At 52.6% G+C, this 68,841-nt stretch overlaps 2 protein-coding genes, 2 long non-coding RNA genes and 1 pseudogene across 8 annotated transcripts; 3 read left to right on the top strand and 2 right to left on the bottom strand.

The window, feature by feature from the left end:
* Positions 1-12,099: 12,099 nt before the first annotated feature.
* Positions 12,100-13,330, top strand: LOC131508475 (olfactory receptor 1361-like; annotated as a pseudogene).
* An 11,971-nt stretch (positions 13,331-25,301) lies between these two features.
* TPM4 (tropomyosin 4) lies at positions 25,302-47,127 on the top strand. Of its 4 annotated transcripts, none has more exons than XM_058727610.1 (9): positions 25,302-25,544; positions 30,925-31,050; positions 36,095-36,228; positions 38,324-38,441; positions 38,878-38,948; positions 39,861-39,936; positions 41,430-41,492; positions 41,578-41,647; positions 42,674-42,943. In XM_058727610.1, the coding sequence occupies exons 1-9, from the start codon at positions 25,431-25,433 to the stop codon at positions 42,754-42,756; spliced, it is 855 nt and encodes a 284-aa protein (XP_058583593.1). In that variant the 5' UTR covers positions 25,302-25,430; the 3' UTR covers positions 42,757-42,943. The 4 variants fall into 4 exon arrangements, with proteins under 4 accessions (XP_058583593.1, XP_058583592.1, XP_058583596.1 ...); XM_058727609.1 differs by lacking the exon at positions 42,674-42,943 and adding an exon at positions 45,693-47,127 and having other exon boundaries at positions 25,329-25,544; XM_058727613.1 differs by lacking the exons at positions 25,302-25,544; positions 30,925-31,050 and adding an exon at positions 31,288-31,612.
* On the bottom strand, positions 45,822-48,858 carry LOC131510454 (uncharacterized). The gene is made up of 2 exons (XR_009261063.1): positions 48,307-48,858; positions 45,822-47,838 (listed from the first exon to the last, which is right to left on the bottom strand). It is a non-coding gene; the product is annotated as an uncharacterized LOC131510454 (long non-coding RNA).
* Positions 48,859-49,995: 1,137 nt separating this feature from the next.
* Positions 49,996-68,500, top strand: RAB8A (RAB8A, member RAS oncogene family). 2 transcript variants are annotated; one of them, XM_058727614.1, is made up of 8 exons: positions 49,996-50,209; positions 54,537-54,597; positions 56,494-56,554; positions 59,959-60,036; positions 61,571-61,660; positions 62,225-62,290; positions 63,603-63,653; positions 65,934-66,843. In XM_058727614.1, the coding sequence occupies exons 1-8, from the start codon at positions 50,086-50,088 to the stop codon at positions 66,222-66,224; spliced, it is 822 nt and encodes a 273-aa protein (XP_058583597.1). In that variant the 5' UTR covers positions 49,996-50,085; the 3' UTR covers positions 66,225-66,843. The 2 variants fall into 2 exon arrangements, with proteins under 2 accessions (XP_058583597.1, XP_058583598.1); XM_058727615.1 differs by lacking the exon at positions 65,934-66,843 and adding an exon at positions 67,008-68,500 and having other exon boundaries at positions 50,031-50,209.
* Positions 52,683-57,594, bottom strand: LOC131510453 (uncharacterized). The gene is made up of 2 exons (XR_009261062.1): positions 55,135-57,594; positions 52,683-53,621 (listed from the first exon to the last, which is right to left on the bottom strand). It is a non-coding gene; the product is annotated as an uncharacterized LOC131510453 (long non-coding RNA).
* Positions 68,501-68,841: the final 341 nt, after the last annotated feature.

The following is a 68,841-nucleotide window of genomic DNA, read 5'->3' as shown; positions in this document are numbered from 1 at the left end:
CTAGTTTGGAAATAAAAAAAATAAGTAAAAGAATAGAGAGGGAACTTCCTTTGCAAAGACAAAGAGGCATAATAGGAATCTTGTGCTGTGGAGACACTTCCTTCTAGTTGCAATTTGGGTTTCACCGGGCGGGGACAACAATGACAGCGGGTGGGGCGAGCTGGGTTGCAGGTTGACTTTTCACAGCCCCAGGCCGGCCAAGACCCTACATCCTTGCAGGGTGCGTTTCCCAGTATGGGCGCTGGGGGGCGCCAGTATGCCGACACGCCAGGATATTTTTCTGGGAGTCTGAAAATGTTCAAACCTGGAAGAAAAAACTAAAAACTACACTCTCTGACGTTTGAAAACATAAAAGCAAGGCTGCACAATCAAAATCAATAAACGCTTGGAGGAAATGTCTTCTTCCACTAGCATGATGTCAACACCTTTCATTGTGAACGGTAGCATTCCCCCAAAAAGTGGTTACATTTGGAAAGTTACCTGTGGGTTAGATGTTCTCTGTTTGCAAGAATCCCTGTAGAAGCACAGCAAGCAGGTGGTGCAATAATTTTCATGGCCCCTAAATAATTTCAAAAGCAAAACTATAACAATCTTTTCTACATTTTATTTAAGTTCATTTATTAATTTTGAGAGAGAGAGAGAGAGAGAGCACAAGACGGGGAGAGAGAATCCCAAGCAGGCTCCGTGCTGCCAACACAGAGCCAGAGGTGAGGCTTGAACCCACAAACCGCGAGATCAAGACCTGAGCCCAAATCAAGAGTCAGACACTTAACTGAGTCACCCAGGCACCCCTACGATTTTTTTTTAACAGAGGAAGAAATGCATTTACTGCGAGTGGCTTGCTAAGATGTGTGTTATGAGGCAGGACGGGATCTTTGAGAGTGCAGGTGCCCCGGGGATGTCCTGCCTCCTGCCTTCACACCTGCTGTTCCTTTGGCCTGAATCACTCTTCCCTCTCTACGTCGGCCAACTCCACTCCCTTTCATTCTTCCCATCTCAGTTCAAGGCCACCTCCTCAGGGAAGCCTTCTCTGACCCCAACTCGGGGCCCCATTACCTTTGCTCTTAGCATCACATGGTTTATAACCCCTGTCACGTTGTAACCATATATTTATTATTTGTGCAATTATTGGGTTTCTGCCTGCCTTCTCCATTCAAATGTGAACTGGATGAGGGACAAAGATGCTGTCTTTCCTCCCTTGGCCCAGGGTTTGGCACATACAGGTGCTCAATAACAATCGAATGAATGAATGAGTGAGTGAAGGAAGGCCGTCAGGAAGGTCCAAACAGGGGCATGAGAAAAAGCTGTTCTTGTAGGCTCTTCCCACCCAACTCAAAATTCATATGATTTCATTGCAAAACTCTGAATATTAGCTGTCAAAATCTTCTTCAAACTCGTGCTTAGGGACACCTGGGTGATTCAGTCGGTTAAGGGTCTGACTCTTGATTTCAGCTCAGGTCTTGATCTCATGGTTCTGGAATCCAACCCCATGTTGGACTCTGCTCTGACAGCATGGAGCCTGCTTGGGATTCTCTCCCTCTCTCTAAATAAATAAATAAATAAATAAATAAACTTAAAAAAAATAAACCCATGCTTATTATTTCAACAACAGACCACTCTTCTGCTGGCTCTCTTTGCTCAGTCTTGTGCTGAATAGTGTTGGTGTGGCAGAGAAAGCTCAGTTCCAGACTTTGCCCTTGAGAAGTTCCAGTCTGGAGACACAGACCACCCCCCCCCCCCCAACCAGCACAAATGTTTAGGGATGGGTCAGAGTGAGGGTCCTGGGGGTTGATCAACAGTGAAGGAAAAATGTCCTAGAAATGAGGCTTGAACTTGGCATGGAGAACATAGTATAAAGAATCATTAGTCTGCAGAGATGGTGGCTTTCCCACATGTGCAAAGGCCCTGGGGCTTGAGAAAGCATGATTTTAGGATAGAGTGGAGATAGGAACTGGCTGTAGAGGAGACTGGCAAGGTCCACTGGAGCTAGGTTGTAAGGAACCCTATTCCCAAGCAGGTGAGGGACAACATCCCACCACAAGAGAATAGATCAGCGTCCACTGTTGTCAACCTGGGGCAGGCAAGATGCTCCAGTGAGAAACAGACAGGACCGGTAGGAACAATGGAGTGGGGTGTGTGCACTGCACTAACCTCATGGGGGCGCCATTCACACAGACAGCAATGAGAATGGTTCACACACCCACACACACACACACACACCCTCCACACTGGGGAGTTCTGCTGTATAGTGGCCCTGCATGTAAGGAGAAAACAGAATAACTTTCAAGTACATTCATTTTCTCTTCCAAAAACTTTTCAAATAACAGTAATCAGAGAGGTGACTGGGTGGCTCAGTTGGTTGGGTGTCCAACTTCGGCTCAGGTTATGATCTCACAGTTCGTGGGTTCGAGCCCCACATCGGGCCCTGTGCTGACAGCTCAGAGCCTGGAGCCTGCTTCGGATTCTGTGCCTCCCTCTCTCTCTGCCCCTCCCCCGTTCATGCTCTGTCTCTCTCTCCTTCAAAAATAAATAAACATTTAAAAATTAAAATAACAGTAATTAGAGAAAGGACAGAAGACTTGCACACACGAACACTTCACCAAAGAGGATATACAGATGACAAAGACGTGAAGAGACGTTCAACAGCACTAGCCATCAGGGAAATGCAAATTAAAGCCAAGAATGACATCAGAACACAGCTATCAGAATGGCTAAAATAAAAACTCTGACAATACCAAGTGCCAACAACCAGGACTTTCACACATTTCTGCTGGGAATGCAAAATAGAATGGCCATTCTGGAAAAGGATTTGACCGTTTCTTATAAAGTTAGATTTACACTTACCACATCATCCAACAATCTCACTCCTGGGTAAAAACCCTTGAAACATGAAAACTTCTGTACACGAATATTCATAGCAATTTTATTTGCAAAAACCAAAAGCTGGAAACAGCCTAACTGTCCAGTGGTCCATCCATGCAATGGAATACTACTCAGCAGTGAAAAGGAGCAGACTATTGATACAAGTGACAAACTGGATGGCTCTCAACCTGGATGCTGAGTAGGTCACATACTGCCTGATATTATTTACAACTTTCTTGAAATGTTAGGATTATGGGGGTTATAGTGACCAGATAATGATTGCCAAGGGTTAGGGAAGGGGGGAGTATATTGACTGCAAAGGGGAGGCATGGGGGAGTTTCTTTGGGGTGATGAAATGGTTCTGTGCCCTGACTGTGGTGGTGATGGCATAACTCCATGCAACTGACAAAATTTCATAAAGTGTTTCAAAGCAATTGAGGGCATATAAAAAGTGATGCATTCCAAAAAAAGGTATTTAGTTCATAGTATTGTGCCACTGTCAATGTCCTGGTTTTTATAATTGTACCATAATTATATACTATTAAATATACAGAATATAAATCTATAATTATATATACATATATGTTATACAATATATAATTATAACTTTAATACGCTTTTCATATATAATTATATAATTATAAGAATGTTTCTGTTGGGGAAAGCTGAGTGAAAGATACACGGAATCACTTCATCTATGTTTGTGACTTTTATGTGAGTCTAAAATTATTTCCAAATAAAAAGGGCTTAAAAAGTAACAGGGAAGTGTACTTTGCTAACATTTTCTATTTCACTAGATTGACTCTAGCTCTCAGCCTATTTTAAGGGGCATTAATGCGATTTCTGTGCGCCAGGATGAATTGACTTACGGGTTGTATTAACCATTTTTATATTAACTCATCGTCAAAAATGAACCCCTGTCATGAAAGACAGCATATTGGGACAATGTCAACCAGAAAATGCTGGTGGCATCATTTCTACCCTTAAAATAAACTCTGTGTCAGCCCCATTGTGACAGGGAAAGGCAGTGGCAAAGAAATTAGTTGTGATTGGAAAGAGTCTAATATTTTTCAGTTGTCAAAAAGCCCTTGTGATAAGGGTTTCTATCCACAACCTTAGCCATGAACTTGGTCCCAGGGTACCTTGAAGCATTAACCATTGTCAGGGTTAAGCAGGGTGATCGGAAGTGACCAAGAGTTTATGTCATCCTCAGAGCTTCTCTTTTTTTCTTTTTTTTTTTTAAAGTTTTTTAATGTTTGTTTGTTTTTGAGAGAGAGACAGAGATAGAGCATGAGCAGGGGAGGGGCAGAGAGAGAGGGAGACACAGAATCCGAAGCAGGCTCCAGGCTCTGAGCTGTTAGCACAGAGCCCGACGCACAACTCAAACTCACGAGCTGTGAGATCATGACCTGAGCCGAAGTTGGACGCTTAACCAACCGAGCCACCCGGGTGACCCTCTTTTTAACTTCAATTTGGGAGGAGTGTTTTATAATGCTCACAATAGTACTTTGTTTTTCAATAAATATACATGTAGCAGGGGTATGTGCCCAAATAGATTTTACCAGTAGCTATGCAAGCTCCGAAGTATTTGGAACATGAAAAGATGCACAACTGGATCATTCATGGAAGGAAATGCAAGTCAAAACCACAGCGAGATAACACTTCACACCCCTTAGCAGCTATAGTAAAAAAGATGGACAATAACAAGTGTTGGTGAGGATGTGGAGGAGATGGAACTCGTATACATTGCTGGGGGGAACATAAAGTGGGAGAGCCACTGTGGAAAACAGTTTGGCAGAGTTCCCCAAAAAAGCTGAACACAGAATTGCCACATGACTCAACAATTCTGCACGTAGGGATGTACCCAAAAGAACTGAACGCAGAGACCCGAAGAGATATCAGTACATAGGTGTTCACAGTGGCCCTATGCACAATAGCCAAAAGGCGGAAATAACCCAAATGTCTATGGTGAATGGATAAACAAAATGTGGCTCATTCATATGACGGAATATTACTTGGCCGTGAAAAAGAATGAGGCACTGACATACACTACAATGTGTATGAGCCTAGAAGCTGTCGTGCTGAGTGAAAGAAGCCAGACACGAAAGCCCACATGCATCATTCCATTTATATAAAACGAGCAATGGGGCGCCTGGGTGGCGCAGTCGGTTAAGCGTCCGACTTCAGCCAGGTCACGATCTCGCGGTCCGTGAGTTCGAGCCCCGCATCGGGCTCTGTGCTGACAGCTTGGAGCCTGGAGCCTGTTTCCGATTCTGTGTCTCCCTCTCTCTCTGCCCCTCCCCCGTTCATGCTCTGTCTCTCTCTGTCCCAAAAATAAAAAAAATAAATAAAATTAAATTTAAAAAAAACGAGCAAATCCACAGGGATGGAAAGCGATTGGTGCTTGCCAGGGTCTGGGGGAGAGGGACAGTCAGTGAGTACAGAAGGGGGACAGCGTGTCCTTCTGGGGAGATAAAAATGTTCTGGAACTAGATAGAGGTGGTGGTCGCACAACATTGGGAATATGCTACATGCCATTGAAGTGGTCACTTCTGAATGGCTAATTCTGTCATGTGAATTTCACCTTAATTAAGAAATAAATATCAGTAGGCTGTTGCTTCCAGCAAAGGGGAGCCACGGACATAGCCCAGAGGTGAGGCAGCTCCAGGCAGAGCTGAGGGCGGGGGGGAGTCTGCTGGGCTCAGGCCCCACAGGGAAGGTCCCCCGAAGAGGCCCAGAGCCCCTGCCACCTGCAGCTCAGGAGTAGAGGGAAAGGCCCAGAGCAAGCTGCAGTCGCCCTCCTCCCCAAAGAGACAGGCCAGTAGGACAGAGTGTGGAGCGGACAATTAGCACGTGCCCCAACAAGACACTCGAGAACTCGGGGACTGGGCTCGAGGAATGGGATGGAGGGATAAATCTGACTCTGTCAGGTCCTTGAGCTCCCTCTTGTGAGGCCAAAGACTTGCCTCTACATCACGTGTGGCCCACAATGCTCTCCCAGCAAAAGCTGGCTCACCTTTGGAGACACATCTCTGTGGCTAGAGGTGACACCTTCCGTAGGCGAGTGGGGAGAAAGGGAGTCAGACAGGGTAAACCACAAGCAGGGGACTATGGAGTCTCCAGCCAGGCTTGCTGTGTGCCTCAGGGGAGTGACTTTGCCTCTCTGGGCTTCAGTTATTTGTCTGTATAATGAAAACAAAATAAAATAGGAAGTGTCCTGTGCTAAGAGGTCCTCACCGGAGAGCTTGAGGAGGTTTGGAGCAAAAGAAACTGCAAGGTGGGTGGTTGATTGTCCTTTCCAGGCTTCCTGATCCTAGAAATGGAGGTAAGAGTGCCCATCTTAGAGGGTAAAGTAAGACGAAGCATGTTGAACTCCTTGCCGTGGCATGCACAGGAGGCATGTAAGAAAGGTTAACTGTTAGCAGCAGGGCAATGGGGAGCCAGTGCAGGGTTCTAAGCAAGGGAGAGGCATGTCATTTCACTGTGGTGGTGGCCGTTATGGAGGCTCATCCAGAAGAGGAAATCTGGAACCAAGAGTCCAGAGAAGGAGCAGGGTTGAAGTTGAAGAATGACAAGACAGGAACCCAGTAGGGTACTGGGAGGAGAAGAAGAAGAGAGGAAGCTCAGGTAGAACCTTCAGGATGCAGTGAGTGGGGCGGAAGGAGACCAGGCTACCACCCACATCTCTGACCCAGGTGCCTGGGGGGGTCAGTGAGGGCAGCGCTAAGCCTGGGCACAGAGGTAGAACAGGATTGGGGGTAGACGCTGAGCTGGGCTTGACACAGGGCCTGTGGGAGCCAGAGCAAGTTCAGCAAAGGTGGGGCACCCAAGAGATGTGTCTGGAGCCTTGGGATGGGAGCTCGAGGGACGCAGTGACCTTGACCTGAGAGTGAGGTGGAATCTATCATTTACTTACCCACCCATCTCTCCTGGTGAGTTCCTTAAAGGTATGTGGGGACCAGTGTGTGTGTGTGTGTGTGTGTGTGTGTGTGTGTGTGTGTGTGATATTGCATAGATCATGCTTCAGGCTGAAACATAGTTTGTATTCATCCTTCAAATGAAGAAGTAAAACATCCATGTACATCCCCCCCCACCATTCCCATATTCCCATACGGCCCATGTCGCTGCCCTCCCTACCCCTCTCTCTGACACACCCAACATCTACAGCTAGTGCCGATCACTCCCATACACATTTTGCACCTTCACTACAAGGGACATATCCATGAACAACCCATAGAATCATTTTGCGTGTTTTTAAACTTTACCTAAACAACATTCTTCTTTATTTTATTTTATTTTTTTTTATTTCATTTCATTTCATTTCATTTCATTTTAAGTTAACTTATTTATTTTGAGAGAGGCAGAGACAGTGCAAGTGGGGGAGGGGCAGAGAGCAAGGGAGAGAGAGAATCCCAAGCAGGCTCTGAGCTGTCAGCACAGAGCCCAATGTGGGGCTTGAACCCACAAACCGTGAGATCATGACCTGAGCCGAAACCAAGAGTCAGATGCTCAAACGACCGAGCCACCCAGGTGCCCCTTTTCTTTATTTTTTTAAATTTTATTTAAATCCAAGAAAGTTAACATATAGTGTACCATTGGTTTCAGAAGTAGGATTTCATGATTCATCGCTTACATATAACACCCAGTGCTCATCCCAACAAGTGTCCTCCTCAATGCCCATCACCCATTTAGCCCACCCCCCACCCACCTCCCCTCCAGCAACCCTCAGTTTGTCCTCCGTATTTAAGAGTCTCGTATGGTTTGCCTCCCTCTCTGTTTTCATCTTATTTTTCCTTCACTTCCTCTATGTTCATCTGTTTTGTTTCTTTAATTCCACATATGAGTGAAATCATACAACCTTCTTCTTTTTTAAAATGTTTATTTATTTATTTTGAAAGAGAGCACAAGAGCGTGAGTTGGGGAGAGGCAGGGAGAGAGGGAGAGAGAGAGAGAGAGAGAAGCCCAAGCAGGCTCCGAGGTATCAGTGCAGGGCTTGGGGCTCATCCCGTGAACCGAGAGATCATGACCTGAGCCCAGATCAAGAGTCAGATGCTTAATCTATTGAGCCACCCAGGCACCCCATATACCACATTTTCTTGACCACCCACTGACAGATTCTTGGGTTGTTTTCCATATCTTGGCTATTGTGAATAATGCAGCAATGAACTTGGGATTGCAGATAGCTCTCAGCTATTTCGTTTTCATTTCCTTTTTAATTTTTTGAGGAACCTCCATATAGTTTTCCATAGTGGTTGCACCAGGATTCGGAATTGTACTCTACATATTACGGGGAGGGGGAATGGAATGCTACACAAAGGACAAGATTTAGTTTACTTCTGTAAAAGCTCATCTTGCCTGCTTAATGAAGATGTTATTTTAGGGGCCAGAAGTGGAAAACAGAGCCATGTGGATATCTGGGGGAAAAGAATGTTTAAGCAGAGAGAACAGAAAGTGCAAAGGCCCTGAGGCAGAAACATGTCTTGCTTGTTCTGGGAACATCAATGATACCAGAAATGAGTGCAGTGGAGAGTAGGAGGTGAGATCATAAATGAGAAGGGAAAGATGGAAGGAGGTACGGTTCAAGGTGATTGTCATTAGGTCACTTGTAGCTTCAAAAAGTCAAGATTTTCTCTTAACATCAATATCAATGTTCAAGGTGCTGGGTCCTTTCTCACCTTCTACTGAACAAACAATTCAAATTGAAAGCCAAGTCCTAGTTCTTGTAATCCTGTCTGAGATTTTTATATATTCAATACTCTTCACGTGATTAAGCTCTAGCAATGGTTTAATTGTCCTATTTATTTGAAGAGCTTGATTGCATTAACATTTGTTCCACAGAGCTTCGCGGATATACTTTGATCAACTCTTAGGATTCCATAAATGGATTTGTTTTTACTCGTGTCATCAAACAACAAATTCATTTTCATAAAATCTAGTCATGGACCTCCAAATAGTCTCCCACTCCCCGCACCTGGGGATTGATGTTTATTTTGTTGGTTTTCAGATAGCATCGCACATTTCTTCATTCTTGTAATATCTTTCACTTCCGTCTCGGTGGGGTTTTTTTTCAATTATTTTTATGTGTTCAGTTCTTTTTATACATCAAATTACCATCAGCTTTAATAACCCAACCAAACCTTTTTTTGTAAAACCAGAGTATTGATGTCCCTCTTAGAAATGTATTTATTAAAGCCAAATCTTAAACACTAAACACAAACCGAAAAACACACACCTTTCTTTTCTTTTTTTTTTTTTTTAATTTTTTTTAACGGAGACAGAGAGAGATGGAGCATGAACGGGAGAGGGTCAGAGAGAGGGAGACACAGAATCTGAAACAGGCTCCAGGCTCCAAGCTGTCAGCACAGAGCCCGATGCGGGGCTCGAACTCACGGACCGCGAGATCATGACGTGAGCCGAAGTCGGCCGCTTAACGGACTGAGCCACCCAGGCGCCCCACACCTTTATTTTCTAAAGGCTGACTCCTTTCCCACAATTTTATTGAGAAAAGGATTTACAAGACCTGACCTGATTTCCAGTCTGTTCTTTGCAGCTTTGGCTCCTCTCAGATTGTCTATTTGCGTCCAAATACGCCTCCAATTTTCACTATTTCCGTCTCCAGTTCTTCAGATACATTGGTTTATTCTCTGCATTTCCTGGATGCGTGGTGGCATATGTAAAGTTTTAAGAGAAATATTTAAAGTATTCCATTTTAGTTATATCTTTTTTGACTCATTCAGCAACAACTAAACAGAAAGACTTGAATGATACCAAATTAAAACATCCAGAATGTTTTGCACACTTTGCCCAAAACTCTGGACTTACATTATATCTCTACAAACTCCCAGAAAGTCTTCAGATACATATTTTCCATGGAGATGACATTTCTAAAACACCACCAAGCTGTCACAAGCATCATGTGACCACCTTTTCAGATCCAATAAATTTGACTCTATTTTTCACTTATGTCAGATTTAGTTCAAATGTTGTTCTGAAATAAATCACACAGCCTCGTGCAATCAACCACAAACCTAAAACTGCTTTCAAGGTCTTGAATTTCGCTTTTAAAATAAATTACAGAAACAATTCTAGTGACACTGATCATGGTTGAGGTTTTAGTTACTTGAGGTAATTTTTCACAAAGCTGTTTTTTCTTTTCAGTAAATGGGTTTCGCCACGCACAGATCCACAAGTCTGAATGGTACTGTCATGCCCATATGGGTATTATAGTTTTTGAGGTTTTATTAATTATTTTGCTTCTGAAAAGTCTCAGTTACTTTTAACCATACGTCGGAGTATTTTAAAAAGTCATATTACTTTTGGGGCACCAGGGTGGCTCAGTCAGTTAAGCGTCCGACTTTGGCTCAGGTCATGATCTCATGGTTCATGAGTTCACGCCCTGCATCGGGCTCTGTGCTGACAGCTCAAAGCCCAGAGCCTGCTTCCAATTCTGTGTCTCCTTCTCTCTCTCTCTCTCTCTGCCCCTCTCCTATTTGCACTCTGTCTCTCCCTCTCAAAAATGAATAAACATTAAAAAAATTTTTTTACGGGGTGCCTGGGTGGCTCAGTCGGTTGGGCGTCTGATTTCAGCTCAGGTCATGATCTCGCGGTTCGTGAGTTCAAGCCCCACATCGGGCTCTGTGCTGACAGCTCAGAGCTTGGAGCCTGCTTCGGATTCTGTGTCTCCCTTTCTCTGCTCCTCCCTCACTCACGCTCTGCCTCTGTTTCTCCAAAATGAATAAACTTGAGTGAACAGCTTGTGAGCAGTATTTGGATATAATACCTCTTTCACCTGTTACTTCCTATAAACTATCTATATTTTTATTGCCAAATAATTATTTGCCAAAAATATAAATTAGTTGTCATATTTTACAGTGAGTCTTACATCGAAGCAAAACTGTTTCAGGATGCTCTGACTTCTGCTATCATCAGATGTTGCGGGGTTACAATTCACAGTGAATAGCATTCCTCCTCTCCTCTCCCACAAATTCAGAGTACTGTTCATATTTACTAGGAACATGAAAAAGCTTATTGAAACCTTGTTGCCTTTTCATCCTGAATCCTTTTTTAAAAATTTTCTTAAATGCGTATTTATTCTTGAGAGAGAGAGGCAGAGCACGAGTGGGCGGCAGGCAGAGAGAGAGGGAGACGCAGAATCCCAAGAAGGCTCCAGGCTCTGAGTTGTCAGCACAGAGCCTGACAAGGGGCTTGAACCCATGAACTGCGAGTCCATGACCTGAGCCAATGCCAGATGCTTAACCTACTGAGCCACCCAGGCGGCCCCTGGATCTTTTCTTTTTAATGTTTTATTATAAACTTGATTTGATCATTATCCAAGCATCGCACACTTAATCACTTACGCAAAAGTTACAATGCACAAATGGTAAACGCCGAAATAAATCTTACCTAAGACCAAAGCCCACCTCGGATTTGAGGATACTGACACACTGGTACATCTCCTACAGTGCAGAGCATTTCATGAGCACATGACCATGCCGCTCACAGTGACAATAGCCAAACTGGCAAAAGGTTTGGGAAATATTTCTCAGATGTTGCCAATGTATCAGAGCTCATTGCAACCTTCAACAGCAATGAATTGAAGTATTGAGCTTATGTTATGATTTGTATTGTTGATTAATTTTACTATTCTTTGGAAGGACTATAAGCGTATGCTCTAGCCTGTGCCAAACATTTTCGGATTTTATCAATGGACACTTGTGCCGGCTCATGCTGGCTGTCTTGGAGGGGTGGTGGGGGGTCATGGCTCCTCTTGACGTGTAAGAACAGGCAATGTTTTGAAAAGTATGGCAGTCCAGGGAAGCAGGGAAAGGGAGCAGTAGCTGGAGAGCTATTTGGGACAAAGAAGGGATTCTCTCAAAGATGGAAGAAATTCTGGAATCCTTGAGTCTTCCTTTGGATTCTCCCCACAGCAGGTTCTGAGTCAAGGACTTGAGTGCAAATAGTTTCGTTAGGAGGTAGTCCCAGGAGAGCCAATGAATGTTTGGGAAAGGGAGGCATGGATGAGTAGATTCCCACTTCGGGGCAGCTGATGTTCCTAGGGTGATGTTCCTAGGGATCCCAGAGAAAGCACACCTCAGCACTGCATCGCTCAGGAGTGATGCAGCCAGGGGAGTCGCCCAAAAAGCCCTGTCCTTTGCGGGCTATAAGTCACTCCAGGGAATGTTAATGCCCACATCCCCACATGTGCAGGCTGAGCTCGTGACTGTACCCAGATGAAGCCCTGGGGCATAGAGGTGTAGGGGGTGAGGGTGAGAAATGGGCCCGGTGCTTGGCAGCAGTCCACCCATCTGCAGGTGGATGATGGGGAATGAACGGTGTATTCACTGATGGAAATCATGCAGCAAAGAAGGTGGGTGGGCGGGGGTCCTGTTGCGGGAGAGCATGGGAAGAATGGATGAACGCCTGGAACTAGCCAGAGGGCATGAGATCCAGGGCGCGGTGCAAGGGCTGGCCGAGTCAGGACCCTGGACAACTCCTGGGTTTCCTTTCTGATTGCTCCAAGATGGCGGTGGAAGGGGCAACTCTCACCGGGGTCTCTCAGTTCCTGCTCCTGGGCCTCTCAGGGAGCCGCAAGCAACAGCAGCTGCTCCTCATACTCTTCCTGAGCATGTCCTGGTCATGGGACTGGGGAACCTGCTCATCGTCCTGGCCATCGCCACCGACTCCCAGCTCCACACGCCCACGTACTTCTTCCTGGCTAAGCTGGCCTTTGTGGACATTTGTTTCACCTCCACCACCATTCCCAAGATGCTGGCCAACCTCGCGTCAGGACACAAAGGGATCCCTTAACGCAGGCTGCCTGACCCAGATCTTCTTCTTCATCTGGTTTGCTGGCATCGATAGCTCCCTTCTGATGGTCATGGCCTATGGCTGCTATGCGGCCATCTGTCACCCTCTGCACTACGCCATGTCTGTGACACCACACCTCTGTAGCCTCCTGGTGGCTGCATCCTGGACTGCAGTCTTCGGGAACACCCTGACCCACACAGTATTACTGACTCGCCTCTTGTTCTGCACCCACAACCGGGTTCCCCATCTCTTTTGTGACCTCAGCCCTCTGCTGAAGCTGGCCTGCTCTGACACCTTTCTCAATAATGCAATGTTGTACACCAGGGGCACCCTACCCATCATCACCCCCTTTGTAGGTATCTTGGTCTCCTACACATGCATCTTTGCCTCTGTGCTGAGGATCCCATCCACGAGAGGCAAGCAGAAGGCTTTCCCCACCTGTGGCTCTCACCTCTCTGTGGTGTCCCTGTCCTACGGGACACTCTTTGGGGTTTATTTCAGCCCTACATCCTCCCACACGGCCCAGAAGGACATGGCCGCTGCAGTAATGTACGTGGTGGTCACTCCCATGCTGAACCCCTTCATGTACAGCCTACGCAACAGTGACAGGACGGGCGCCTTGGGGGCCCTCATCGGTAGGAAGCCAGTGTTTATTCAGTGACCGTAACATTGGGATGTTTCAGTGTCCAAATCCAGGGCCCATCTGTACTAAATTGCCCTGTATAGTTCCAATCTTAGATATTTCTTTCACTTCACTCTTGGTTCTGTTTATTACATCATCCTTCCAACAGCTATTTATTGGACATCTATTACATTGCAGACACTCTTTGAAGGGCTGAGGGTCCAGCAGGGAACAAACAAAACCCCTGACCATGTGGTGCTCACACTGCAGCCTGAAGAACACATCACAGCTAAAAGAGAGTGCTCTCTGGGGCATCTGGGTGGCTCAGTCCATTGAGTGTCCGACTCTTGATTTTGGTTCAGGTCATGATCCCAGGGTCGTGGAATCGAGCCTCTCATCCAGCTCCGCGTTGACTGTGGAGTCTGCTTAAATTCTCTCTCTCTCTCTCTCTCTCTCTCCCTCTCTCTCTCTCTCTCCCTCTCTCTCCCTCTTTCTCTCTCTCTGTCTCTCAAGGTGCCTGGGTGGCTCAGTTGGTTAAGCATCTGACTTCGGCTTTGGTCATGATTGCACAGTTCATGAGTTTGAGCCCCACATCAGGCTCTCTACTGTCAGCACAGAGCCTGCTTCAGATCTTCTGTCTCTCTCTCCCTCTGCCCCTCTCCCCTGAGCTCACTCTCTCTCTCTCTCTCAAATAAAAAATTTCAAAAAAGGAAGTACCTAAAAAAAGGAAGTGCTCTGCTGATGAGAGAGACCAGAACACAAGCCCCACTTTGGTTAAGATTCAGGTTAAGCAACTATAATAAAAAGACCTGATTGCAAAGGCTCAAGAGTTATAAGATTTTGCAGACTGCACTCTTTGTTTCTTTAACAACGTAGTTCCTTCAAAAAGCTTAGAGTAGACATCTGGTCTTGTTGCTTCTAGTGAGTTCCATTGCTAGGCACCAGATCCGATGGGCTTTTCTAGCCAGAGCTCTTGTGTTTATTTAATTTGCAATATTTGCTTCCTTGAACTACCTACACTTTTGTCACTCCCCGTTAATGGTCACCCGAAACAATAGCCTTAGGTGGGAGGCAAGATCCTTATTTACACTGTTTTGAAGGAACAGGAAGCTGTTGGCTCTTCTAACCTTGTGATGTTTCTGACTTTGAAACGTGGCCAATTCTCCTCCAAGATCATCTCTTTCTTGTGATTCCTTGCTGCAAGCGGCAAGCAGCAGCTAACTCACAGTGACATTCTAGCTCTTTCCAATCATTTCTGCAAACACAGGCTCAGGAGACATATGATCTACCTGTCAGGTTGTCACCCATGGCGGTATTTCTGGACGAGGTTCTTTGGCATAACAAGGGTTACCAGCTTTCCCAGCCTGCAAAATTTGTGTCCTTAACCACAGGACCACACAGCTCATTCAACTGGTTCTTCATTTGTGGGATGGCAACATCTCACTTCTGGTACCAGTTTCTATATTGGTCAGGATGAACAGCTTATGGGCTGTATTAGTTTCCTGGGGATTCTGTAAAAACAAACAAATAAAAAGACCAAAACCAACCAACCAAACAACCACAAATGAGGTGGCTTACACAGAAATTTGTTCTCCCACCGTTCTGGAGGCCTAAAGTCCAAAATCAAGGTGTTGGCCGATTGGCTCCTGCTGAGACTGTGAGGGAAAATCTGTCCCGAGCCTCTCTTCTAGCTGGGGAGAAGCTGGTGCTTTGCTGGCCATCTTTGGTGTCCCTTAACTTGTAGATCATGTCTTCGTCATTACATGGCATCCTCCTGGTGTGCATGGCTGTCTCCAAACACCCCCTTTTTATAAAGGCACCAGTCCTCTTGGAGTAGGAACCCACCCTACTCCAGAATGACATCATCTTAACTATTATATCTGCAACAATCCTATTTTTAAGATATGAATTTGGGGAGGAGACATGAGGCAACCCATAACATTTTTTTAATGTTTATTTATTTTGAGAGACAGAGAGAGAGAGGGAGAGAGAGAATCTCAGGCAGGCTCCACGCTGTCAGTGCAGAGCCCAACTCGGGGCTTGATCTCACGAACCATGAGATCGTGACCTGAGCTGAGATCAACTGAGATCAAGGAGATACCCTTCTGAGGAACTCTGCAGCTGTCATAGATTTTGATTCCTCTGATGCAAATTAGTGCCAACAGGCACAGGCGGGGGCCCTTGATTTCAAAGGAACTCTCTAGAACTCTTAGTAGGCTATTTGCTTTGAGTCAGTAACCACGCCCAAAGTTCTTTCCCAGACCGAATGTTTGCATTCCTTGATGTGCTCACGTCTCTCTAGCACATTAACGGTGGCTACTTGAGGTCATTTGAAAACAAAGGTCTTGGCAGACCTGTGTGCTGGTCTCAGCCCACTGTTGGTGATGCTCTGGCTGGGAACGCCTAAGGCACTCACCTGAGCCTGTGCTATTTGTGAGGGTGGCCACAGACATTTCCCCCTCGACAGGAGTCAGTGTTGTGGTGAAACAGCCCTCATGGTTCTTGCTACGATTACAGGGTATACCTCAGCAACAACTATTGAGGAGCTTTGAAACAAAGAAGACTCTTCTGCATATTTCTGGAGGGTACACAGCACACCTGGGGGCCACGCAGCAAGGTTATAGGGAGACAGAGAGCATAGACTTCAGGCTCTGCATTTACTAGGGTCCATGGATGAGGTGCCTTGGGTTTGGGGGGCTCACTCTCTATTGGCTAATTTAGAAATTTTTTTTTTAACATTTATTTATCTTTGAGAGACAGAGACAGAGTGTGAGTGGGGGAGGGGCAGAGAGAGAGGGAGACACAGAATCCAAAGCAGGCTCCAGGCTCCGAGCTGTCGGTTGGACGTGTCGAAGCCACGAACCGTGAGATCATGACCTGAGCCGAAGTCGGATGCTTAACTGACTGAGCCACCCAGGTGCCCTTGTATTGGCTAATTTAAACCATAAAAGCAAGAATTAGGGAGTTGGAAGGGGAAAGTGGGGTCACTCAAGAGGTCCATTATTTAGATTATCCAGAGGTTTCTAAAAGGGGAACTTCATGCTGAGGGTTCCCTAATTCCTTCTCTGGTGGGTCCATTAGTAACTGTGTCACGTTTATTCAAGATGGGTGAGTTATTTGGTCATGAAAAAGAAGGAAATTCTACCCCAGGGCAGCCTGGGTGGCTCAGTTGGTTAAGCGTCTGACTCTTGATTTTGGCTCAGGTCATATTCCCAGGGTTGTGGGATCGAGCCCCGCGTCAGGCTCTGCGCTGAGTGTGGAGCCTGCTTGAGATTCTCTCTCCCCCTCTACCTCTCCCCACCTCTTAAAAAAAAAAAAAAAAAAAAAAAGGAAAACCTGCCGTTTGCACCAAGATGGATGACTCCAGGGCGTTGTGCTAATTGCAATAAGTCAGAGAAAGACAAATACTGTTTGGTCTCACTTATATGAGGAACTTAAAACAAACAAAAAAAAAGAAAAAAAATTCCTAGATCCAGAGAACTGATGGATGGTTGCCAGAGGCTGAAGGGTGAGTGATAGGGAAAATGGGTACAGGTGGTCAAAAGGTACACACTTCCAGTTATAAAATAAATAAGTCATCGAGTGCAATGTCCAGCCTGGTGACTGTGGTTAATGATACTCTACCATATATGAAAGTTGCTAAGGGAGTGGATCTTAAAATTTCTCTTCACAAGAAGAAAGGAGAGTATAACCATGTGTGGTGATGACATTAACGAGAGGTACCGTGGTCTTTCACAATATATACAAATATCGAATCATTAGGTTGTACACCTGAAACTAAAAACAAACAAGTAAGCAAACAAACAAAACAATCTGAGTCAGGACAAGAGTCAGCGAACTACAGCCTATGGGCCAAATCTGGCCCACCACCTGTTTGGGTAAATAAAATTGGATGGAAACACAGTTTTGAAAAAAATGGACATCTTGAGGTACTTGGGTAGCTCAGTCGGTTGAGCATCCAACTCTTGATTTCAGCTCATGATTGCAGGGTCATGGGATCGAGCCCCGAGTCTGGCTCTGCACTGAGCATGGAGCCTGCTTAAGATTTTCTTTCTCTCTCTCTCTGTCTTTCTCTCTCCCCCCTATCCCTCTCCCTCTCTCCCCTGCTCATGCTCTCACTCACTCTCTCTCTCTCTCAGTCTCAAAAATAAAATAAAATAAAATGGACATTTTTTGAAATGGATGCCTCTTACCCTGCAGAAGGCAATGCCCTACTAAACCACGGGTTCCAAAATCAGGATCATGGAGTTTCTCCAACCCTTTGAGGACTCTCATCTGTGGACTTTTCTATCTCTATGCACCAACTCTTGTCCCTTGAGTCCACATCTTTCTTGTAATACTTTGCAAAACTCAGCAAGGAGCAGCCAATTCACAATGATATTCTTGCTCCTTCTTTTTTAAAATTTTTTAATGTTTATTTATTTTTGAGAGAGACAGAGACAGAATGCGAGTGGGTTAGGGGCAGAGGGGGAGGGAGACACAGAATCCGAAGCAGGCTCCAGGCTCTGAGCCATCAGCCCAGAGCCCGACGCGGGGCTCGAACTCACGTACTGCGAGATCATGACCCGAGCCGAAGTCGGATGCTTAACCGACTGAGCCACCCAGGTGACCCTGTTCTTGCTCCTTCTAATCCCTCCATCTAGAGATGCAGGCTTCGTAACCACCTGAACGATCTTCCAAGTTCTCAACGATTATAGTTTTACCTTGGCCGTGACCTGAAGAGGATGCCCGGCTCTAGCCTGGGGTACCATGTCCTCACAACCCAGCCTCTAAGCTAATGCCACCTACTGCCATGGCAGCACCCCACTTCCAGGACCAGCTACTCTATTTGTTAGGACAAAAGTCTAAAGCTCCAGCAAAAAGGGAGAATCCCAAAATGCAGTATTTCAACCAAGACAGAAGCTGATTTTTCTCTGAGTCCCGGGTCGGCAGGAAGCTCTCTTCATGCAGCCGTTTTAGGTACCAATTTCCATCAATCCCTAAGACACTGGGGTTGTTTGCAAGCTGGGTCATAGGCATGTCCAAATTCCAGCTTGCAAACAAGGGGCCAAAGAGCATGAGGGAGGGAGGTCTTCTGTCCTCAGGCTTTAGCCCAGAGGGCACACACATAACTTACATTCCCATCTCAGCAGTGAGGACTTAGCCACCAATGTGGCTTAACCACAAGGCAGACTGGAAAAGATACTGCAACTACAAGGTCACAATTCCATGTTATAGAGGAGGGGAGAATGGAAGCCAGCCTTTTCCTTCCCACGTAGCCTTGGGCCAGCCTGAGTTTTCTCTTAAGATAAAGGTATTAACCCGTAAAGCACAGGGATGTGAGCAGGGTGACACAAGATAAGGTGTGGCATCCATGACGGGCAAGATCCTCGTTTTGGGGTCTACTTTTAGGGAAACCCAAAGTAAGACGTGCACAGGAAGGTAGAGGTGATATAGGAATGACTGAAGTTTGTAAATGCTGAGACATTGCATCTAAAACACTCAGTGCCTGGCACATAGTAAGTGTTCAACAAATGCTATTAATTGTTACTTCTAAAAAATGTGGTAAGGGGCACCTGGGTGGCTCAGTGGGTTGAGCGTCTGACTCTTGATTTCAGCTCAGGTCATGATCCCAGTGTCGTGGGATTGAACTCCAAGTTAGGCTCCACCCTGAGCGTGGAGCCTGCTTGAGATTCTCCCTCTGCCCCTTCTCCTCTGCTCATGTTTTCTCTCTCTTTCTCAAAAAAAAAAAAAAAAAAAAAATTTAATTAATTAAATTTAAAAAATTAAAATTAAAAAATAAAAACAAATAAAAAATAAATAAAAGACCACTCACCTGTGGTCTTTATATATGCAACACCTGTTTCTACCACCCCACCTCTCAGTCGTCCTTTTGACCTCACTTCTATGCCACCTCCTTGGGGAAGGCTTCCCTGACTTCCACCCAAGGCTAATTAAGTCCCCATGTTGCATATTCCATGGTAAAATACACATAACACATAACATGAAATTTTCCATCTTCACCGTTTTTCAGTGTTCACTTCAGTGGCATTAAGTACATTCTCGTGGTTGTGCAACCGTCACCACCATCCATACCCACAACTCTTATCATCTTGAAAAACCGGAACTCTGTCCCCATTGAAACACTAACTCGCCATCCCCCTCCCCCAGCCCCTGGCACCCACCGTCCTACTTCCTGTCTCTATGAATTTGACTCCTCTAGGGACCTCCTATAGGTGGCATCAGACAGTATTTATGCCTTCGTGACTTGCTTCTTTCACTCCGCATGACATAGTCAAGGTTCAACAATGTTACAGTGTGTGTCAGAATTTCCTTTCTTTGGAAGGTTGAGTAATCCATTGTATAGATATGACACATTTATCTTTATCCATTCATCCATCAGTGGATACACGGGGTGCTTCCAGCTGTAGGCTATTGTGACTAATGCTGCTATGAACATGGGTGCACAATGTTGTTACTTTTTATCATTAATCCATTCATTCAAAGTCTCAGGAATTCTGATATGCCAGTGTTCAAACTGAGGGCATTTCAGGAATCATTTCCATATAAATGTGGGAGTAGAAAGATGTTGATCCTTCCTAGAAGGAGTGATTCTCAAGAACAATTTAGCTTGCCCCCCCCCCTCCCAAAAGACAGTTGGCAATGTATGGAAACATTTTGGGGTTGTCATGACTGGGGGTGGGGTGCTCATGGCATCTAATGGGTAGAGGCCAGGGATGCTGCTCCACAGTATCCACTGCACAGGACGGCCTTGAACCATCACAGAACCATCTGGCCTGAAACATCAGTAGCACCAAAGGTGAGAGATAAACCTTAAAAGGATTGCATGCTTTAACTCTTCACCACTCCATTCTGCACCAGCTCAGAAAGGCAACAGCAGAGGTGAGAGGATAAAATCCAGGATCCCATGAGAGACACCCTGGTGACACGTGGCATCAGAGAGAGCAAATAAGTATCAAGAACTATGAAGGGTCTGGGTTGTCACCCTTCCTGCAAGCTGACAATTTAACCTGATACAGTTTTGGATGCTGGCAGAAGACACGAGACTCCAGGGTTAGAGACAAAAGACTTTATTACTTGCAGTGCAGGTGGCATGAACTTCCTGTTTGTGCCAGTTCTTCCCAAGTCCCACAGGGACCATTCAGGTGATCCCAGGTAGGTAATGGACACAAAATGTCTTTGAACCACAGCCGGGGAGCTCTATGCTGAGAAATCCCAGACTTTTCTAGTAGATTACACACAAACCTGCTCCACCTTTATCTCAGAGGGAGGCATTATCGTTATCATAGGGACAGCAAACAAACTTGCTCTCTGCTCTGCAGGAAGAAACTATCTTCCATGGCTGTTTGCTATACAAACATCCTTGAAAAGACAACCAAAAAAACCTTGCCCATGCCACTGTTTGCAAGTTGTACAGAAATGCCAAACACTCACAAAGATTGTTTCCCAATAGTGGTGGCACTGACATCCAATGGGTGGTGGCTACTGTTTGTAAGGGTAATTGGGGCTGAAGGTCAAGCACAAAAGTCTGCTCAGGGTATAGTGTAGTGGTTCAATGAGTAGACTCTAGAGTCAGACCACCTGGGTTCAAATCCTGATTCTATTACTTTTTAGCTGTGTCACCTTGAGCAAGTCACTTGACTTCTCTGTGCTCCAGTTTATCCTGCTATATGATGGAAACAGTAATAGCCTCTATCTCAAAGGGTTAGGTGAAAATTAATATATGAGCTTATGTATGCAAGGCACTTAGAAGAGCATGAGCTGATTGAGAGCCATGTCAGTGTTAACTATAATTATCATTAATTATCATGATGGTGCCACAGAGCTCGTGGTCATGCCTGCTTTTCGGCATTTGTGGCCAAGCTCTGTAACCCACACAGTTCCCCTGGAGTCTGTCTCCGAGATTTCTAGGAGGACACAGGGCCCTTTGCTTCCTCCACCCCACACTGGCTTAGTAAACAGGGCAGTGGGGCTGGAGCGGTGGTGGTCTCGGGTCCCAGGGTATCAGACAGACTCAGGTTCAAATCCTGGCTTTGGCACATGCCAGCTGGGTGACCTTGGTGAGCATTTCCCTTGTGGGCGTGCGGGGGTGGGGGGCTCCAAGTTCTTACTGAACAAGGGTCTGGGTGAAGGGTCAGCGAAACTCCCCTCACACAAATACTACACACGCAGCATGTGACCCACCAAGAAGATAATCTGGATCATCCTTAGCCAATGCCACTTTGATGACCATTGTTGTCATGTTATTCAATCAGCAAGACTTCACACGATGCCAGAGGAGAAGATCTTTGCTCTTGTCCACCAACGGTAAGTTCACTCTGGCTCCCTTGGTCTCTCTGGTGCCTCCAACTCCAGGAGACACATCGAGGGCCCCCCCCCCATACTCTCCTCTGTCATCTGACCCTAGGATCCTCATTTCCCACGTACCACACTCTTTCTGCCCATCTCTCCACAGTCAAGGCATGCTCACCTCCTCTAGGACTCTCTCACCTGTAGTCTTCATATATGCGACACCTGTTTCTAGTCCCCCCCACCCCCACCCCACCCTCGGTCCTCTTTCAGACCGACTTCAATTGTCACCTCCTCCGGGAAGGCTTCCCTGACTTCCACCCAAGACTGATCATGTCCCCACGTTGCATATCAACATTAAGTGTTAAAATTAACATTTCACCGACATGCTCAGTGCCTACCCAGGTGCCCTCAGCTCCCACTGCTCCCCTGGCACAAAGGGTTTCCTTCTTCCAGCACCTGAATGGGGTGGTGGATTGGGGAAGGGAAGGGTGCCCCACGCAAGGGCAGGCCAGAAGTGCTGGCCAATCAACACCCCCCCATATACACAAGCATCCTTCAACCAAGGAGGATGGGGATTGGTGTATAAATACCCCAGCCTACCATGCCCTCAGCCCCCACAACTCCGAGGAGCGTGCTCTCTGCTGCACCCCCAGAGGCCCCCAGTGGGACTGCGCCTCAGTTATCCAGAGAGGTAACTGGCTTCATCCAGGCAGCCTTTTATGGGCCTCCTTCCCTTCTCTGCCCCACCTCCCCACCTGCTACCCATGTCTCCTCGGGTTGCCTCCCAAATAAATCACTTGCCCTTGAATTCTTGTCTCAGGGTCTCCTTCTCGGGGAGCCCAACCTAAGACGGCAGTTTAGCCTACTAGAAAGAATTCCCTAACTGTAGTTACGGTCACCTCTCTCCCTGGGCTGAGTCGTGTCCACCACGTCTTCAAGGCCCACACCGTGCCTGCCATGTAGTAGATGCTCAATAAATGCCCCCAAGTGTCATGGCTGTGAGGTGGCCAGGGTGGTGATGGGTCCCTCTGTGCTCACCACCATCGTCAGAAACCAGTGTTGGGAGGCGGGGGTTCACACCTCTGGAGGGATAAATGGTAGTTTCCACCCGCCTCATGCCCCACAGCCTGGACAGCTGGGCCAGGGCCCCCAGGAACCCTGGCCGACACTTCCAGCCCTGGTCAGCACTCCTCGGGCGTCCCTGGAGCAGGTACACAGACAGGGCACAAGTCCCAAGGCTACAGGGCAGGGGGCAGAGCAGAGCTTTAATGCCATTCCTAGCCTCCTTCTCCTCTCCCCAGCATCAGATTCCACTCTGGGAGCTCCCTGAACAAGAGGACATTCCAGTGACAAGGGTCTACCCTACAAGGCCACCGAACTAGCTAGCCAGCTAGCCCGCAGCTCCTGGGGGAGGGATCTCTTTCCTGAGCTGGTGGTGTCAGGCCTGGAATTAGCCTCACCACCTGTGGAGAGGCTGGTCCCAGGGACTCCCAGGAGGCAGGGGTGGGGCAGGGGGAGGGAGTGGAGGGAGCTGACCTCTGATGACTTAGTCTGAGACCATCAGAGGACAGGAGAAGGGGTCCAGAGAGACATGGTGGGGGTCTCAGGACCTCTCTCCAGCTCTGTTCTAGAGGGAGCTGGGTCAGGTTTCTGCTCTGCCATTTACAAGCAGGGTGACCCTCGGGAGGCGACTTGGAGCCTCAGCTTCCTCCTCTGTAAATGGAAATAAATACAGTTTTCCACCTCTTAAGGTTCGGGGAGGCTGAAGTGAGGTGCTCTGAGTGCAGTGCTCAGCATGGCTCCTGGCACCAGACTCCACTCTTTTGATCACTGACATTCGTAGAGAGGCAATTATGATGATTTGCTTAGATCATAAGAGGAAGGGGGGTCTGCACAACCAGGATGTGGGAAGGGGTGAGATAAGGGAGAGTGATGGAGAATGGAGTTGAGGAGGGATCTGGGCGGAGTCCTCTTGATTCCTGGACATGGGGAGAAGCCAGTGGCTTCTCCCCAGTGTCCTTGGGGCATGAGAAAGCTTCCAGAATGTTCAGTTTGCTACCGTTTGGGCCCCCATGCTGATGGGGGGTGGGGGATGGGAGTTCTCCACATGACAAAGAAAAGGAAGCTGGCTTGGGGGGGGGGGGTGGTAGAGGGAAGCAATGACTCTATATCTGAGCCTGACACCCATGCTCCCCAGCGGTGCTGGCCACTGCCCAGTCTCCCTTTATCCCATCCTACTGTGGTCTTGGGCAGGAAACACAGAAGCCTCACTCCTTCTACTTCATCCCACACAGAAGCTTTGATGCTGGGCTGGAGGCCCCAGGGCTCTCTGTCTAGGAGTCCAGGAGGGCTTTCAGGAGGAGGAGCCATCTGATCTGGACTTTAAAGGATGAATACAAGCTTTCTAGTCCTAGAAGAATGTGTGTGTGCGTGTGTGTGTGTGTGTGTGTGTGTGGAGGGGGGTATAAGTGTGTGGGAGGGAGTGTGTGAATGTATAGGGGGTTAGTTGTTCACTTTAATCAACAAGGATTTTCTGATCTTCTGGAGGCCGGGTACTCAGGAGGCCACAGATGATGCTTTGGAGCAGCTCACAGTTCCAACCTGATGATCAAATAATAACAATAATAATAATAGCCCCCATATTCTGTGCTTATGCTGCTGGGGCTCAGCGTGGGCAAGGCCCTCTGTGTTCATCATGTGAATGAATGAGTGAATGAATACACCTTTCTGAAGGCAGGAAATCTTACCCCAGGTTGCTGGAGGACAGAAGTGACGAGCATGGCAGGGGGTTGGGGGGATGCCCACACATGCCAAGGCCTGAAGGTGGGGAAATGGCAGCCCTCCCGGGAAGCAGTGTTGGGGACAGCTGGGGAGCAGAGGGCAGGAGTCTTGAGTGACAAGCTGAGAAGCTAAGGCCACCTCCTTTCCAGTGGTGCTGAATGGAGCAGGGAGGGCATCAGGGCCTGGTCTGGGCCAGCCTTGGCTTCCAAGAATTCCCAAGAGATGACCCAGGTCATTCTTGCCCTAGTGATGCCAGCCCACAGGGGCAGAGGAGCTGACAGAAAGAGACACAGGAGGAGGCAGAGATAGAAAGAAGGGCAGAGAAACCCTAAAGAGAGAGAGAGAGAGAGAGAGAGAGAGAGAGACAAAGAGATCCAGAGGGAGTCTGAGAGAACAAGACCAAAAGAGATGGGGAGACAGACACAGAGATAGAGAGAGACACTCATTGGAAAAGAGACAGAGGGAGAAGATGACGTGTCAGAGACTCACCAGAAAGCGGGGGTGACCCAGGGAGCCCCTGGGGCAGAGCGGGAAGTGGCTTGGAGTCCTGACCCCATACCCGGAGGCTGGACCAGAGGGGAGGAGAAGGGAGGATGGGCACCGCCCCACCCCACCTGGCCCCTACCCTGCACCCACGCACAAGCCTTCTTCTATGCTCCCCAAGCGCGGATGGGGAAGGTGAGGCCGGCCCGGCAGGCCAGGCCGCCAGGATCCTCCTGAGCCAATGCTGTGCCCGCACACCCACAAGGGACCTGTGTCAGCAGGTTAAAAACGGAAACGGGTCGGGCTCTTTCTTTTTTTTTTTTTTTTCCTTTGAGAAAATCCTAGGCCCAAATAAGGCGAGGGCTGCGGGGAGGCTGGTGAGCTGGCCAAGTCCTCCTGAGCAAGCGAGTGGCGGCCGGCCCGGCGGCCTGGGCTTGGGCCTCCTCCAGGACTCACCCGCCCGGCAGCGGGGCGGTGCGCCCGGAGCCTATAAGGGCCTCGCCCCCACCGGGCCGCTCAGTCCCGACCCGCAGCGCAGCCCCCACCCCGCAGGGTCCTCTGTGCCCGCACCCGCCGCCCAGCCATGGAGGCCATCAAGAAGAAGGTGCAGATGCTTAAGCTGGACAAGGAGAACGCCATCGACCGCGCCGAGCAGGCCGAGTCGGACAAGAAAGCCGCCGAGGACAAGTGCAAGCAGGTGAGGCGCCCACCGCCGTCTCTGGGCTGCTCCCAGCCTGGAGGCCAGGTGCTGGGCCGGGGTGGGGGGTGGGGGGGACTCTCGGAAGCCTTGGTCCCGGAGTCAGGAGGGGGACAGGGGGCGATGCTCTGGCTGGGAACGAGAGGCACCACTGTCTTTCCAGGGTCCCTGAGCTGGGAGAGAGAGGTGGCCCCAGCAGGGCCAGTGTGAGCGAAGTGAGAGAGAGAGACAGACAGAGACAGAGACAGAGAGACAGACAGAGGGCAAGCGTGAGCACGAGCGCAAGGAAGGGGTCTTTGCGCCAGATGCGTGTGCAAGCTGGTGTGCGTAAGTGTGTTGGGACGAGGGTGTGAGCGTGGAAGTGTGCGCTAGGAGGGGGTGTGGCCGACAGCGTACGTGAGGGTGTGTTTGTGAGTCTGCCAGCGTGTTGGTGGTGGTGTCACCGCGGGCTCGTGTGTGCGGGCGAGAGGCCGTGCGCTTGTGCCAAAGTTGACATGACAGCAATGGGATGTGTGTGTGTCGGGGAGAGCGTGTGTGTGTTCAGGTGACTGTATTTGTGTTGGCGTGTGTGTGCATGTTGGGGTGATTGTTTCTATCGGTGTGTGTATGTGCGTGTGTCAGGGTGTGGAGCTGTGCGTGAATGTGGGTGACCCTGGCCCCGTGTCAGCGCATACCCAGGTATGTGTGGACCGTGGGTCCACACTGGTGACCGCCCAGGAAGGGTGGCCGAGTGTGGGTGCGTAGTGGGGCCAGCTGTGTCCAGCTGCTGGGGGAAGCGGGTGAGAGTCCGGGGACTGGGCTAGTTGGAGACTTGAGGGTGAACCTGAAAATCTCCATGCATCTCTGTGTATCTCAGGTGCCTCTGACGTTGCTGCTGTGAACCCAGAAGGGAAAGGTGGGGCGACAGTGACAGGCAGTGGCCTTGGACTCAGAGCTCCGGAGACAAGCTTTCCAGGAGGCTCTGGCAGTAGGGGTGCATCAGGGAGCTAATGTGGCCAGTGGGCAGGGGTCTGGGCTGGGCAGTCCCAAGGCCAGGGCTCGGGGCAGAGCAGAAGTCATTTGTCTGGGTCTGGGCGGCCAGATCAGCCAGAGGGAGGAGGGAAGGGGGTGCTGCTCCCTCCATAGCACCCTGCCCCCCACAGGGCTCATCCACTGCCCCAGGGTCAACCGTCCAGCCCTCAGGGACATCAGGGTCTCAGATAAGTCCCGGGAGCCACCCAGGACAGTGACACTACACTCCTAGCCCTGCCCAGCCCATATGCCAGGCCAGCTTGGCAGGGAAAAGGGCAGGCTGTGAGCTCAGGCTGGCCCTGTTTCACAGCTCGGTCACGGGGCGCCCTGGAGCGAAGGCCTTCTGTGCCTCAGTGGCCCCACGTTTGAGACAGGAAAGTGACCGTGGTGCTTCCCTCATGACCATGGGAGGATGAGAGATGACTGCAGGTGGAGCCCTTGTCCCGGTGCCCCGCACAGAGTAAGCACTCAATAAATGCAGGATTATTTCCTACTTCCCCTTTGGGCCTCCCCATCCCCCAGTCTCCCCGGGCTTCCCTAAGAGCCTGTGACACACTGGGAGAGGCCAGCCCCGCCCCAGCGCTCCCTGCCACACTCCCTTCCTCCCTCCTGGTTCCCCTCCCTGGCAGATACAGCCGCCCCTCTTGTGCTGGCCCTGAGCTGCCTGCTTCCATCCATCATTTAGCCCTTGCCATGAGATGCTTAGCTGGGGATTCAGAGAAAAGCGAGTTTAGGGCTCTAATTTTCACTAAGGTGTGGGTGACTGATGCAGCATAATCTCCCCAGGCAGACACAAATTCAAAAGGAAAGGCTTCTCAGAGCTTTCAGCCAGCTGTATGGCCCCAAAGCAGGGACAGGTTCTCTCACCTTCAGCTGGATTTTTATTCTGTTCTTGTTTCTCCACGAAGTCACCCACTGGGGTGAGCTCGTGCTTGAATCCAGGCTGGATCTTCTTCTAACTTTGACTCAGGACACAATGCTGCCCCTCTCTGCACCCTCAGTGTTCTTATCTGTGAAATGGGGCACAGGCTACCTTTTGATGGCCAGGCATGGAACCCAAGATTCCAGAGGCCCAAAGCAGAAGCCACATTCCCATGGGGCGGATGGCCTGTCCTGCCTGGGAACAGAGGCAGGAGGCAATGAGGGACTCAACTTACCTGGAGAGCCTTATGCTTCAGGAGGCCAAAGAGCGTGGGCCGTGGGGCCTGCCTGACCCTTGGGGACCCTGCAGCAAAATCCCAATTCTAGGCCCTGTTTGTCCAGTGTGGGAACAGGACCAGGAGGCCCAGCCCCCCCTGCTTCCTGCCCGCTCCCCTCCCAGGGCAGTGACATCCGCCACAACTGGCCTTTGACCCCACATCCTGCCTCAGCCCTGCCCTAAGGCCCCATTTACACAGACTAAGGTGTGCAGTCTATGACCTTCCCAGCTGTTTTACAGGCAGGGAAACTGAGGCCCAGAGAAGGAAGTGACTTGTCAGAGACCTCCCAGAGTCAGGCCAAGGCCACGCCCTGCCCCCCCCCCCCCCCCCGACCCCAGCAAGGTGCATACACTAACACACACTCTGTGCTTAGAAACCGGACAGACGGAAAGAAACCCAGTTTGTCAGTCTTATTTATTTTTCATACCTGGCTCCAACCGCTGAAGGGTTTGGGGTTGTGTCATTGATTCATTCCGTGCACTTCCCCTGGGGTTCCGTGGGGAGCCCTGGGCCCGGTGCCATGCTGAGTGATACTGGGGCTCAGAGGGACCTCAGCCGGAGGCAACTCCAGGGGAGCCCAGGCTGGGAGAGACAGAGCCAGACATGGAGGGACGCTCCCCGCCTCAACAGTCAGGGGTGGGCCAGAGGGAGGGACAGGGGCTGGGAGGGTCCAAGGTGGGCGGTAAGGCTCTGCCCAGGGCAGCAGGGCAGGCTGCTCAGGGGAGGGGGCATCGGTGCTGGATGTGGAAGGTAGGCAGGAAGAGGGTGCACTGGGCAGGGGGCATGGGTAGCCTCCAAGTCAAGCGAAGCAGCTGTGGAATCAGTCAGCTCCTATCTGTACGGCCCGGGGACAAGTCCCTTCCTCATTCTGGGACTCAGTTTACCCTTCCGTGACATGGAGCTTTAGTGAAGCAGTACTTGTAGTGTGCCTGGCACATTCTATGAGAGAATGCATGAGGGAGGGGCAGAAAGAAAGGGAGAGAGAGAACCTCAAGCAGGCTCCGCACTGTCAGCACAGAGCCCAACATGGGGTTCGAACTCTTGAACTGTGAGATCATGACCTGAGCCAAAATCAAGAGTCCGACGTTTAACCGACTGAGCCACCCAGGCGCCTCAGTGTGCCTGGCACATTCTAAATGCCTCATAGCGCCCTGCCCACATTACCCCAGTCCCCGCCCCTTGTTGTCCAAATGTTGCCGGAAAATGTTGTCAAACACTCAACCATCTCAGCACCTGGATGAACCCAAAGCTGCAGAACTTGTTCTCACTCTTTCATGTTAAGAGAGCGCTCTGGTGGGCACATAGGTGGCACCTACGAAATACTGCACCCCACAGCTCCTTCCAGAAGGAAGTCAGGTGGACGCTGGGTCACGCTGACCTGTCTTTAAGGAAATTGGCTCATTTTCTCAGTCAAGGCAAAAGTTTCACAGCAGCTACTGGGGCACTCAGAGAGCACCACATCAAGGCTTCCATTTTACAGATGAGGAAACTGAGGTCAGAAAAGGGGACAGGGTATCATAGAGCTGGGATTTGGAGCCAGGCTTTTGGGCTTATTGCCTGAAGGTCCTTCCTTCCACTCCCCTCCCCACTCCCTAGCTCAGCAGCAGGACACTCAGTGGCCCTGAAGACAGGACAGGGGGCCTTTTAAGAATCTGCACAGGCCCCCCCCCCCGCCCCCGGCAGTTCAGTCAGTTGATACCCGCTCAGGTCATGATTTCAGGGTTTGTGAAACGGAGCACAGAGCCTGCTTGACATTCTCTCTCTCTGTCCCTCCCCCACTTGTGCGCACGCTCTCTCTCTCAAAATAAATAAATGAACATTAAAAAAAAAGGAATTTGCACGGGCACACACACACGCACACACGCACACACACACAAAGCATCTGGCACATTTTAGACATCACCTCGGGGGTGAGTGTGTAACCCAGATCAGATTCAGAGCTTGACCTAGAAGTCACATCAGCTTTTCTAACATACCTTCTTCGGGAAGTTAGAGAAAAGAAGGAAGTCAGAAAGGGATGCAGGAAAGCAGGCCTGGCCTAAGGGCCTGTTCAGAAGTGGATTCAAATCCTGTGCTGGGTGTTCTGGAGAAAGTCATTCTACCTCTCTGGGCTTCCTGCTGGGAAAAGGAAGCAGGAGGATGAAGTGAGGGCCTCCCGCCCACCCTGGGAGCATGGACAGGACCGGGGACATAAGTCAGATCAAAGCACGGGCCAGCCCAGACCAGAGTTAGGGGTAGGGGAGGGAGGTACAGCCTGGAGGTGATGGAGAAAGCTGACTCTTAACTGGTGTGGTGGAGGGCGATGGAGAGGGAGAGGTGAGGGGGTCTGTGGTTTGTATCCCACAGACCCGAACTTTTCACACTGGGAGTGCCCAGAGAGCAGCAAGTCTCCAAGGTAAACAAATAGAACTGAAAATTGGGGGGAAGTAAGGGACATTTTAATTAAAATGAACATAAGCCAGATGTGCAATAATTTTAAAGGTTTAACTTCTGCCTTCGAAGAAAATGGTCTTTGTGGGGGCATCTCTCTTCTGGCCAGGACCCCTAAGTACAGGAGTGGAGCGAGTCTGAGCCCTTCAATCTTTCAGAGTATTTTGTGAGACAGTCTGAGAACCACTCTCTTGGGCAATGGGGAGCCACAGCAGTTCTCGGCAGGGGGAGGGCAAACATAAACTTTCTAAGATTTTTTCTGGCTGCCAGTGTAGGAGGCAGAACTGGGGGGGGGGGGTGGGGGGGTGGGCACAGGCTGGGGCTTGGGGGACAGTCCAGGCCCAGAGTATGAGAGTCCTATTTCTGCCTAACCCGGGATCACCAGCAGGCCGCACCCCTGAAACTGGTATGCAAACCTGAACCTGTGTTCCTGGGAAATGGTTTCAGGCCTTGTTTCCCAAAAGCTGTGATTGATTCCGAGAGAGCATCTGGGACCACCCCCCCCCCCCCGCCCCGCCCCAAAAGATAAGCACAGCTGGTCCCAGGAGGTGGGAAGAATGTGAAAAATCCTATTAACAGGTAGCATTAGACTGGTGCCTAGTGTTGTTATCTCTGTTTTGCAGATGAGGCACCTGAGGCTCAGAGGCAGAGAGAGGGCTCCTGTGAATGGAGGGTGGGGGGCGCCCCTGCGCCTCGGGCACGTGGCCCCCAGGCTGACGCGTCCCCCCATCTGTCCCCAGGTGGAAGAGGAGCTGACGCACCTCCAGAAGAAGCTGAAGGGGACGGAGGATGAGTTGGACAAATACTCCGAGAACCTGAAGGACGCACAGGAGAAGCTGGAGCTGACGGAGAAGAAAGCCTCCGACGTACGTGCGCAGTAATGGGGACGCCCGCAGCTGGGCCGGGCAGGAGCCCCGGGGCCGGACGGGCTGGCGGGAGGGCAGCGCCAGGAGGAAGAGGAGGAGGAGGAGGAGGAGGAGGAGGAAGAGGAGAAGGCGGTGCCTCCCGGCGCTTTCTCCAAATAAGTCCCGAAAAGGGGCACTTTCCAGCAGCTGTGGCCAGCGGTGCCGACGTCAGGCCCTCCCCCAGCGGTGCTGACGTCGGCGGCCGGGCCGGGTGACCTCATCGCCCCGACGGCGGCAGGGCCGGGGGCGGGGAGAGGCGGGGGCGGCCCCGGCGCAGGCAAAGGCTCGGGGGGCCGGGGCGCGGCTGGTGCAGCTTTCGCCGGAGCCGGAGCCGAGCTGAGCGCCCGCCGCTGCCCGCCGCCCGCTGCGTGCGCCTCCGCGCCTCCGCGCCATGGCCGGCCTCAACTCCCTGGAGGCGGTGAAACGCAAGATCCAGGCCCTGCAGCAGCAGGCGGACGAGGCGGAGGACCGCGCGCAGGGCCTGCAGCGGGAGCTGGACGGCGAGCGCGAGCGGCGCGAGAAAGTGAGAGCCCGCGCCCCGCGCCCCCCGGCCCAGCGCGCGCTCCTTTCTCCCCTTCTCCCCGCGCCGCCCGCTTCCCGCGCTCCCCGGTCCTCCCCCCCTCCCCCACACCAGCCCGCCTTCGCGCCCTCCGGCCTGGCCGCTCCGGGATCGAGGACCCGCACCCCCCCCCCACCCACCTCCCCGGGCGGCCTGCTTGAGACCCCCTTCCTCCACGGTCGTCCGGCCCGGGCCTGGGGCGGGGGAGGGGGCGCCGCCTCCCGATCGGGCGTGGCTGGCCCAGCGAGTAATAGGGGGATGGGGCCGGGGAGGATGCGCGATCCCGGAGTGGGGAGGGGATGTGGGGGGGGGGGGGCGCCGCGCTGCCATCTGACTCCGGGCTGGCGCCGGGGTCCCGGGTAGGGGGTGGGGTGGGGGGGGACCGGACCCGCTCCTGGACCCAGGAGCGGGAAGTGAGAGTGGAAACATTGAGCTTCCATTGTCTGGGGTTGGACTGGCCGACACGGACTCGGGGGAGGGGGGGTGAGGTCGCACTTTCTCCCTTCTCCAGCTGAACTTTCCCAGCTGTTCCCAGGGGCGCGGCGACGACGTGTCGGCTCCTGGCGGGGGGCGGAAGTTCAGCCCGGAGCCGCCGGCCTTTCCGTCCCCAGCTGGTCCCTGCGGGAACGGCCGCCGAGCGACGGCCGCGGGACCCCGCCTTCCCAAAGGATCCTAGGAATGTTAGCTCGGGGCCCTGGACCCGAGACGGTTTTGTGTGCCTTCGCTCCACGCTGCGGGGCCGGAGACAGATAATGGGGCAGAACGAGGAGGCGCCCTCTTCGCCCTCTCAGCTTCCTCTGACCGCCCCTCGGGGCAGGACAGATGGTGGCAACTCCTGGGGCTGGGGAGAGATCTGGATTCTAACGCCGTCAAGTACTTAACCGCTAGGAACGCGTCTCCCCATCTGTAAAGCAGCGGGGACAGTACCGACCCCCTAGGAGAGCTGGGAGGGTCCCAGGAGTACAACCTCCCTGCAGAGCATCCGGCGCCGAGTAGGTGCTCAGTTCCTGGGCTTATTTTCCCCCTCCCTGTAACCTCAGAAGAGCCCACAGTCTGATGGAGGTGAGGGGTACAAACAGGGCTGGTTAGCCTACCCGAGGGGTTCAGTGTTCTGTTGTGGGAGCATCACAGGGAAGCTGCCGCTCGGTGGGGTAGGCTTCAAAATGGAAGTTGAGCATTATTCTAGAATAAGGCTTTGCTGGGAAGAGGGACTTAGGTGTGCAAAAAAGTTGGAGAGGGCCCAGGGCCCCTGAAAGCTGGAGTGTTGAGAGAAAGGGTGAGGACCCCAAAAGTGGAAAAGGTGTCATGTGTATTGTCAAGGCTGGAGGCGAGCCCCAGGCGGCTTCAGTGTTGGCCTGAGTGGAGGTGTTTAATCCTGTAAGTTGCTCTGGCGTGAAGAGGCCTCAGAAACCTGGTGCAAGCCTCAAACAGTAGCTGGTTTGGCCTCTTTCACACAAGGAACCGGCATAACCCTCCCTCTGATCTCATCCCAAGTCATCTCGCTGGAGGACGATTACTTCTGCTTAAAAATGGCCCTCAGCCTCGAGCCAAGACATAGGAGGAGGACAGTCCAGTTGGGAGGAAAGATGTTTTTGGAAAGTTGTGGACTTCGTAAAAAGTTTGCTTTTCAGAGCATGCGCCTCTTGGTCAGGATGGGGAAGTCTGAAGAAAAGTTCCTGGGCAAAGGAACTGAGCCCAGAGAAGGGAAGAAAAACCCAAAAACACACAACAAAAAACCTTTCTCGGTCTCTTGTGGAGAAAACCAAGAGCCGGCGTGTGGCAGACTTCTGGGTCTCCTCCCGACAGCTGGTTTCGTTTAGATTTTTGTGTGATTAACCGACATCTTCCTGTTCCTTTGCCACATGTATCTAGCAAGCCTCTTTTACCTTATAAGGGAAATCCTTTGTAGAGTGTAGAAGCTTTGATTGCAGGAAGGGGTGGAGCCCAAAATGACTAGCAGTGACTAGCAGTTTTTCAAAAATACATATATATGTATGGATGGATATCCTCCTATGTATCAGCGTTCTTTCAATTCCAGGCGGTTGAAAGTGTGCCAAAAGCATGGTTATCAGGACTCAGAATTCCCCACGTAAAGAAAGCCTCGCTTTTATTTTTTTGAAGACAATTCATGAGTCAAGCACCTTTGTTTGATGTTAAAAAGCAATTCCTTGATTGCTGGCGGGGATGGGGTTTCTTTTGGGGGGCGGGTGATGAGAATGTTCTGGAATTAGGTAGTGGTGCTGATGATGAGGTTTTGCTAATGTGCTAAAAAACTGTTGGGGGGAAAAAAATCAATTCCTGCCCTGTTGCTGAAGGAGTTAAAGAATCATGTCATCAGAAAGAATAAAAGGCACCCACTCATTGGAAGGGGTGGGTGAGTTTCTTAAAATAGTTCATCGGTGGTTTTAACAGAGGAAGTTGTGATCAGAGACACCTGTGGGAGTTTTCGCTCCATCTGCTAAGACTCTGGAGCTGAGAAAAGTTTCCTGATTCTCTGTGTTTTCCAGCATCTCTGGCCTCATTCTTTTACTCCATTTTTTTGCTGTATAAATTCAGGGGGCAGTGGGGGGGAGCCTGGGTGGCTCAGTCGGTTGAGCGTCCAACTTCAGCTCAGTTCCTGATCTCGCAGTTCGTGGGTTCGAGCCCCGCGTCAGGCTCTGTGCTGACAGCTCCCAGCCTGGAGCCCGCTTCGGATTCTGTCTCCCTCTCACTCTCTGCCCCTCCCCTGCTCGGGCTCTGTCTCTCTTTCAAAAATAAACAAACATTAAAAAAATTAATAATAAAACCAAATCTAGCACAAACTGATAGAAAAATATTTTTAAAAAATTCAGAAGGAAGGCAGTGGTTTCCTGCTAATTTTTATGGCTTTCCCCATTCAGAGATTATTTGTCTTGATATGAAGAAGCCAGTGTAGCTTAACACGTCTTCCCTCAGTTGAGTCAAATCTCACCAACTCTTTAGTATTTCTTCCTGAGAGTGGCTGGCCTCGAAGCCCCAGAGGACTCGGGTTTAACAAGGGAAGATCTTGCGGGGGGCTGGGGTTCGTGAGACCATTTCTCACCAGTTCTGTGACATTGAACAGAATCACTTCACCTAACTGAACCTCTCAGTTTCCCCACCGTAAAATGCTGGAGGATTTTTTTTTTTTTAAGTTATTTACTTTTGAGAGAGACAGTGAGCGAGAGTAAGGAAAGGGCAGAGAGAGAGGGAGAGAGAGAATCCCAAAGCTCTCACTGACAGCGCGGAGCCCAACGTGGGGCTCGAACCCACGAACTGTGTGATCGTGACCTGAGCAGAGATCAAGAGTCTGACACTTAACCGGCTGAGCCACCCAGGTGGCCCTATAACACTAGAGGATTAAGTGAGGTGAAATCATGGCGGTAAGAGCTGTCCTTTTGTGGGACTTCCCACATGCCGGGTACAGTCACTGCCACACCCTTCAGTTATGGGTCTTCATGGTGCCGGGACCAGGATGGGGGTGGTTCAGAGCAGTGAAGCAACCTGCCCGATGCCACATGGCTACGCATCGGCAGAACGGGGATTCTGACCTAGCACTTTCTGAGCCTGGAGTTTCTGCTTTTATGTATGCCACCATTTTCCCTTCCTTATAGGTGAAAATACCTTGAAAAGCCAGTATCCCTGTTCAGACATCCCTCTCGTGCCTGTAACCAACTTTTCTTTCCTTCCTTCCTTAACATCTGTCTGTCCCGTCATCTCTGGGCCAGACCTCATTCATGGTGGTGTTTGGACCCTGCTGCCCTCCTCCCTCACATTGTGTGGCCAACATTTAACTGAAGCTTCCATATGCTTGCATTTATCTTGCTGTGGAGGTGACTGGGAGTGGAGCTTTTTATTTTACTTATTTATGTATTATTTTTAAAGTTTATTTATTTGGAGAGAAAGAGCATGCATGGAAGGGGCAGAGAGGGGGAGAGAGCGCCCCAAGCCGGCTTCAGTGAACCAGCAGGGAGCCAGACGTGGGGCTCTAACTCACGAACCGAGAGATCATGACCTGAGCCGAAGTCGGCTGCTTACTGGACTGAGCCATCCAGGTGTCCCCCCGCCCCCCCCACCCCCCGGTGCTTTTTATGTGACAGGGTGGGGCCAGGGCACTGGTGGCCTTACTGTCTAGGCATCCCAGAGAGGCCAGCACCGTCTTCTCACCTCCTGTGGTGTATACTCTTCTCTTCCGTGTTGACTTGGCTGCCCGACCCATCCTGGGATGCACACCTTTGTCACAGAGTGGTGGAAATTTCCGAACATTTTCAGGGAAGATCATACAGAAATCTCCAGATGGGAGCGTGAATCCCTTAACCACCTGCACTCCCGGGTGGGCTTTGTCAGAGGAGGCGTGGTAACCGAGGGTCGAGTGCCGCGTGCACTGGGGACTCCTGGTGCCGTCTGGCCTTTTCCTTCTTAACCCGGCTGCACCTCTCATCTCCCCAGGCCGAAGGAGATGTGGCCGCTCTCAATCGACGCATCCAGCTTGTTGAGGAGGAGCTGGACAGGGCTCAGGAGCGACTGGCCACAGCCCTGCAGAAGCTGGAGGAGGCAGAAAAGGCCGCAGATGAGAGCGAGAGGTGAGGATGCTTCCAGCCTGGCGGCTTCGGCACTGGCTTCTCGGAAGCGGGGACTGTGCCGCGGGGCTGACCTCCCAGAGCCGGGGTGAGACCGAATGCGGGTGGTGTGGATGCGCGTGCACACACAGACCATGCACGGCAGCGCCTTGTCAACTGCCACGCCGCGTAGGGGCGTTTGTCGTCCTGGTGGTTGTGAAGGAAACTCCCGCTAGAGGAAATTTAAAAAATGGGTAGATGTAAGACTTGCAAGTAGGACTGTCACCGGAGACCGGTGCGCAGAGTGCCGCTTCGTGTGTCCTCTGAAAGCCACCGTGCATCTCATCTCACTGGTCACCTCCAGATATCAAGTTCCGGGGGGGATGGGGGGGGGATGGGCCACCCTCAAAATGGGCCGCGTGCATGGATGCTGGTTAACCGTGCCACCAGGCAGGCTTCAGGCTGCTGGGCAGTGACAACTGTACGTCAGGGACGCATGCAAACCACCTCTGTGGCATGCATTCGGGGCTCTGGCGGGATGCTCTTTCCTCCGGAGCAGGATAACTCTGCACGCCTCGGCGCGGGCTCTGGAGGACTGAGGGCAGATTGTGTAATTCACAGAAGCAGCCGTCTCTGCGCGGTGGAAAATGGGTCCCTTGTGCGGGGATGGTGTGGGCCGGGCCAGTGGTCATTCTGTATCTGCCACACGATCGCAGCAGGGTTCTCGTTTGGCCGGTCCACGGTGGTTTCCTGGTATAAACCCCTCCAGAGGATTCGTTTCGGATGGTGCTGTTGTGGCCCATACACCGGAGATTAGAAACTACTTGGGGAGTCTTGGAAATTGACTCTGCCGGTTGCCCAGACGGGAACTTTGGGCACGCTCGCGGAGGCTGAGCTGCGGCCGCCAGGAAGGGTGAAGGGCCCGGCCACAAGTTGCTCGGGGCTGTGCCTGGGGCCTGGGTTAGCCGCTGCCCGCGTTCACAGTCAGACCAGCCTGGCCAGATGTCTCCCTTCCAGGAGTTGACCAAACCCACTTACTTGTGTCATGTCACCAGAGGCCTTTGGTGACCCCCTCGTTGGAGAAGGCTAGTTTTGATAGAATTCTGTACTTGGGAACTGGAGGGTCTAGATTCCAGTCCTTCCACAGCCACGTACTAATCGTTGGGCAAGCCACTTTGATCTCTCCAGAGCTGCAAAGGTTTTCCAAGTCTGCCTGTCCACGGAGGTTAAGGCTCTGTACAGATGGGAAGGATGTTTTGAGGAATGGGAGCGACAGCCCGAATGGAAGTATTTATTAAACAGCAAGATATATACGGTCCTCCACTCTGGGCAGGCATGATGCACATCAATACGTTGTCCTGGGTTGGCCTCTTTTGGGGTATCTGAGCTGCCCTAGTGCACTCCGAGCAGTGCGGGCCAGAGTGAGCTCGTTTCCTGGTAAGCCAGCTGCATTGCACATTTCCAGCTGTCCCCGGGACACTGTCCTTTCCAAATTGGACGCATCCACTTCAGATTGGGCCGTCCTCACCCCTCACCTTGTTGGTACCTGCGTCTTACCTGGTCTTCCCATTCCTCTTTCTGGCTTCCATTCACTCCTGCTTTTGAAATGCTCCTGGGGTTTCCCTGTGTTCTCTTTTGGAAAGCCTCCCAGGACGCATACACACCTCCTCCCCCAGTGCAGCAGAACTCATCATTCCCACAGCTGCACTGGCCCAGACCCCTCATCCCATTGTGGTAACCGTTGGCGTGTCCGCACTTGTTACTAGTCGGTGAGGGGCCGTAGAGGATGGGAGCTGAGGATCTGGAGCCAGATCACCAGGGTTTGAGTCCCGGCTCTGCCACTTACTAGCTACGCAGCCTTGAGCAGGTTACTTGGCCTCCCTGTCACTCCGTTTCTTCCTCTGCAAAGTGGGGGATGAGGTTCCTGCCTCGTGGGGCAGTTGTGAAGGTGAAGGCCAAGGTGAAGTGAAGAACACCTCTGCAATCTTCTGTGCGGAGCACAGGTTCTTGGTGGGCATCAGAGAGGTGCTTGGATGACCAGGTGTCTGGAGGTATACAAGGGTGGTAATCTGGTTGGGGGGGGGGGGGGCGGCGGTAATGACAAAGTTGCTCCTTGCAGAGGAATGAAGGTGATAGAAAACCGGGCCATGAAAGATGAGGAAAAGATGGAAATTCAGGAGATGCAGCTCAAAGAGGCCAAGCACATTGCCGAGGAGGCCGACCGCAAGTACGAGGAGGTGAGCGGGGCAGCCCCGGGGCCGCCTGAAGGAAACGCCTGGTTGGGGCAGCTGTCCTTCTGCGTCCACGTCTGTTCTTCCAGAGATGGCCACTCGGCTAGGAGACGATCTTCCGCAATGCTAGAAAGTCCCGGGGAACTCTGTGGCACTTGTCTGACTTGGTAGGGAGACCCACTGGTCAGATCACGTTTTGTCCCGCAGCCGGGTGCTTTGGCACAGTTTGGCTGACATTGGGAATCCTGTGGGTCTGGGGACCTTGAAAGTTCTGTTGCTCTCCTGCTGGCCTCCGTGGTCTGCTTCCCTTCCTGTCTGCCTCCCTCCGGGGCCAGAGTCTTCACAGATGGTCTGGGGAGGGGCTTCACCGTCTGCAAGCGGGGAGGGGGGCATCCTCCTAGACGTGGTTGTTGGGGTCCCAGTTGGTCCTTTCTGTCTGCAGGTGGCTCGTAAATTGGTCATCCTGGAGGGCGAGCTGGAGAGGGCGGAGGAGCGCGCAGAGGTGTCCGAACTGTGAGTGGCAGAGAGGGACTGAGAGGGATGGAGCGGGAGGGAGTTGGTTGCACTGGGAATTGACTCCGACTTGGTAAGGCCAGTGCTCAAGCCAAGTGGAGGGGCATCTGGGACTCAGAGCTCAGCCCCTGCTCCTCGTCCCCATGGCTGACAGGGTGTCTGTTCTTAACTGCCCTGGGAAGCGCTTGTCTACGTGTTGACTCTTCCCACAAAGGTATTGGGAAATAGGAGTGAGACAGGCAGGAGCAGAGAGGCCGGGAAGTCCTATTTTCCCAGAGAGGATGATCTCAGGAAGCTGTGCCTTCTTAAGAGAACATTTGCCTCTGAAAGGCAGGCTTCCCTGTTGTGTCTCACTGCCTTGTTCCTGATGTCATTGTTTGGCTGGGACACATTCCTGGGGGAGGAAAGGTGGGAAGCTTGACCACAGTCACGCAAGCTCTGGGGGAACAAGAATGTCTCCCCTTGGTCTTGGGTGAGGAATCCAGCTCCATGGAGCATCCCGCCGCGCTGAGAGAGGGGAATCCGGCGGATCTGTTCTCGAGCCTGCCTCCCGGAGGGTCGGGTGCAAACCGATTGCTCTCTCCTCCCGTGCTCCGTGGCATTGTTGCACCTTCTGGAGTCAGCCTCATAATTCACAGATTTCACAAGTCCCAGTTGCCTCACCCCTGGCGAGAGCCCAGGAGTGCTTTACAAACCTTCCAAATACTCCTCGGCCTGCTGTGCCCTTGCCAGCCACGACAGGGTTTTGATAAGTGCACAGCACTCCGGCTCAGAAAAAGCCATTAACATTTTTCCCCCGCATTCCTTCTGGGGGCCCTAGGCAGCGGGGATTCCTCCTTTTTGAAAACCTTGAGGGGAATTGCCTGCTATGAGGGTGGATAGGGCGCCAGATTCCTTTGTCTCTCTGCACAGAAAATGTGGTGACCTGGAAGAAGAACTCAAGAACGTCACGAACAATCTGAAATCACTCGAGGCTGCCTCTGAGAAGGTTGGTGGCTGGCTTGAGTTGGTGATTTGTTGGACTTTCTTTTCTTCCCCCCAAGGAACACGGGAGCATGCCCAGGGTCTCAGGGATCTGACCTGTGTTTGGTAACAGTAGCTTTGCTGCCCAGCCACAAGGTTTTTCCCTCCATAAAAAGAGATGTCCAGTGGCTAGACTCCTTCTTCGGTGGGGTCTTGGTGCCACCTTCGCCCCCACCTTCTACAAGGGTGGAGATGGAATATGAGATTGGTCCCTGGTCAGGCACTTCCTAGGGAGAGCTGAGCATAATTGTATAAATACAGAGCCTCACTCTCAAATGATTCCCCTGGATCCCCTAGAAATACACTCTAACAAGTCAAGCAGCAGATATGAGAGGTGGAATTGGGCTTTTTAGGCTGAAATAGTATCCAAAGCAGTCATTACCGGAGAGAACCGCATCAGGAATGAACACACCCCTTCGTGGCCTGACCTGTGAATTCCCCATCTTTATTTCTTCCTCACCCTACCCCCCGCCCCCCGCACCCCAGGGCCCTCCAGTTGTACTGAACATCTAGGTTAGGGGTTTCTTGGCTGTATAGCCCCACCTACTTCTTTTCCTATCGTGTGGTTCATCGTGTTGGTCATAATTACTCAATTAACGATATGCCTTCCTTGCCAGATTGAAAGTTTTAAGGACAGGGAGTATATCTGTCTTGTTTAGCGCCATGTCATTAGTACTAACATGGATACTAAGATATTTGATGAGCAAATGTAGCTTATGTGTGCGTGCCAAATGCTGTCCTGGGCCATGGGGATAGATGTAACAGCGATGATATGGCTTCTGCTCCTCAAGGGCTCAGAGTCTCGTTGAGTTGAAGAGACTGGCCCTGTAATACAGTGCTTGAAGACTCCAACAGAGGGACCTTGGAAAGTTGGGAAATGTGTTACAAGCAGGTGACGTGTCAAAGGGCTATAAAGCATGATGATTGCCAGGAGCTCAGATTCCAGAGTCAGGTTCCAGTCATGGCTTGGTCACTTCCTAGCCATGTGACCCTAGACAAACTACTTAACCTCTCTCTGACTCCTTACTCATCTGTAAAATGGGATTGGGGATATCTGGCAACGGAGCAAGCAGCTATAAAGGTTAGCTAGTGCTGATCCGAGTTGAACCTGGCGAAACAAAACTAATTTCTGACATGTAGTGACGGGGAAAGGAGCATTCCGTGCTGGGGCAGGGGGCGATCTCAGGCCTGAGGCTGGGAGACTGGAGAGTGCGCAGGTTCCATCCCAGAGGGCTCCCCTACGGATGCACTCCTCAGTTTTGTGCCCATCTCTTCTGCCCGGAAAGGTGCTGCTTGTGTCCACTCGGCCTCCCAGGCGTGTTCGTGGCGCTTCAAGCACACGCTTTTCTCTGAGGAGCAGAGAACCTACATTCTTTTCTTTTTTTTTTTCTGTTTCCTTTCTTTCTTTCTTTTTTGGTCCCCCCCTTTTTTAAAGTACTGCTTTGGTTTCTCCCGCAGTATTCTGAAAAGGAGGATAAATACGAAGAAGAAATTAAACTTTTGTCCGACAAACTGAAAGAGGTGAGCGTGACCGTACCCGGCTAGTTCAACTTTCTCTTGGGGCTGGTCTCGAAGCCGTCTTAGGGACTCCTTTCTTTTCCTCCAGGCTGAGACCCGTGCTGAATTTGCAGAGAGAACGGTTGCAAAACTGGAAAAGACCATTGATGACCTGGAAGGTATGACACTGCGATCTCATTGCATTTTTTCGGCCTCCGCCTGCAGGACAATCTCCTGGCAAGTGGGAGGAGTCTGTGGAGGGGCTGAGCTGGGCTTTGTTCCTCTTAGGAAAGTGAAGTGCAGGGTGAGGGCACACCAGGAGGTCAGAAGCACGGGACAGGACCGTGCAAGTCAAATTCAGACTTGGGTCGCCACTTCTCAAGAACTAAAAGATCTCATGCTTAATTAGCTCCACATGTGAATACGGAGGCCCAAATATGGCTGATTTTAAAAGTCTTCAGAATTTCCTTCAATTTGCTCATTCCTGAGAGACGCCTTGCATTTTTAAAATGCCTTACATTTTTACAGAAGCTCTCTCCCAGAGCGCTCAAGAGTTTATCACAGTATGAGAAAATGGAAGCATAGAGAATGTAGAGACTGAATAAAGACTCCAGTCTGCAAGTCTGGTGCCCACATATCCCAGAATTTCTTGAAGAGTTCCAACTTAAAAAAAAAAAAAAAAATTCTGTCCCACATTCTTCATAAAATAACCAGGAAATTCCAGAATATTGGGATTCAAACATCTCCTAAAACCATCTCTCCCACCCAGAAAGGGTACAGAACTTATTCCCCAGACCGTGTGTCCAGTGTTTGGTTTGGGAGGTGAGGTTTCCATATAAGGGAAAAATCTCCCCGTTCCAAAGTATATATAACCTTTGGACTGGGTGACATCACTGAAAGTCAGAAATAACCTGGGGCGGGAGGTTGGGGGTAGACGCTGTGTCCATTTCTAGTCTCCATTCTTTCAAAGGTTCATTATAGCTAATCCCCTGCAGGGCCCCAAACCACTTGGAAACCTCTCCGTTGATCTTTTGTTTTCTCATGTGTTTGACATAGGACACAGCTTTCTTTCAGTTCATGCTTTCTTTTCTCACTTTTGTTTCCTTCCTGTCATTGTTCATCTGTGGCACTCCACTCCGACCCTCACGTTCTGTCCCCTGTACCTCTTCTTCCGAACTGTCTCCCTGGGGACCTCCGCCCTCTAGATGAGCTATATGCTCAGAAGCTCAAGTACAAAGCTATCAGCGAGGAACTGGACCATGCTCTCAACGACATGACCTCTCTCTAAGAGGGAGCTGGGGTGCCGCCCTCTGTCCTAGCAATACTGAAGTTTGCCTTCTCACTGTGGTGCCTACAGTCCCGTGGGCTTCTCGAAGCTCCAGTGGTCTGCCTCCTGGTTTGGTCTTTCAAGCCTTCCTCTGCTGTGTCTGTGACTGTGTGACTGTGTGACTGAAATAAAGACAGGCCTCCTCATGCCCAGGCCCTCTCATTGTCATGTTCTTCCCTTGCCGCTTTTGAGCCGTAGCTGTGATGCCCTGGACCGTGGCTACAACAGAAAGTGGGTGGTTCCAATGAAGAGCTCATTTCAAAAAGAAAGTTATGCCCACATGATTCTTTTCCGACGATACGAAAACAAACGCCAATTTGGCATGAGCTCTCAAATATGTTGCTAGCGAACTATATCTGCGTGCCGATAAGCAGTTTTTCCTTAAATAGAAATTGTTTTTGAATGGAGACTCATCCGACCTCTTAAGCAGCTTAATAGAGTCAGCAGAATGTGCAAAAACTGGCAGGCTCGTGTCTACAAAGAGGCTACTCTTGAGCGGGTTTTGATCTACGGATTCAAAAAGCGGCAATGGCATTTTGTGGTCTCCTTATTCCGCCTTTTCACACATGTTCTCTCTGTTACTCTCTTGAGAATGGTGTCTAGGGTCCCCTATATCTTCATTGTTCATGGAACATGTATCCAGCCCTCCCAGTCCTGGGAGGAAGTTCACCAGGGAACCTCACCTCTATACCCTGCCCTTAGAAGACAACTATACAAGGAATTAAAGAGCATCCCATTAGCAGGGAAAGGGAGTGGAGGCTGCTGGAAAGCCAGACAAAGAGAAAGGATGCATTCCTGAGTTCCAACAAAGTTGCCTGAGATGCTAACATCTCCTCATACTTGATTTAACAAGAACCAGGAACCTTGCCTTGGTTTGGTGAGCACTCATAAAGTTAGCCTGTGGGTATATTAAAAAAAAAAAAAAAAAAATTAGCCTGTGGGTACTAAGAGGTCACACTGAAAGTGACCAAAAGCTTATACATTTTTCCATAAGAATGCACATTTCAAATATTCTTATCCACTTCTCTGTACCCACCCCCAAATTATCCCAGAAACACTGACATGTTAGTGTCAAGTCTTGTAGACTGCCCCTTGAACCTGGGAGTGGCAGGAAAATCTCCAGTTAGATTGATTTTTTTTGTCACTGTAGCTTATTCCTCAGCCTGTAATTTCTTATTCAGGTGGGTTCTTTGTATTCACCCCTCCAAAGTCCATCTCCCTTAAACGACCCACACCCTTCTACTCCCAGCCTCTTCCTGGTGTCCTGTCATCCCCCCCTGAATTTTTGCATAAACCACTCCCCTCACACACTGCCATACTTACGCCCCTGGGAAAATTAGCCTATGAAGGGGTGTGTGGGTGTTTTGTGTTTTCTCTCTGTGTGTATTTGTTCCTGGGACTTTTCCAGACCTAGGTATCCTCCGCCCTTTGAAATAACTGCAGCCCTGCTTATCCAGTCGTTCAGCTTAACTAAGCAACTAGGTGGAGCCTCATGTACAGAGATTAGGGCTACAGAAATCTACAACTACCTGTTATGTTATCTCACACCTACCACAAAGTAGATGCCAGGGAATCTAAGCGGTGAGTTGAGGTCAGCATCTGTAGTGGGGAGACCTGGGTTTGAATCCCAGCCCTGCCATTTCAGCCGTGGGACCCTGAACGAGCCGCTTCACTTTTCTGCAAAACAAAAGCGATGTCTTGGTTGGTTAAGATTAGGAGAGACAATGGAGACATTGGCTCGCGCCGAACCGGCGCCGTCCGTCCAGATTAGTCGGGCCCAGGTCACTCTTCCTTTCTGACACAATCCGCCCAGATCGTAGCAACTTGAGGTTCTAAGGGCCTCATCGGATGAAAGGCCCAGCGGTTGTAGTTGAAAGGTTGCCACCTTCGCAGCCTTTTTTTTTTTCCTTTCTGAAAATGTCCAAGCTGATCCTATCACATTTTTAGGAGGCATTTTGCTTTCCTCCAGTATTTTAATGATTCTTGGCCTAGTCCTCTTATCAGCCATCACTCATCGCAAACCGGTTCTGTCCTGAGCTCTGTCACGCATAGCTTTAAATGGCATCTCGCTGTTTTAGTTTTTAAATTTTTTATTTTATCAGCTCGGTCATTTAATAATTCACCCGTAATCTGACTTAGATTTTAGTCATGCTGCATTTCTCTGGGGTTTGACTACATTGCTGTGGACACACGGACACAAAAACACAATTATGCCTGGAATTTAAATGGCCATTCCCAGAAGCTCCAAAGGAGAAAACGGGTTTCAGGATTATAGTTTCCTACCAAAGGCCACCAAACTGGCACTAGGGGAGAAATGTCCTGTTTCCCAGATCTGATGTTTGTGTAGCACTTCAGAAGTTCTGTAGGGTGTCTCATTTATGTCCTTATGATAATTCCCACACCACACATTGTTGTCCTTATCCTTGACAGACGGGGAAACGGAGATGTAGCAAGATTAAATGCCTTATTTCAGAGGGACGGCTGGGGCTTACATCCAGGTGTTCTAACTCTAGACTGCCAGATTTACCAAGTTAAAACACAGGACACCCAGTTAAATGTGAATTTCAGATAGGCAATGAATAGTTCTTTGGCCTAAGTATATTTCATGCAACATTCGGGATAGACCTGTACTATAAAATTATTTGTCGTGTACCTGAAATTCAAATTTAGTTGAAGACTCTGTGTTTTATCTCAAAACCGTATCTGACTCCCGTATTTGACACTCCAACCCTGTTAGTAGATGGTGTTCTGCTATAATTAAATGCGGAGTACTTTCTCCGCTATGACTTTCACTCTGACGGTGTGGGGTTTTAGAAGCTTTTTTTTTTTTTCTTTCTCTTAACAAAATTTTAGATGCTTATTAATTTATTTTTCCCCCCACTCTTAATCCTCACCAGAAAAACTTGCCCAGGCCAAAGAAGAGAATGTGGGCTTACATCAGACACTGGATCAGACACTAAACGAACTTAACTGTATATAACCAAAACAGAAGAGTCTTGTTCCAACAGAAACTCCAGAGCTCTGTGTCTTTCTCTTCTCTTGTAAGAAGTTTCTTTTGCTATTGAAATCTTCGCTTTGCTGGAAATGTCAAGCAAATTATGAGTACGTGACCAAATATTTTGTATCAGAGAAGCTTTGAGCACCCCGTTAAATCTCATTCCTTCCTTTTTTCAAATGGCACCAGCTTTTTCAGCTCTATTTTTATCTTTAAGTTGCATTTATTCATAAGGTAGGCAGGGTATTTCATACTGAGCATACGCCTATAGAGACCGAGGGCGTTTGGTTCCTGGGAGAATAGACAAACTTATACTTTCAAAAACCAACTCCAGTGTCTAGTCACAGGTAAACTTAAAAGGCCGCAGAATACATAACCTTCTGGGCCACTGTTGGTCACACGACAGGTAGCCAGGGACCATCCCATTAAAATGGGTAGGGATTTTCCATCCAGAGCATAAAAAAAGGGAGGAGGGGGAAGAGGGCTTGCCTTGTGGGAAGTCATAAACCATAGATCAACCTTATCATCCTGGCTCTTTCCCACACACCACCATGCAGAACAAACATCCTCTGGGCAGGTAGTATGAGAATGCTTGGGAAATCATCGTAATAAGTACCCAGATATTTTCTGGATAGATCCTATGTTCCTCTACAGGTTTCTTTCATTCTGAGGTTCTCTGAGGAGCAGATCTCTTATTCCAATAATGGCCCATGCTTGTCTGCTCTGATCTGAGACCATCTGCTTAGCAGGAATGAGTGTGGCAGAATTCAGTCTCGTTCAGAGAAGTCCGATCAAAAAGACTGCGAGCCATCAATAACTGAGCAATGCTGACAACTACTGGGCAGAAGGGTCCTCTCTGACAGCAAAGTACAGATAAAGCAATGGGCCTCGCTTCCTCTCCTGTATGCTTCCGGGAATAGCAAACTGAAGATTTACTTATGTAGGACTTTAATTCCTTCTTCAGGACCAAGTTAATGAAAGACCAAGAAACTCCTGATTAAACTGGATATGGAGCATTTTGTAGGCACAGCTGCATTTTGGCTTTGTTGTCTTTCTGCTTTCTGGGGTAACATCTCAGAGCTGAAACATTCCACATTCCCCAGCAGTGTGGGGGCCAACTCAAGTTTACAATTCTGACAAAATCACCCTGCTTCTAGCTTATCCAGATTCTCTGCCCCTCACTCCTATTTATTAAGCATCACACTACCCAGAAGGTACACTAGCAAATTGTGCAATTAAATAAAACGCACACCTTTCATTTAGATTCTTGCAACTGTATCATATGTAATAGTATCACTTTTTCTACATTTTGGTCAAATAAATTTTTACATAAACTATCATTTGTGTGAACTTTAGAATGTGTTTGGGGGTGGGGGGACACATAAGGTATTCTGGTTCAGCGAACGTTAGTAGGATGGAAAGATTACTGTGCCAAGATGATTAACAAATGTTATCTGCTTTATACCGTGACTTCATGATAGGAGGATTATTACCTCTATATTCAGGTGAGAGCACTTGGCCTCAGTAATTCAAAAGCTCCTGTCCTTTGTTATACACCCAGTCCCGCCTAAGCCAGGCTGTGAAGAATAACTAGGATTTTAATAGATGAGACAGGAGCAGGGAAAATGGTCCCTGTTGCTTGACTCAGGAAGGCACAAGGCCTGCCTGCGTAAGGCTTCTGTGTGTTGCGTATATAAAGGAAGGAAGGAGGAAAGTTGGAAGGTAAACTGGTCCATAGTGATGAGAGCCCCAACTTAATTTGGTCAGGAGTGGAGAGCCGCTGAAGACTAATCAACAAAGAAACACATTAGGAAAATCCACTTAGTCATTTTCAGGAAGGACTAGAATGGGGGGGTAGACTAGAGGCGGGGTGGCCAGTTAGGAAGTGGTTCCTGTTAATCCCAGATACTGCTTGCCTGGGAATGAAAAGGAAGTGATCTGGAGGAAGATAACTTGAGACAGCTGACTGGCTGGCAGGTAACTCGAAGAGAGTGTCAAAGGTGACTGCAGTTTCATTACCAGAATTGCTTTGATATTGGTCTCACGATCTGATGGGATAAGGAGTCAAAGAGAATTGAAAGCCAAACATTCGTGTGTGTAGACAATTTTTTGCTCACCAAGTGCAATTAAAAACATTTCCTTCATATTCAACATTTGGCGGACGCTGTGAGCTTGTTTCGATGGCAGAAACGGAATGTCAATGAATAAAGTATCCTCCCCTTCTCTAGGTGCCCTACCATCACTAGATTGAAGTTCTTTCTCTCCCTCCTGCCCACTCCCTGGGGCTGCAGTCTAAAATGCAGATACTGTTATAGTCCATCTGGAGTCTCGCATTCAACAGAAGTATTCAGTGTTTGTTAAATTGATCTCAGGTCTCAGGGAGCTTCCCAATCCCGTGAAGTGTATGCGGAACCTAGGGCATACCTAGGCATAACCTAGGTTAAGGCCAGATGGCAATGACTTGATCCCAACCGACCACCAACGGGTAGTGGGTAAGTGTTTTAGAACAAACATACCACAGAGTGAAATCTGGATTCGAGAATAATCCAGGAGACCAGTGCAGAGAAGAGCAAGATTCAACAACTACTAGAACCCACATGTGAGGGTGAAAGAGAAGTGTCTGAGCGGGCTTCGGTTTCACTCGGAAGGTAATTCAGGCCACGCCAGTCTGAGTAGAAGTTGACACGTTCGGTTGTGGACCTGTCAAAGTACCTTTGCCAAATCCACAAAGCAGCTGGACACAGAAGGATGGCGGGGCTATGTGGATTCCTCCAAGAATCACCTGTGCGGAGATCTCAGCAGCCACAGTATTGAAGGAGATCACCCAGAGGGCGGAACAGACCTAGAACCGCGAGGAACTCCTAAGGGGCATGTGGAAACCCCAAAGACTGCCATGGGATCTGAGCAGCAGCATGCAGGGAAGGGAGGCGTCGCGGCCGAAGAAACCAGCCAGTAGAACGGTCCAAGTCCCAGGAAGGTGGTCGCTAGCGCCCAACGTTACAGACGCCAAAGCCGACGTGGCCGGCGGCTCTGCTTGAAGCTCTCCCCCGCCCCCCGCCCCCCCCCCCCCCCCCCCCCCCCCCCCCCCCCCAGCAGCCAGATCAGTAGGGCTGGTCCTAGAGGGAGGCAGGAAGGGCGGCCAGGGCCGGCTTGGGCAGGAACCTTATGTGAGTCTAGACGCCTTCCCAACGCCCACCTCTGACAAGCAGGACACCACCCGGATCTCAGGCCTCCGAGGCTGGCGTGTCCCAGCTCAAAGCCACCTTCCCACTCTGGAGCCCGGGAGGGTCCCTTAAGCTCTGGCCTCGGTTTGCTCAGCATAAAAAGGCAGAATCAGACTACTGACCCCAGTGGGTTAGGGTGGGGATTAAGGACTTTCGGTGTAGTTTTCGTACGTGCCGACAACAGGCAGGCAAAGGACAACGATGTGACTGTTCCTAGCATCCTCACGACCCTAGCTCCCCTGGCGGCTGAGGCTTGGCGGGGGTTCGGGGGGGAGGGGGGGGTGGGAACTGCAGGCAGGCAGTGGTCTGGACAGTCCCTAATTAGGTCCAAAGGCGCGTCGCGAGGAGTTCCCGCGGGTACGGCTGGTGGCAGTGAAGCCGCTCAGGCGGCGGAGTAGTCCCCCCGGCCGGCGTCGAGACCCCGGAAGACGTCCCGAAGAGGCTCGCTTCGACGATGACGAGCGTCCCCACTCTCCTTTCCTCTTCGGTTCCCCCTGGATGGACGCAGCGCCCTCCAGACGACACCGCCACCCGCGCACTCCCTTCCCGCGCTCTTCCCGGAGCCTACGGAGGCTGCGCGGGCCGTGAGGGCGGGAACCGGAGAACCCGCCGCGCGTGCGCCCTCTGCCGGCACCCAACGGTCTCCCGGACCGCATGCGCACGCGCCCCACTGCGGGCGCGCGGAGCCGTTGGCGACGTTCCCCGCCCTCCCACTCCCACCCGGGGGCGTGGCTGCCCCCAAGTCGGGGGCGGGCAGAAGGCGGGGACACGCGATGCCCCGCCCCCCGGTCTTCATTTGAAGCCCCTGGCCTCTTCACCGCTGGCCAATTGCAGCCCGCCCTGTCCCTAGCGCCGACCAATGACCGGCGCGCTCGGGCCGCTTCCGGCACCGCGCCTTGCTCTCCCCTTCCCCACGTCTCCCCGCGACGGGAGGCGCGCGGGGGAGGGTGTCGGCCTGGGTGACGCGCCGCGGGCCGGGAGCCAATAGGGGGCGGGCTCGGCGCTGATGGACGGAACCAGCGGCCAGTGGCGAGGCGCTGGCCGCACTTCCCGTCGGGGAGAGAGTGTAATATGGCGAAGACCTACGATTACCTGTTCAAGCTGCTGCTGATCGGGGACTCGGGGGTGGGGAAGACCTGTGTCCTGTTCCGCTTCTCCGAGGACGCGTTCAACTCAACTTTCATCTCCACCATAGGTAGCGGGGCCGGGGAGCGGCCGGGGACGCCGGAGGCCCGGGCCGGGCGCGCCCCTGAAGGGCTGGGGCTGAGGGAGCGGCTGGGCCGGACGGATCCAGGGATTAGGAGGGTCGAGGGGACCGGAGGGGAAAGAGCAACCGCTTCCACCTCTTTTCGGGCGTTCCCGGGCTATGGGGAAGGGGATAGGAACAAAGGGCCCATTTTACAGATGGGGAGACTGAGGCCCCAACTCTTCAGCTTGCTCGTCAGGAAGTACAGGTCTTGGGCTGGGGTTTTGGCGCCGGTCATCTCGTGCTGTCCACACAGCAGTCCTCGAAGCTGTTCTTTTGGGGTCGCCGTCTTACAGAAGTGAAACAGGCTTGGGGAGTTGGCCGTAGGAAGAGGCCTTTGACATCTGACCTTATTAAGCATGTACTGTGCGCTAGCCCCTTTATGTGCATTATTACACCCTCCAGTCCTTTGTGTTAAGTGCTGTTATGAGCCTCACTGAGGAATTTGAGGCTCGGGGAGGCATGCGACTCACCCAAGGTCACACAGTCTGCAGGTGGCAAGGATGGAGTTTGAATCCTTGTGGGTCTAACGCCCAAAATCAAGACTGGACCACCGGATGGGAGCACTCATCCCCAGGGCAAGCACGGCTGATCCATCCCAGAGCCAGCCCTCTCCCGCTCTTTCCTCTGTAATGTTCAGGGGTTAAGCCCCTCTCCCTGACCCTGTTTCCCCCATGGGTGAATTTCTTCTAGAAGGAATGGCAAGAAAGAGTCTGGAGCCTTTCTCTGCCCGACCTTCCATCCCACTAGAAGGTGATAGCAATGATGACTGACAGCTGCCTGCCCTGGGACCTGTCATCCCCAAGGAGATGCCAGATAAAAACCTGAGTGAGAAACCAAAATCAGCCACTGCCACAGACGGTGCTGACTTCCCTATCTTGAGGCCCGGGACACCAGTTGTCACTTTGCAGAACAGCCTTTCCCACAAAGCCAGCCCACGTTGTGGTTGAACAGAATTGGCTTGTTGCTTCTCAGTTCTGATATCCACAAAAGTGGAGCTGACTTGTCCCCATGTCACAAAAACAGCCATTGCCCGTGTGAAAACGTTTGACCTGGAGGTAACACCAATCAAATGGAGTGGCCTGTGAGCTGTGCAGCCTTGTTCAGAATAGTCAGCAAGCCCAGGAGTTGATTCTGAATGGGGAAAGCCTAGGAACCAGGCTTTGCTTTACCCCCTGTGTAACTCGAGCCCAATAACCTTATCTCCCTGAACCCCACCATGAGCCGCTCATTCCATTCCTGCCCCCCTCCAGGAGCTGCACTTGACAGTTGAGAGAATTGGACTGGAAATGGTCATTCCAGCTTTCCAGCCGCTGGGCGACCCTGAACAAGCACTTAGACTCTGAGCCCTGTTTCTTCAGTTTAGGAGTGATGCTCTCTGCCTTGACCAGTGCCCTGGATGGTTGAGGATCGTAAATGTACAACGAGTAAGAGGTTGTTATCGTGGCCGGAGGCGGCCTGGAGGAAGCAGAATTTCTGGCTCCTGCAGTGACAGCATCTTATCCCTGGACCCAGATGTTTCTGGTTCCTCCCCCTCCACCACTCCAGGGTCCAACTTTGGGATAGCGTTTGCATCTCCATAAATCAGGAAGTGATGTTACGTCCTGGCAGGCTGTGGCTTGCTCTCACCCAGACCTCAGTGTCCCAGCGTCGGAAACTTCCTGTTCAGCACAAGCACTAGTGAGATCAATTTGGAGGTTGGATCTTTCTGTTGGTTTCTCATTCTTGTCCAGGGAACCCAGTCTAGCTCTTTAGGGCTCCGAGGAGGCCGGCCTCCACTTCCAGACAAAGACATGGCTTGGGCAAGGTCGTCTAGGGAGGTACAGGTGGCACTTAAACCCAGAATCCTTCCCTCCCACCTCAGTATTCTGATTACATTTGTAGTTTTCCAGTAGGCCTCTGTCTTCTGAGCAAATTTAATTCATCCTGACCTTGAAGTGATGGCCTCATAATTCTTAGCCTTGTAAAGTTTAACACTTCCTAATTAAATCTGGTGTGTTAATGAAACCCAGGAAGAGGTTAGGACAGAGTGATGCTGTGGGGCTTTGCCGATTAAACAGGGCATCTTGATTTCACGTGTCCCTGTGGACCTGGGACGGGAGGTAGGGGCTGTTTTAGGAAGGAACAACACTGGGCCGCTTAGTCCTGGAATGCAACTGAATGTGTAAAGGTGATTCTCTACTGGCACTGAGTACACCTCTGGCTTGTCTTTATGGATCAGGGATTAAGTGGCTGTTCATTTCCTGCCCAGCTTTCGTTTTGCCAGAGCCCGTTCTCAAAAGCTGCATCGATCACTGGCGGTGTGAACTTGGCCCGGCGGCCAAGTTCGGAATTGGTTCTTCACAGCCTGGCTCGGCTCCCACGGCTTCCTCGGGGCCCCATTCACTCATACCTTCAGGGAGACACATGGCAGATGTGAACGTGCTTCGTAAACCACACGACACCCTGTGGCTTTTATTTCTTTCGCCCTGCCATCTTTCCCCAACGCCTGCTGTGTGCCAACACGGCTGCAGGGGCTGAAGAAATGACTGGGATGAATTAGAGGGAAACCAATGTGACAAGGCCTGTAGTCCAGGTGTGTGTGTGGGACTGGGTGATCAGTTTCTAGCAGATACATAGCTGGCCTCTGCCATGCTGAGTTACCGGAGACACAGCCATGAGTAAGACGTCTGAGTCCCTGCTCTCCTGGAGCTTCTGTCCTCGTGGGCACATTTCAGATGCAGACTGATATTCCCTGTGGTCCCCTGGACAGCTCCTGAGGTGGGCAGCGATGGAATTAACATCCCGTCATCAGTTCTGAGGGCTCAAGCCAGGCTCCCGCCTCCAGGCTTCGAGGGCAAAGATGTAGAACAAACTCGCGGAGGTAAAGGCAGGGTCGGGCTGTTTTCCATGGGCAACTTTCACCCCAAGATCCGTGGAGCAAATGCACTGTCAAGGGTGTGCACCCGAAGAAGGAAAAGAAGCGAGGGGAGAGAGAGTGAGGATGGTCAGGAAGGCTCACCTGGGGAGGTGACTTGAACAGAGGCCTGAGTGAAGGGCCGGGGGAGCCAGGAAGTCATGGAAGGAAGCGACGTTCCAAGAGAGGGAAGAGCGAGCACGAGAGCCCTGAGTCCAGACTGTGCGCGGGATATTTAGGAAACAATCGTGGGAGCTGTTTGCCGCGCGGTGGCCAGGCGAGGCAGGACCTTGGCGCACACGCTCAACTGTTCTCACTTCATCCTGGGGCCGAGGGGGTGGCGGAAGCTTCTGGAAGGTGTTTTTGGTTGTCGCAGTGTGTGTCAGGCCTTCATTCCTTTTCACGGCCGGGTGGTAGTACGGATGGGCCACGTTCTGTTTATCTGCCCATCCGTTGGTGGACACGCTGGCAGGTTTGGAACAGAGGTTAGCTTCGTGACATGGTTGAATGTGGTCAGGAAAGCTGGGGAGGGGACTGAGGGGGTAGGAGGCTGAGAGGTCACCCTGGTCTTGGGGAAAGGGGACTACAGCCGACAAGTGGGAGAGGAGGGCAGGGTCAGGAAGGCTTCTTGGAAGGTGACCTTCCAGCAGGTCTGGTGGAGGCTCAGTGGTTGAGCGTCCGACTCTTGCTTTTGGCTCAGGTCACGAACTCATGGTTCGTGGGATCGAGCCCCACGTTGGGCTCTGTGCCGACAGCGTGGAGCCTGCTTGGGATTCTTTCCCTCTCTCTCTCTGCCCCTCCCCCATGCACGCGCACATGCACGCTCTCTCTCTCTCTCGCAAGCAAATAAACTTGAAAAAATGAAAGGAGAAAGTTTGTTAGGGCGACAGGTGGGCGGCATAGGGGCCACCCACAGAGAAGGAACGGCATGTGTGAAGGCTGGAGGTCCGTGAGAGCAGTATTGGGGGGCATCCTGGGGCTCCATGCCCTGTGTGTTTGGGAGGGCCTGGTGCTAGGTGGCGGGAGGCGTGGGGCTCTGGCCCTCGAAAGATTCCGTGGAGGCCGACTCTGAGAGGCTGCCTGGTGGGCAGAGGGGAGAGAACAAGGCTTTGTCGCCTGAAGGACCTGGGTTTGCCTGCCAGCCTGTGCCACCTGGGGCTTCACTCTTGGCAGCTCGGTCTGCCCTCTGAGCCTCAGCTTCCCCTTCCAGGAGAGGAGAAAGTTCTCTCCAGGCGCCTCCAGACTTGTTGTGGGAGCTTCCGAGATCCCAGGTGCCCCAGTACCAGGCAGGTGCTCCGTAACAGGTTGGCAGCAGCTGCCTCAGATGCAGCTTGGGCAGTGGGCTGACCGTGATGTGCCTTTTCTTTCCTTTTCTTTCAGGAATTGACTTTAAAATTAGGACCATAGAGCTCGATGGCAAGAGAATTAAGCTACAGATATGGTAAGAGGTGTTGGCGTCCTCTGCCCCTTCACCCAGGGAGTGCTTTGAGCCAGAAGCCTTGGTGCCTCTCTCTCCCCCCCCCCCCCCCCCCCCCGTGACCATGGCCTCCACCTCTTTGTGCCTAGCCATATGCGTCAGGCTTTCTTCCGAAACCCAGAGACTGTGCTCTGCTGGTTACTGGGGCCTGGAGTCTGTCAGCACCTTCTGGGGACATAGCTGCCAGTCCGGGTTAGCTCAGCGTTTCGATGTGGGCACCGCTGGGCCTGGGCTTCCGAGTGGCCTGCTTCCATTGGACTTGGAGCGTGCCCTCTGTGCGTGGGCGGTGGTGAAGGCTTTGGGACAACGCCATGCCCCAGCCCAGTGTTTCCTTTTGACCCTATCAGCTCGCTGAAGAAGGCCAGACATCATTTCCTCTTTTCTCCCCAACCCCCGGGGAAGCCCAAGCCTTACTTCTTTAGCACACAGACCTGAAATCCCAGAACTAAAAATAAGCTGAGGCCAGGCCCAGCGGCAAGACCCGTTTTCTATTCCGCTTACCTGGGGCTGACTTCTTGTGATACATGAAATCGGAGAGGTTGTGAGTCCCTGTCGCTGGCGCTGCCTGGGGTCTGTAGCCCCTCGGAAGTGCCAGGAAGGCTGAGCTCAGATGGTCAGATGGAAGGGGAGTCCCCGCCCTGCAGCCACATCACCCACGGGGAAGTATGGGCCCTGAGCGAAATGAAAGAGAAGTCACATGTGAGAGGGTGGCGAAATCTCCCTGCCCTAGCGAGCACCTGTGGTGGGAGGGAGTGCCGTGAGGGGGGCCACGAAGCCACCTTCCCCGCAGCCCGTCTCCCTCCCCCGGGTCTCAGAGTGTGAGCATCGCTCTGCCTGCCCAGGGCGCCCCCTCGGCTCCCGTGGTGTTCGCCTCTGGTCTGACTCCAGAGTGGAAATCCGGATGAGGCCTGACGCCTCGTCAGCTGGTAATCTGCCCGTCTCTGGTCTCTGGTCTCTGGTCCCTGGTCTCTGGCTGCCTCATAAGTTACAAGCCCTGGAAGCATCTCCATCTTTACCACGTGGCTCCCCAGCAGCCTCAGTGCCCGGAGTCCAAGGTGACACGGCGGCAGCTGGCAGAAGTTTCACTTTCCTCTTCTCCTCTCTTCCTGCTTCTGCTCTCAGCAGCCTCGATGGGGTCAGTGACTCTCTTAACGCTTCTCTAGACTGAGGCCATGGCAGAGGATAGAAATGACTGTTCCTGACCACTAACGTCACCTGCCGTTGGTGTCAGAAAGCCAGCCGAGCCCCAGATTGAGGGGCCTCCGTGCAGCCCAGCCATGCAGAGCCCTCGCAGGGTCACGAAAGGAACCCCGAATCCAGAGACAAAAGACATGGGGCTTGCCCTGGCCCCGCCACCAATCAGTCAGGCCATCTTTACACCGAGCACTGAATGCCCCCTGTGCCAGGAGCTGGGCTGGGCACGATGTGTCTCACCCAGGTGTCGCCCTCCACCAACGAGGGAAGACTTGCTCCCTGGCTTCTGCCAAGACGGCAAGCAAGCATGAAGGTACACCCCTCCAGCCATGTGACCGGCCCCTTCCATGCCTGCATGGCCCTGGATTTTCACAGCTGACATCCGATCTCGGCTCCTCTGTGAGCCGGAAACTCTGGGAAGAATCCCCAGGAAACAGAGGTGCAGCAGAGGGGTCATTGGAGGGAATGACTTTACGCCCTATGGGGCAGGTCTTTGACACCCGAGTCACCGTTTCCTCCTCTGTAAGAGTAGAGGACGAAGGTGCTGTCCCACAGTCGGACAGTGAATTAAGAAACAACCCGCGTCCATCCCGGGTGAGTACCCGTTGTTCCCACGGTGATGACGATTGGTGTTTGCTGTCACCACTCTCCCTTCTTCTCCTCTAGGGACACAGCTGGTCAGGAACGGTTTCGGACGATCACAACGGCCTACTACAGGGGCGCAATGGTAGGGACTGGTTTTTGTTTCTTTTCTTAAAGTCCACGCGAACATCGCTCTCGTGAATGCCCAAACCCGGATGCTTCTGGGGAGTCCGTGCTCGGGCTCCTCCGGGGTCCTCGGTCCCGGGTTAGTTTTAGGAAAAGGCTGTGTGCCCTGCCCCCACCCCGACATACGTCCTCTTCTGCTTCAGGGACAATGCAGGGTTTAAGGACGGTTAATTCTTTGGGAATGAGGGAAGACAGAGGAAGCCGGTTCTTCCAGGTGAGGTCAGTGAAATTGGAGATAGCGTGCCCCGACACTGAGGAGCGCTCACGTGGCCTGTGTCAGTCTCTGTGGAATTTGCTACTGAAAACTTGAACATCATCCAGGAGCTGACTTGCTCTGGGCAGTTGGCCGTTGTACGGTCCCCCGGGCCAGAGGCAGGGTGCTATCACAGGAAGACTCGTTCCTTATCCCTCAGGTGCTTTTACGGAGCACCTTCTCTAGGCCAGGCCTGAGCTAGATGCGGAGGAGGACCCGGAATAGGCCGGGTTCCTGCCCTCCGAGTGGGTCGAGCACATGTGAGGTGTGCACACAGCGGAGCGCTCAGGGTCTGGGGGGAGCGGGAGGCAGAGCCCTGGCCCCTGGCTCAGCACCCTGGGTCACCCTCTGAGCTGCATCTCCTTACTTGGAAAGTGGAACAGAGAACAGGACTCCGTTCCGGGCAGCCGCGAGGGCGGATGGCCATCTCCCCGTTTCTGGCGCCCGGTGCACACCCCGTCATGTGACCGCATACATGTCTGTTTCCTCTGCAAGACCACAAGCTCTGTGAGGGCAGGGCCACGTCTCAGTCACTGCCGAATGCCCCGTGCCTGGGACCACGCTGGGTATGTGGTGGGTATTCAGGAAATACCGGTGGACGGCAGAAATGAATGGAGGCATTAAGTATTTAGAGTATCCCACACAGCTTTTGAAACATAACAGAAACTCAATCATGTGCATTGCAACCTTAGCACTCCTCATTAAAGTTTATTTACTAATTTTCTTCCCACCTGGCTGTGCTCTGGTGGGGCAGGGGCCTCGGGGAACCGGGGTCCTGGGGGAGCTTCTGCTGTGTGGCCTCAGGTAGGCCCCCTCCCCATCTGGGCTGAAATAGCCCCCCCATCACCGCCCCCATTCTCTGAGGCCTTTCGTGTGCCAGCTGCTGGGCCCAGGTCTTGGCCATTAACAGCGGAACACGGGTGCCACGGTTGTCCACGTTTCACTGACAGGGGACCTAAGGCCTAGCACGGTTCCATGTCCTGCTTCAGCTCACGCAGAGGGGAAATGACTGGGCCAGTGCCGATTGGCTGTCTCCAGTGCCCACATCCTCAGCCAGCCCTTGATGATGCTGGCCTGAGCCAGGGTGTTTGTGGCTTGCAGTCCTAGATTGGATATATATAGCCTTAGAGAACCCATATATAAAGCCAGCGACCACATGTGGCTCTTTGAGCGTAAATTGACGCAAGTAAGAAATCCGGCCCCTTGGTCGCACCGTTTAGGCACTGCAGAGCCACGTGTGGCCAGGGGTGACCTTACCGGATAGCTCAGAGAACATTGCCCCCATCGCAGCCATCGCCCTCTCCCTGCATGGTACTAGACTCTTGGGTCCCAAATTTGGGGACATTGGGTGTCCGTTGTCCCGTTGGGAGCTTACAAGCTGATAGGGGCAGCCGTGCCCAGGGGGGGCTGGGAACATGGTCGCTTGGGGCCTCGAGGAGAGTTTCCACGGAGGACCTGGAATAGGGTGATCCCGTGTTTTCTCGGCGCTTCTCGCTCCTGATAGCTCCACCCACCACCCCCACCCCTCGGGTGGTGAATACCTGGCACCTTGGAATCTGGAGCGTGGGGTGTCAACTTGCTGGTGGTGGCCAGAGCCCTGGGCCACCCGAGGGGCCAGTCCCTGGATAAAAGGGAGGAAAGTTCTCATGACCTCGTGGCGTTTCTTGCCCCCTGACGGCCAGAGGCCTCCGCGGTGCTTGACCTAGGGAGTCTGCGCACCGGGATCTCGTACTCGAGCTGGCCTTGGCTGGGGAGTGGCCGACAGCACGGCCCCTCTACAAGCTCCTGGTTATCCTGCAGGTGGTCTCCGTTCAGTCTCCCCAAGAGACCCCTGAGACGGGGCCCCCAGATGGCCTTCCGGGGGGGTCCTGGCCGGGGCCTCAGTTGTGGCAGGCTGCGAGGCCCCTGCGTGTCTCCTTGGGTTCACGGCGGGGCTTCGGAATTGCAGGGGCTCTCCTTTCCCGTCCCTGAGGTCTTATCACACGTCCTCACCGCTCTCCACCCAGTGCCCGCAGCCCACGTTCTCACTCTGCAGACTCGGGCAGCCTCAGGGACGTCTTGGCCGGCACCAGCGGTCTCGGATGCAGGGCTGGGCCGTCGGGAGGGGGTGGCCTGAGAACATGGAGTAAGCCAGGCCGGCCCAGGACAGCTGGGGCCCTGTGCCTGGAAGGTGGCCCTCGGCGTTACTTGGTCCTGATGAGGGCCCAGGGAGGTTCCTAATGGGAGCTGGTGTGACCAACTTGTTTAGGGTCAGTCTTTCCTGGGCTTGAACCTTTAAGGGCGCTTTTGTGGGCCTCAGTTTGCTCTCTATCAAACAGGGACACGTGTCCTTCGCAGTGATGGCAAGGTCACGGGCCCAGGTGGAGGTGGGTTCACTCTGCAGCTCTTTAGGGACTCCTGCGCTGTCTCCCACCTGCTCACACGTGGGTAACGGACCCTCAGGGGCCTCAGTGCCGCCCAGCCCCATGCTCCAAGCTGGCCCCGTGGGTGGACTCATTGGAACACACAAGAGTGTCAGGATCAGGCCATCCAGGGTTCAGACCCCAGTTATGCCCTTTACTCTCTCATGGGAAGGGAGGCGGGCCTGGCCATCCCACACCTCTGGGTCCTCGTCTGCAGAGTGGGGACAGCCGGACCCACCTGTGAGGGCTGTGAGGCTTCAACGAGACCCTGCCATAGAACGCGGTGCGCAGTAGGTGCTCGGAGGAGACTCAGGCAGGGCGGGCTGAGTGAAGGGGAGCACTGTGGGCCCTGGGGCCTTGGAGCATGGGGCTGGGAGGCAGGTGGGACGCCGAGAGCTGCCAGGCCATGGGCACATGTGCCCTGCTGGTGCTGGGGAGCCCGCGAGGCTCGTCTGCAAGCACGAGTGTGGTGGGGTCTGGTCTGCAGGGTGAAGGGTCACCTTGGTGGTGGGGTGGGCAGGACTAGAGCCTGGGCAACCAGGGAGGAGCCGGTCCTGGAGTCCAGCAGAAGGAAGGGCCCCAGGGGTGGAGTGGAGGGAGTTGGCAGGAGGGGCGTTTTGCTGGGGTCTCGGCCACCCCACCTTGCTGGGTCCTCCCCCTCAGCTCGCAGCTTGTCCAGAGCACACGTTTGTCTCCCTTCCCGCCCAGGGCATCATGCTGGTCTATGACATCACCAACGAGAAATCCTTTGACAACATCCGGAACTGGATTCGGAATATTGAGGAGGTAGGGCTTGCGCCCCTCACGTGCAGAGGAACTTCATGCATGTCCCCACCTCGGTCACCACCCCAGAGCTCCTCGGATAAGAGATGAGCTCACTGAGGCACAGAGACCCCTAGAAGTCACTTGCCAAGAGCTCCATGGCCAGGGATGTACCCGGAATGGGGACCGGGACCCAGGTGGCTGACCCTGGAAACCACACATGGGCGTCGCGTCATCATGGGGTGGCCCTGAGAGCCCATTAATTTCCCCACTGGGGCTGTCAGGTTTGGGCAATGTCTCAGCCATGAGAGAAGAGATACCTGAGCTCTTGATCACTGTGAGCATTTGGTGCTTTCTAGAAACGGGAGGTTCCAGGATAGGCATGACCCTTGCATTTGGCAGACAGGCATTTCAGATTGTACTCTGAGTTTCAGCAGAGCGGGGTGTGAGCTGGTTTGAGCCACCTGAGTTCAAGCCAGCAGCTCTTCGACTGCAGCTGGCTGGGAAAGCAGACCTTGAACCCAGGAGGGAAGAGAAGGCAGTTAGCCCCGCCTCCCCGTCCCAAAGCTGGCGTCCCCACCTTCTGGCTTCCCAGACAGGCTCACCCCAAAGCCTTCTTGGACGACAGCACTTGTGCCTCTCGGTGACTCACCAGGTGGGGCTTCGGGTCTGAGGTGCAGCGAGAGGACTTCACCCATCCATAAAGCCACGGCCAAAGGTCACGCCACGGCTGACATCCGTGAGCAGTGGCACCAGGCCGCCATCCTGACAGGCCCACTGTCAGACCTGATTGTCTGCTGGCTGGAGGCCGTGCCCGGGCTGAGGACAAGGAACCACTCCCATTGGTCCTTGTGGAAACTCAGTGTTTCTGGCCAGTGGGCGAGAGGGTCTTGCAGTTAACAGGAAGTTCGGGAGCAGAGCAGTGTTTCACGAGACCTGATCTGAGCTACACGATGAGGTCCCTTTCCATACCCTCGTCCTTCGGGAAGCGTGGAACCTTCCACTGGAGCCCAAGAAAGGGTTGGAGGAGGAGCCCTTTACAAGCATGAGGCAGCTGTGGGGGGCGCCAGGGGATGGGGACACCCCGGGGCTGGCTGCAGTGTGGGGCCATTGCCACCCCAGGCACTGCCTACTTCCAGAGTCCAAACGGAGCAAACTGGAGTGGGGCGGAAGGTCCTAGGAGAGCAGCTGGGGCCTCCAGCGGAAGAGGCAGGGAGGGAGGGAGGCAAGCGGGGGTAAATATCCCAGCCTCGCTTGCCTCCGTAGGCCACACCCTGCCAGGAGCCCAGGGATGGCCTCAGGGCCTGGGTGACACAGCCTGTAGGGAAGCTGTCCTCAGCAGCCAGAGAGCATGTCCTCAGTCAGAGTAGTAGCCAGAACCTGGACTCTGCTCTTGTATTGGCTGTGTGACGTGGGACAGGCCACTCAGCCTCTCTGATCTTCAGCTCGTCCCCTGTACAAGGGTGTTGTCAGCAGTCTTGGCCCACCACGCGGATTTTGGGGGACAGACTGTGTGTTGGCCTCTGACCTCTCACCACCCGTCTGCCCTCCCCTTCAGCATGCTTCTGCAGATGTCGAAAAGATGATACTCGGGAACAAGTGTGACGTGAACGACAAGAGACAAGTGTCCAAGGAACGGGGAGAGAAGGTGGGCATGGCCACCGGCGTGGGCCTGGCACCTCGTGGCACAGGGACCTCAGGGTTTTAGGGTTCTCTGCATGGAGGCCTGTTCTGCCCCAGAGGGTCTCCGATTGCTGACTCGCCGAGTGGGCTTTGGGGGAGACTCCCTCACAGTCTCTACAAGCATACGATAACCGGCCAGCCTGGCTTGTACAAGACTGAGGGGGTCTGGGACTCAGGACAAAGGGAGAGTGGAAGGCACTCCCTCCGCTGGGCTTCCGTCTAAAGACTGCACACGCAGCGGCTTCTGGGATGTGCTCTGTGTGCTCCCTTACGGCATCCGGTTGGAACCTGTGGGACCCACAGGAAGCAGAGGAGAGAGCAGTGGTTTGAGCCACGCCCCCTCCACCCTCCTGCCAGGGATGTTCACCACCTGCTCTCCACTGGGGACTTGAGGGAGCAGCCCAGGTGTCAGATCCATGGCCTGAGACCCCCCCCAACTCCCGCCTCTGCACTGCTCCTGGCTCAGGGTTTGTGGGGTTCAGGGGTACCTAGTGGCTAACATGCACGTGTGTATCTCCCTTCCACACAGCTCGCCCTGGACTATGGAATCAAGTTCATGGAGACCAGTGCGAAGGCCAACATCAACGTGGAGAACGTGAGTCCTGGGCCCTCTGGGCTGAGGGACAGGCCGCACCCTCTGGGGAGGCTCTACCAGGGGGACCGACCTCGGGCCCTGGGCTGCCTAAGGTCGGTCCCTCATTCGGCTGGCCACGCGGCACTTTCTAGGCGGTGTGCCAGGCCCCTTGAGGGAGTTGCCATGTTCTGACATCAGCAGGTGCAGGCCCTGGCTGGGCACCTAGGCTGTTACCTCAGTGGTTCTTGGGCAGCCCTGGGGAGCAGGCGCCGTTTTACCAATGGAGAGACGGCCTCAGAGAGTCCCAGCTGACAGGTGCCCAGGCCCAGCTCGACGTGTGTGCCCTCGGCCCTGCCACCCTCACAGACAGGCCCCGGTCAGCAAGCCCAGATGACTGAGCTTTGGCCGGGGCCACCCGCTCTTCTCCGTGGAGCTGATCTGCCGACCTCCATCCCACTGCCCCAGTGATCTTTCCAAAATTCACCTTCCGCATTGCTCCCAACCTCAGCCCAACACGCCTGGCACAGAAGGCCCTCCCTCACCAGCCCCAGGCGGCCCACAACTTTCCATCCCAGGCCACCCATGCCACACCCTCCTTGCACCCCCTTTCCCCTCAGGGCCCAGCCCGAGTGGCCCCTCGCAGGGAGACCTTCACTGTCCCCCAGACCCTTAGGCCCACCACTTTGGTCGTCCCTAGCACCGAAACCAGCCTTCACAACAGAATATTCCACGTCATGTGGGCGTTCATTGAGACTCTGCCTCCCTACCAAGAGGGGCCAGCTCGAGCCTCGTCAAGCATGGGGAGGCAAGCCTTGACCTGGCACTGGCCCTCCCAGGCCTCCCTGCTGGCAGAGACCCCACGCGAAGTGTGTTTGGCTAAGAACGGCTTGTTTTTCTCTCTGCCCGGCCCTGACCTGACCGTCAGAGGTGGGGGCAAAAGTGGACAGAGCACAGGAGTCGGCGGTGGAAAACTGGGATCCACCTCCTGGATCCTCCTCCTGGATCCTTCTGGCTCTGTCAGTTAGGCACTGGGTGCCTTCAGACAAGTCACTCAACCCCTCTGAACCTCAGTTTCCTCTGTGTCCAGTCAAGGGTGACCCCATGTCCCAGGTCCTTGGCTCAGGGGAGGTGGCGGTCCAGCTTGGCAGGAGTGGCCCAGTGGTGGCAGGAGATGGGGCTGGACAGGTGAGACCCCACCTGGGAAGCCACCCTGACGCTGCTCCCCTGCCCACCCCACTGTCCCGCCACTTCTCCTACACGGGAGTGGCCCAGCACCAGCAGGCCCCTACCCGCTTCCTGCTCCCGCGGCCCTGACAACATCCTTATTCCACAGGCATTTTTCACTCTCGCCAGAGACATCAAAGCAAAAATGGACAAAAAACTGGTGAGTGTATGTGCTTTCTGAATCCTTGCATGGGTCCCTTTTGGAGCCAGCCATCCTTGGCCTCAGTGCTGTGACGCCTCCCCAGGCAGATCCTGCTCTTCGGGGCCCGGCTAGACCCAATCGAGCATCTCTGGGAAAGGGGCAGGAGTTAGCAGGAGTGGTTTGGGCATCCACAGCAGGACACCCTGCTCTGCCCCATCCGCTGCTCTGGGGCCCGGAGCTGCTCCGTGACAGGTGCTCCCTACTAAGTTCATGGTCCAGCAGGGGACACGCGGCCCTTGCCGTCCTACCTGGGAGATGGCACGTGTGAGGAGAGAGAGCCTCCTGCAGAAAAGCCCCAGGCAGGCCCAGAGCCACAGTCCGCCACCCCCCCAGTCCGTGACAAGACACCCCCTGCCCTCCCCCACCCCCACCCCCCCCCGCAGGGCTGACAGCCACCAGCTTTCCGTCTTGATGAGTCCACCCCAAGTTCTGCTGGCTGTGACAGTTCTGTGACCTTCGGTGGGTGCCAGGGCCCTGGGGCCTCTGAGAGGTCCCACCTGGATCCCTCCGTATCCGCCCTTTTGTCTGTTTTCTGGCCTTTTTGTTTCATGGTCCCCACTCTCTACAACTACCACTTTCTTTGGTCACACCTACACGCTCGAGTTTACGTTGGGCGTGTTCAGCCCCTAAACACTGCTGGGAGTCTTGGCCCGGAGCCCTCCATTCCAGTGGCCCCCGTTTCCTGGCCAGGTGACACCCCTCGCTGTCTGATTCAAGGGCGTGAAGTGAGCTATTCGTTGGCTTGCGTTACGCCTGGTCACACGCGAGTGCGCACATGACACAAAATGCCACTCAGGTAGGTCACGTCTGACTGAAAACATGCCTCCGGAATTCTAAGATGCTGCGAATTCAGTCATAAGGGATGGGATCCATTTAGTGGCAGCCCTTTAGCCAAAACAGGACCGTGTCCACGCAAGCAGACGTACGGCCCGACGACGGCGTGCAGTGTTCCTGTAATTTTGTTTCTCTTCAGCCAGAGTTTGATTCTAGAGGCTCCTTCTGACACTCGCCCCCCGGCGGTGACACTAAGCATCACACTCACTTTTTCCATAGCCTGTGCTTTCGGCATCGGCCTGTCGACTGCCCCTAGAATGTGCCGTGTCCTTCCAAGGCCCAGACTGTGAAACACGGGTGTGCAGCCATAGTCCTTGCGACCTCTCTTTTTCTGAGCTGAACTGTAAATCAGTTAAACGCCTTCTCGTTCCCTGTCACCTTTGTTCACATGCAGAGTTGCAGCCTCCACGGCTTCCTATCTGTCTTTTTAATCGAAATGCCACTGACGTTGAACGTTGCGTAAATTTGAGGCTTACAGTACGTTGGTTTTAACACGTTGGGAGCCGATACCTCTATTATCTCACTCGTGTACTTACCGTTTCTCTTTTGCGTTGAGAACAATTCAGATCTGGTCTCTTAAGCAACTTTGACTGTAATCGCTGTGCCGTGCATCAGATCTCCAGAACTGTCTATGTGCTAGTTGCAAGTTCGTATCTGTGTTACTCAGATGGCCAGTTCTGCCCACCCCTGCCTCCCCTCCTAGAGCATCAGGGGAAGCCAGGCCCCGCCAGCACCCTCCTCCCGGACCGCTGGTGCTCAACCCAGCGCTCCTCACCGCTGAGCACACACTGCGTCCCCACAACCCGCCCGGGCCGCTGCCACCCTCTCCACCTTGTCACCCTGCCGCTTCCCTGCCGTCCACTCCAGGCCTTTTTTTGTTCCTCACATGCCCCACATTCCTTTAGACTTTCCCCTCCACCGGGGAAAGTGGCGGTCCGGCTTGGCAGGAGTGGCCCAGTGGGCGCCCCCCTCGCGCATCCGTGTCCTAAGGCTGCTGGAATGCGTTCCTGGAACAAGCTTAGTAGCGTCGACACACGAGCATGACCGTTCTGGAGGTCACAAGTCTGAAACGGGTCTCACTGGACTGAGACCAAGGTGTCAGCAGGGGTGCCCTCCCCACAGGGAGGACCCGCTGCCTTGCCTTGTCCAGCTTCTAGAAGCCACCACATTCCTTGCCTTGTGAGCCCTTCCTCCGTCTTCCGAGCCAGCCACCCAGCACCTCCCTGACCCTGCTTCCTGCTTCCTTCGTCTCGCTCTTCCTCGACCACGGCTGGAAAGTTTCTCTGCTTTTAAGGAGTCGCAGGGTTAGATGGGGCCCACCTGGGTGATCCAGGCCCCTCTCCCCACCCCTCCTCAATCGCGTCTGCAAAGTCTCTGCCACCACGTCACGTACCGTCTGTGCAGGTTCCAGGGACGAGGGCGTGGACATCTTGGGGGGCAGTTACTCCGCTGACCACGGCCCCTGGACCATCCCTGGCCTCGCTTCCGAGAGGTCTGCGCTCCGACATCGCCATCGAAACGCTTCTCCACCCTTCACCTGTTTTGTCTCATTACTCGCTGCTGTGGAAAGCGCCGCTCAGTTGTTTAGCTGTGCGATTTGTCTGCCCCCAGCGGGACCTTTTGTCCTGTCCACCCCTGCCTGCCCAGCGCCCACAAAAGTGCCTAGCACCACATAAGTGTTCGATAGTTGCCTGAATAAAACTTCAGGTTTTACCTAAGAGCACAAAGGTGAGAAGAGACTAGTCAAAAGGAGACCAAACCTCGCAAACAGTAGAATGGGAGAAAGCAGGGTCTGAGTTCCCAGGGTAGGCAGGGGCAGCTCGCAGAGGCTTCGAGTGACGGATTTAGGCCACTCCTCAGAAACCTGGGGGAGGTGGACGGGTGTCAGTATGGACTGAGCAGACGAGATCAGAGATTAGGGCTTATGCCACCAGCTGCGGGGCAGAAGGTGGACAAGGGGAGAGGTGGGTCCAAGCCTTGGCACACGGTTACGGGGAGTCCTGTGTGAGTGGCGTGGCGACCTTGAGCCCAGCCTCCCCTCAATCCCAGGAGGCAGTCTTTCCACTGCCCCTGGGCTGCCTCGCCGGGAGGGGCTGAGCACAGATGGATAGATGGATAGAGGGACGGAAGTAGGGAAAGGAGAATGAGATGGGTCAACAAATGGTGGGAAAGTTGTCGAGGAGATGAATGGAACGGGGGATGGGCAGGCGACTGAAAGACTGACAATGAGTGGTTGGAAAGGGGAGGAACGTAGCAGATCTGGGGTTTGTAAAAAGCGAGTTGGAAGGGACAGTTGGATGAATGGATGGTTGGAAGGTGGCAGAAGGTTTGACAAATGGGAGGGGACGGGTGGGTGGATGGACCATCCGGATCCTGGCAGACGGGTGGGTGGTTGGTTCATTGGTCGGTGGGCCGGTTGGTTAAGAGACATAGTGCTGATCCCCAGGCATGACCTTGCAAAACCCTTTGCAATTTCAGGAAGGCAACAGTCCCCAAGGGAGCAGCCAGGGAGTCAAAATCACCCCAGACCAGCAGAAGAGAAGCAGCTTTTTCCGATGTGTTCTTCTGTGAGGAGCACTGCCTTACTCTGAGCCTCGCTCAGCTGAGCTGACTGTGCCTGTCCTGAGCGAGCCCCTCGCTCGGCCGGGGGCCCTCCCCCCCCAACACTCCCTGCCGTGCCGCGGCCACCGGGCCCATGGCCACCAGACACAGTTGAGAAATTGTTGATTTTAGTAACTGTCTGATCTTTTTTCAACTTTGGAGATGGAATAAGTTAAGAATTTGCTGTTTTTCTGGTCTGCGGAACGGTCCCTCTCACCACGTGACCAGAGAGGAAGCTGGAGCGGAGCTGTGGCCGCCAACATCAGCCAGCACGGTGGGCCTCTGTCTCCAGGCCTCCCTGCAGCACAACCGAAGCCCCACCGGAAAGCCCGTCCACGTCCCCACCACGGAAGCCAGGCCCCGGAGCCCAGCGACGGTTCCAGGAGTGCTGGGCCCCCACACCCTGAGCGAGGCGACGCATGCCGGGCCCACAAAGCGTCCAGCCAGCACATCTGACGCCTACCTTCTCCTCTTCTGTCAGTTTTGGACAAGTGACGAAAACCATTCTCTTTCCCCCCTCCTTTCTCTTCTTAACTGTCAAGCCAGACCAAAGGGAAGCACAAATTACGGAAATCCTGAGGAAAGAAGCGTGGGGGGAGCCCTTCCTGTTTCACAGCCAGGTGCTGGTCTGCAGTCCAGCCTCGGCCGGCTCCGTGGGCCTCTCTCAGCATTCCCCGCCTGAGCACCGAGGGGACGCCACGCGTGACCCTGAGAACGCAACCAACCACACACGGTCCACCTGTGATTGGGGCATCTGTCTGCCTCTGGGCCCCCGGGCAGCCCCCCCCGCCCCCCGCCCCCCGCGTCCTCTTCCCTCCTGCTGTCTCCAAACTGGACGTTCTTTCTAGCTGAGATTTTTTATTTTTCCAGATCTGTAGTCCCATGAAGTGATTCCATCTTTGATTTCCAGCGGCAGACCCAGGTGCTTGGGAGCCCGTGCGCACCTCTGGCCGGACGTGGCCAAGAGCGTGAGGCCGCGCTCGGCGCTGGCCGAAGCCCAAGGCGACAGGCTGGCTGCATAGCAGTCAGAGTTGGTTTTTAGCTGCCGTCACCAGGTTCTGTTGTGACAGTTCTGCCCTCCTGTAGAGACTGTGCAATTGGACCAGGTAGCCAGGTCGGAGAGGCGTCACCAGGGAGCCTTTATTTTTTCTTATCCTTCCCCCCTACTCCCCGCCACCCCCCCCCCCCCCCCCGCCTCGCCCCAAGCTGCTGTCAGTCCAAGCCATTGGCGTTGTAGTTTCTTCTTTTTGGAATTAAAACCAACATACCAGCAATAGTCTGCTCTCCCCTGAAATTTCTTAACATGCTCTGTTTACATTGATAAATGCACTTAAGGAAAACAAACAAATTAAAGCTCGTTTTAAAGTTAACGGATTTTTTTTTTTTTACAGCTTATCTTAGTTCTTTCCTTAGTTTTAATTTCATCAGTAAAATCATAGATTGGACTAGATCAGCGTTAACAGATTTTTATGTCCACACGTTCCCTGCAGGTACGCAGCTGCGGCCAGGTGTTGGGTCCGGGGTCCTCAGGATGCCCGTTAATTTGAAAGACAGGCCTGGGGGCGCCTGGGTGGCTCATCCGGCAAACCGCCCGACCCTTTGTTTCGGCTCAGGTCGTCATCTCGCGGTTTGTGAGGTCAAGCCCCAGATCAGGCTCTGCACTGATGGCACAGAGCCTGCTTGGGATTCTCACACTCCCTCTCTCTCTGGA

The sequence above is a fragment of the Neofelis nebulosa genome, chromosome 4 (genome assembly GCF_028018385.1).
Source record: "Neofelis nebulosa isolate mNeoNeb1 chromosome 4, mNeoNeb1.pri, whole genome shotgun sequence".
Lineage (NCBI taxonomy): Eukaryota > Metazoa > Chordata > Mammalia > Carnivora > Felidae > Neofelis > Neofelis nebulosa.
This window is presented reverse-complemented; position numbering and strand designations above follow the sequence as displayed.

Bases quoted from the DNA above. Each gene is read 5' to 3' on its own strand.
- TPM4 (XM_058727609.1), top strand. From the start codon at position 25,431: ATGGAGGCCATCAAGAAGAAGGTGCAGATGCTTAAGCTGGACAAGGAG. The intron at 31,051-36,094 runs GTACGTGCGCAG...TCATCTCCCCAG, and splicing joins CGGAGAAGAAAGCCTCCGAC to GCCGAAGGAGATGTGGCCGC. The intron at 39,937-41,429 runs GTTGGTGGCTGG...TTTCTCCCGCAG, and splicing joins TCGAGGCTGCCTCTGAGAAG to TATTCTGAAAAGGAGGATAA.
- RAB8A (XM_058727614.1), top strand. From the start codon at position 50,086: ATGGCGAAGACCTACGATTACCTGTTCAAGCTGCTGCTGATCGGGGAC. The intron at 60,037-61,570 runs GTAGGGCTTGCG...CCTCCCCTTCAG, and splicing joins GGATTCGGAATATTGAGGAG to CATGCTTCTGCAGATGTCGA. The intron at 63,654-65,933 runs GTGAGTGTATGT...CCGTCTGTGCAG, and splicing joins CAAAAATGGACAAAAAACTG to GTTCCAGGGACGAGGGCGTG.